At 45.4% G+C, this 71,062-nt stretch overlaps 4 protein-coding genes, 1 long non-coding RNA gene and 1 pseudogene across 6 annotated transcripts; 4 read left to right on the top strand and 2 right to left on the bottom strand.

The window, feature by feature from the left end:
• Positions 1-7,383: 7,383 nt before the first annotated feature.
• On the bottom strand, positions 7,384-13,177 carry LOC125545668 (annotated as a pseudogene).
• Positions 13,178-13,329: 152 nt separating this feature from the next.
• Positions 13,330-14,337, top strand: LOC125548977. The gene is made up of 3 exons (XR_007301211.1): positions 13,330-13,717; positions 13,776-14,089; positions 14,200-14,337. It is a non-coding gene; the product is annotated as an uncharacterized LOC125548977 (long non-coding RNA).
• Positions 14,338-28,243: 13,906 nt separating this feature from the next.
• Positions 28,244-28,960, bottom strand: LOC125548976 (auxin-responsive protein SAUR71-like). The gene has a single exon (XM_048712482.1). The coding sequence runs from the start codon at positions 28,791-28,793 to the stop codon at positions 28,449-28,451; it is 345 nt and encodes a 114-aa protein (XP_048568439.1). The 5' UTR covers positions 28,794-28,960; the 3' UTR covers positions 28,244-28,448.
• A 6,488-nt stretch (positions 28,961-35,448) lies between these two features.
• Positions 35,449-45,569, top strand: LOC125545667 (endoribonuclease Dicer homolog 3a-like). Of its 2 annotated transcripts, none has more exons than XM_048709689.1 (26): positions 35,449-35,652; positions 36,142-36,247; positions 36,351-36,531; positions 36,618-36,731; positions 37,739-37,873; positions 37,970-38,039; positions 38,611-38,675; positions 38,986-39,117; positions 39,219-39,371; positions 39,498-39,672; positions 39,841-39,946; positions 40,032-40,227; positions 40,318-40,478; positions 40,597-40,815; positions 40,947-41,215; positions 41,333-41,604; positions 41,708-42,204; positions 42,278-42,375; positions 42,596-42,816; positions 42,912-43,121; positions 43,229-43,681; positions 43,799-44,080; positions 44,285-44,626; positions 44,723-44,876; positions 44,953-45,064; positions 45,168-45,569. In XM_048709689.1, exons 1-26 carry the CDS (start codon positions 35,532-35,534, stop codon positions 45,361-45,363), a joined length of 5,040 nt encoding a protein of 1,679 aa, XP_048565646.1. In that variant the 5' UTR covers positions 35,449-35,531; the 3' UTR covers positions 45,364-45,569. The 2 variants fall into 2 exon arrangements, with proteins under 2 accessions (XP_048565646.1, XP_048565647.1); XM_048709690.1 differs by having other exon boundaries at positions 35,451-35,652; positions 40,035-40,227.
• A 2,632-nt stretch (positions 45,570-48,201) lies between these two features.
• On the top strand, positions 48,202-50,747 carry LOC125545666. The gene is made up of 2 exons (XM_048709687.1): positions 48,202-48,693; positions 50,172-50,747. Exons 1-2 carry the CDS (start codon positions 48,392-48,394, stop codon positions 50,431-50,433), a joined length of 564 nt encoding a protein of 187 aa, XP_048565644.1. The 5' UTR covers positions 48,202-48,391; the 3' UTR covers positions 50,434-50,747.
• Positions 50,748-57,211: 6,464 nt separating this feature from the next.
• LOC125548975 (histone deacetylase HDT3-like) lies at positions 57,212-60,791 on the top strand. The gene is made up of 11 exons (XM_048712480.1): positions 57,212-57,224; positions 58,093-58,163; positions 58,271-58,574; positions 58,694-58,821; positions 58,884-58,970; positions 59,051-59,161; positions 59,232-59,281; positions 59,379-59,529; positions 59,599-59,695; positions 59,794-59,923; positions 60,005-60,791. The coding sequence occupies exons 1-11, from the start codon at positions 57,212-57,214 to the stop codon at positions 60,057-60,059; spliced, it is 1,197 nt and encodes a 398-aa protein (XP_048568437.1). The 3' UTR covers positions 60,060-60,791.
• Positions 60,792-71,062: the final 10,271 nt, after the last annotated feature.

The following is a 71,062-nucleotide window of genomic DNA, read 5'->3' as shown; positions in this document are numbered from 1 at the left end:
AGATGCCGTGATTCCACTATTGGTGCCCTTGAAGGCGGCGACCGAACCTTTACAAACAAGGTTGGGGCAATCTCCACAACTTAATCGGAGGCTCCCAACAAGACCACGAAGCTTCACCACAATGGACTATGGCTCCGTGGTGACCTCAACCGTCTAGGGTGCTCAAACACCCAAGAGTAACAAGATCCTCTAGGGATGAGTGGGGGAATCGAAAATCCCTTGGTGGAAGTGTAGATCGATGCCTTCTCAACCACTCCCGAGCAAATCAACAAGTTTGATTGGCTAGAGAGATAGATCGGGCGAAAATGGAGCTTGGAGCATTTAATGGAGCTTGAGCAATAAATGGAGCTTGGGGGAGGAAGAGGTAGGTCAAAGAGAAGAAGGGGACTCCCTTTTATAGTGGGGGCAACAATCCAACCGTTGCCCCCCACCAACCAGCCCCGCACAGGGCGGTACTACCGCTGAGAGGGGGCGGTACTACCGCCAGGACAGCGGTACTGCCGTGCCAGCCAGCGGCACTGCCGCGCTGAGGAGACTAGTAGGGAAAGTGTCCAAACGCGGTACTACCGCGGTGGTAGGGGCGGTACTACCGCTCCTGGAACGGTATTACCGCCTCTACAACCGCAACTAGTGCCGCAAAACCCGACACGAGAAAAAGACCTCTCGAATCGAGGCGGTAGGAGCCATTGTCCAGCGGTACTACGTCAGCGAGGTCACGGGCGGTACTACCGCTGTGGAGCGGTACTGCCGCTTGTGACCCTTCGGCCGTACTACCGCTGGCAGTGCGGTACTACCGTTGGGGCGCGCGCGAGAGAGAGAATCTCTCAAAGATGTTGAGGACAAGGCGGAGGTGCCAGGCACCCCAGCGTTACTACTGCTGTGGAGCCACGGGCGGTACTACCGTTGTGGAGCGGTACTACCGCTTGGCTCCTCGGCGGTACTACCGCTGGGTTGCGCGGTACTACCGCTTGGACCCAGACAGGACAAGGAAGAGAGGAGAGATCTCTTCAATGGAATGGAGATGCTCGGAGGGTGAGAAGCTGATGTGTACGTGATGATTCCACCCATGCAATACCCCAGCGGACCCCCTCTTGATAGTACGGTGCCCTCTACGCAACTAGTCCACCGAGAAAGAAACGAAAGAGCTACACCGTCTTGAAATACACTCCGAGGGGAAGAAAGAGTCTCGTGCCAGGGGAGAATCTGTGAATTATTTAAAGCACAAGATTAGTCCGCAAACATGTTGTCATCAATCACCAAAACTACCTTGAGAGAGATATGTCATAACAATCTCCCCCTTTTTGGTGGACTGATGACAACTAGGGATTTGCGCAAGGAAAAGAAATAAAGCGAAGAAAACTAAGAACTACAAAATATAGACGGGCTCCCCCAGAATGTGTGCACCTAGATATGGCACGACACACCCATTCGGATCAACACTCCCCCTATATTTTATAGTCCAACAATACTAAGCACAAGATATATGAGAGAAGAGAATAAACATGACAAGCATGCATCTCATAATAAACTACAGTACTCTGAATAGACATAAGTAATAAGGTAGCGATAGGGAGCATATGTCTCACACCATATGTTTAGAACTTAGGTCTCACACCAAGCCAAACCAAATAAAAACACCGAGAGAACACACAAGAACCACAAGACGACTCAACGACTCAAAGCACGGCAATAACACAAATCCCTACACTCTCTCCCCCTTTGGCAGCGAGACACCACAAAGGGCAAAGAGTGACACTACGACTCCAGGTGCTGGGAAGATAAAGATCTCGAACATCACATCTCTGCATCTTCATCGTGGGTCGAAAACTGCTCGGCATCGGAGTCGGTCCAATGGCAATTCTGATGAATCCAGTCCTCCTCTTCAGTGATCTGACCCTCAGACCCACTGGCAACTGTTGCTCCCATCTGACGCATGAGCTCCTTGTGGCGCGTCCTGGCACGCTTCTTCGCCACATGAGTCATGTACTGACCATGAGACTCCATGCAGAAAAGCTTCTTCATATTGCGCTTAAGCTTCTATGCCCACGACGGTTCTATACTAGAGGGGCCAAAGTCCTCCTCATGATCATCAGTAGCAGCCCCACCCTCGGTCCCCATGGCAGCAGCAGCAGCAGACGGATCCCCCATGGCAGCAGCAGCAGACGGACCCCCTGTGGCAGCAGTAGCAGATGGACCCCTGTGTGAGGCGTTGTCCAATTGTCCTTCTTCCTCAGACGCTTGATCTCATGAGAAACCAAGTCTCTAGTTTCTAGCAACACTCTGGGATAAGTCTGTGCCCAGGCCCTCTCAATGAGCCTCATGATGAATGGACCATATATAGGGCACTTGCGCTCAGACACGGCAGAGAGAAGTACAGACCACATGACATGAGAAATATCCAGGCTCTCTCCAGTGCTTGCTTCCTTCTCATGCTGACAGAAAAGGAGCATGTCCACGAGGTAAGAGTGGACCATATCTAGATTCCCGATCCGAGGGAAGAGAGTCTCACGGAAGATGCAATGAAGAATGTCCAGATACGGAGACAGCTCATAGGTCTTCTTCTCAGTTACTGGGTGAACTTTCACAGTGCAGTAGGGCCAAAGGGCTTGCTTGTGGGTGGACGTAGCATTGCGGTGAGGGCGGAAACCGGCAGGAGCCTCAAGCCCGTGATCCACCACATCAAGTAACTCCATGAAAGCCTTCCACTTGACAGAAAGTAGCTTGCCATTGGTCATCCTTGTCAGAGTCCTGTCGACATCCGTCCCAAGATGGACGGTGGCATAGAATTGAGCCACTAAATCCGCATCGAAATCCTTGTTGAATTGCATGATCCTGAGAATGTTCAGCTGAGTGCACATCTGAAGGGCTTCGCCAAAGTACTCCGGGTCCTTCTCCATAGCATCAGTGTCAATGGAGCGAACATCAACAAAAAGATTCTTCTTGGCCTTGATCACATCAAAGTAGATGGCAAACTAAAAACGGTTCTAGAACGGGCGGTTAACCAAAGTGGGTTCTTGGTCCACCGCATAGGGGTTGCGGCGATGCTTCTCCCAAAACTCCTTGTTGGTCATCTCAGTCACAGTCTTCCCCTTGGGCTTGTTGGCGGATCGTTTCGATTGCTGAGGAGGTGGAGGAACACTTGCAGATGCACTTGCTGGAGGCGGTTGGGTGCTCGAGGAACCATCGGCTGGCTCTGAGGTGCGGTAGCGTTTTGATGTAGCACGCCCGGGGTTGATACGGCGACCTTGCTGCTCGGAATGGTCATCACCTGGAGCCAAACACAAGAACATGCAAAACAACCAAAAAGAACGAGCATAAGCCCCAACAAACTCAACAAAAAAGATCAAGGTAAGGCAGGAAAATAATGGAAATTGGCATGCAACGGTAGTACCGTGACATGCCTGCGGTAGTACCGCCTCAAAGAGAGCGGTAGTACCGCTCGAGGTCAAGCGGTAGTACCGCTCCAATGAGAGCGGTAGTACTGCTCGAGGCGGAGAAACAACAGTTTCCTACAGCACGAGGCGGTGAAACAGCGGTTTCCTACTACCGTGGTCAGATCCGGCACTACCGGCCTACCAAATTCAAATATATTCCTACCAAACTCTAATCGAGATAGTCTAGTTGCCTTCTTCAACCAACTCAAGCCTAGATTTGGCCAAAAATCTAGAGATGTAACCACCATTGCCCCTAAGAAACAAGAACTGAAAACGAGACAAAACGAAAGAAGAAACGGGAGCAATACCGGCATCCATGGCAAGAGAACGAGGTGGGGATCGACTCCACCAAAGGAAATGGAGAGGGACGCCCCGGAGACGGAGATCCGCTGGAGCCCTCCCGCGGCAAGTGGAGGCTGGAGAGAGGAAGAGAAAGGGGGGGGGGCGAAGTGAATGGGTATGGGGGAGAAGAAACCTCCCCCTGCCCCGACTTAACCCCCTGGTCCCGTCCCTCAGCGGTAGTACCGTGCTGGGGGGCGGTAGTACCGCTTACAAGCGGTAGTACCGCGCACCAGCAGCGGTAGTACCGCCCAGCACGCCACGGCAACTAAACAAACACGGCTTTTGCTCGACGGAACGACAAAAACGGCAAGAGAAAGAGCACACCAGCAAACGACCAAGACACACCTCTTCAAAAGAGGGCGGTGGCCGAGGCCACCTATGTTTGAGTCAAAAGGTATGGCGCCGCGTAGATTTTAACCTTGGGCCCATGACCAAAACTCGTCTTTGAAGCACAAGTACCATCAACAATGGCTAAAGTGAAAGACTTGATCAATTTATGCATAATGGGGGGAGGGAGAGTTCATTGAGAGAACAACACTCCCCCTATGTCCATGCCTACACCTAAACTAGACAACAAAATGAGCGTGGTGGGGTGTGCAAGGGTTCATGCCACATTGCTCGAATCAATGATATTTAGCTCATGCCTTAACTCGCGAAATCTTGCTTCATCCAAGGGCTTCGTGAAAATATCTGCAAGGTTGTCATGAGTGTTGACATAGTTGAGCTCGATCTCTCCTCGCCTAATGTGATCCCGGATGAAGTGATACCGAATCTCAATATGCTTCGTCTTGAAGTGTTGCACCGGGTTGAGAGAGATCTTGATGGCACTTTCATTGTCACACCAAAGAGGCACTTTGTCACAAGTGACACCATAATCCTTCAAAGTTTGCCTCATCCATAGGAGTTGTGCACAACAACTACCGGCGGCAACATACTCCGCCTCAGTGGACGAGAGAGACACACAACTTTGATTTTTGGAAGACCAACTTACCAAAGAGCAACCAAGGAATTGGCACCCTCCGGAAGTGGACTTCCTATCCACTTTGTCTCCCGCCCAATTGGAATCCGAGTACCCTACAAGCTTGAAGTTTGATCCTCTTGGGCACCATAAGCCAAAGTTTGGGGTATGAGCCAAATATCGAAAGATTCGTTTGACCGCCACATAGTGAGTTTCCTTAGGTGCGGCTTGAAACCGTGCACAAATTCCCACACTCAACATGATGTCCGGTCTAGATGCACAAAGGTAAAGCAATGATCCAATCATGGATCCGAAGGTTTCATTCCGTTTGGACTCCGTTTGATATTCTTTTTCTGCGAAACTCTAAAATAGGCAAAAAACTGCAATTCTGGGCTGGGCCTCCGGTTAGTAGGTTAGTCTCAAAAATAATATAAAAGTGTATAATAAAGCCCAATAATGTCCAAAACAGAATATAATATAGCATGGAACAATAAAAAAATTATAGGTACGTTGGAGACGTATCAAGGTTCCATAAGAAAAACTTCCAGTATTACTGTGGCTATTATATGCCTCAATCTAGCACTCAATAAAACTCATGTTGTGGCCAACAATAACAACGCTAATACCTAACATAACCCCCAACCATCCTCAATGTAGTGTGGAGGTGCCTGGCTTAGGAGTCATGACACTGTTTGATGTTTTAGTCATGTCAATTGAAATATTTTGCTAGTTTGCTTGTGATTTTCTCAATTGGAGTACCCTCTCAATAGTTCAAGGGCCTCTTGGTTCCGGCTAACATCTGGTTTTGCAGCTGCTTCACACTGTATTTTATTGCCGACACCTTAGAAGAATTTAGTTGCTACTCTCTCTATTCAAAAACAAGTGTCGTGGTTTTAGTTCAAATTTGAAATAAAACCACGACACTTATTTTAAAACAGAGGGAGTAAATAATTAAATGAAGCGAGCATTAGCTACAAAAAAATTAGTACCTATGTATTGGAACTTCTTTTTTGATAAAGTGCGCTTTTATTAATTCAAAATGTAGCATCGAGCGGATACAAAGCACAAAGAGCCACACTCAGCCTCTGCATAGCTAAGATACACACAATCATCAAACGAACAATCTGACAAAAAAAATATAAAAATAACAAAGTGGCAATAGTAAAGCCATATGAGACCAAAATTATGCCTATGTCGACCAATAAGGTGGACCATTTAGGAGATCATGCCGCCATCCATGTTGGATAAAAACCTCCTTGGCCACCCGCTCCAACCGCATACACACCGCCTTGAACAACGATTGGTACTCCGTTCGTTGCTGAGTAGACCACCTCATCATCTCATCTAAACACTTGTTCATTAGAAAAGGCCTAAAATTTTGTCTATTTCCGCTTCATTTTTCATCCTAACCAGATCATCGATGGCGCGCGTTGCCGCACCCGTCTACTTTGACAGTTAAATAATATAATATTTATAAATATACAAAGCACGAAAGACAAATGAAACATAAATTTGCAAAAACTTGATCGTAACATCAGTTATCGAAGAAGGGATTTTTTGCAAGAAAGAAATGTGATGGTAGAGGAGAGCTGGGATTTGTCTTTGTCTGGTGGACTTGGAAGTTGATTCGAGTTTGAACTTAATGGCCGTGCCTTAATGTATACTCATGATGGGTACTTGATAAGTGTATTGGAAGGAGTTTTAGTGATGCACACAATCCTAATTTATTATATGTTTATATTTGTTGGAAGAGACATGAATTTTTTATTGATTTTGGCTTGCTATAAGACTACAGTCGCTGTGGATTTATGCCTCAGCCAGTTCATAAGTGATCAATATATAAATTGGCTTGTTATGAAAACACACACAACAATCTAGTATCACTAAAAGAAACCGCGAATAAGACAACAATTAGCAGCAGAAAACAAACATGTACATGTAATGTAACAAACTTTCAGTGTTGATTTAAGCATGGTGTGCTGATGAAATCCTCATTGGTTTGTACCGAAGGGCAACCATCTTCAACAGCAAAAAAAAAGGAATTTGCTCGATTCTTGAGTGCATTACATTCATGGACGAAGATTCCTAAAGAAGAAATTTAAATTGGTAGGAAATCAAATAACACTGACATTTACTCCATACAAGGAGCCGCGTGGATCTGTAGTAATCAGATCTATTATTAAAGAGCAACCTGACTGGATGCTATCTGTAAGAAGTCGCTAACTCGAAGCTCCATATGACATGCGAAGAGGCAGTTAAGTCATCATGGAAAAGGGGTCGACTTACACGAAACAAATAAGGTCCAAAGTGGATTGTTTACCTATCAGTAGTTGATCACCACCAGATAAAAAAAAAGTAGTTGATCACCACATACAAAAAGGAAAACTCAGAGTTACGAGAGAATGTCCGGTAGACTAGGTAATATAATATCATCCGCAAGATGGACAATACAGTCAGAATATAATGAAAAAAAAAGATAATTATCACCGTCACATACTGGACACAGGATGTCATAAGGTACCATAAGAGGCTAAAATTTTCATATAAGATGAACACACATTAGTAGTATGAAAGTAAATTTTATATGGCAAAAGGAAACCACGTGGCTAGCTCATGACATGTAGATGAATTGGATGCGATGCAAATAGATTAGTATGACCACAAAGTATCTCTTTTTAAAGATCAAAATATGTCTTGTGACCTCTGTCTAGATTAAAGGCATATAGTTGGAGTAGTAGTTGCGGCTAAACAAAATTTCTTGAGCAGATAGCTAAACATTGCTAATGTAAACACCCTCTGTCCACTAATGCAAGCTGTTTTGGCAGTTCAATTTAAACTGCCAAAACGTCTTACATTAGTGAATAGAGGTACTACTTTCTCAACTCAGCTAACTCTACAAACAACAACTATCGAACATTACAAATGCATACGCATTTTAGATGCAATAGCTATTTTGACTAATGGTGACATTACATCAGAGTCCAGAAGGAAGATGAAGAGTCCTTGAGGCCAACGTGTCCGCTTCTTGGCCGTGATCCTCTGCGAGGGATGTCGCCGCTTTCGAGGAGAAGAAAAGGCGTCGTCGAGCCGAGAGGAAGGGAGGAAAGCGAGGCGCATATGTTCATGTTTGGTCGGCACAAGACGAGGTCCGCATCCTCGAGGGACTCATTGCCACGTCAAAACATATGGGCCTCCTCCAGGTCGCTCCGAGCTGCGTGGTGTCCTCCACGGACACATTCTTGACAAGGAGTCCACAATAAAAGAGATTTGCGAGAAGGTCCGCCGCAAGAGGGATAAGTACCGTTCTATGCGAGCCACTGCTGCTACTGGAGCGCCGCTGCGTGGCAACGCTGAGGACCTTTGGAAGTACGAGATCTTCGACAAAATTTGGGGTGATTCACCACCATTGTCCAATAGCGGAAAGGGCAAGGCTTATCAGGCCAGGACCACGTGTCCGCAGAGACTTTGAGGAGCTCCGGAATGTGTACCCTCACCTCGCTCTGCAGGTGGAGAAGATCACCACCGACACCGATGAGCTGGACCCTTTGAAGAGAGCGTTTGAGTTGATTGATGATGCTAAAGCCCGCAACCTGAATGAGAAAGTGAAGAAGCAGCGGGTTTTGGAGATCAAGGCAGAGCTGGACCGTGCTAGTGTATGGGGGTGAGGTGCTTAGCATGTTTACCAACTTGGTTTGAATCCATCAAATGTCATGCATGCTGAGGAGGTGTGAAACTGCTATATTTTTTAAAGAAGAATGCATACGTCTACGTAACACGGATGTGTACATTAAAATGCGTACGGGGTGAGCCCACGCGTTTGATGGATTCAAATAAATTTGATAAACATGCTAAACATCTTAACCCGTACGCTAGCACGGTATAGCTCTGCCTTGATCTCGAGAACTCGTTGCTTCTTCACTTTCTCATTCAGTTTGCGGGATTTAGCATCATCAATCAACTCAAACACCCTCTTTAGAGGGTCCTGCCCATCGGTGGCGGTGGCGATTTTCTCCAGGGCCAAAGCGAGGTGAGGGTACACATCCTGGAGCTCCTCAAAGTCCCTGCGGACACGTGGTCCTACGCGTGATAAGCTTTGCCCTTCATCTTTCCGCCATTGGGCAATGGTGGCAAATCACCCCAAATTTTGTCGAAGATCTCGTACTTCAAAGCTCCTTGGTGTTGCCACACAGCGGCTCTCTGGAAGTAGCGGCATCCTGCACAAAACGGTACTATACCTCAGGCGGCGGACCTTCTCGTAAATCTCTTTAGTGTGAACAGGGCCGGTCGTGAGATTTTGGTGGCCCGGAGCGAAACTAGAACCCGGGGCCCCTTAGTCAACAGCGAAATAATAATAAGCATGCTTAATTTGCATTTGAGAACTACAGGATAAAAAACTACATATAGGATAATTAATTTGTCGAGAGACATAATTTACTCACTGCAAGGAATATGTAGCAACGATGTTTCATATGAGATGGAAGATAAATTTTCACGCACCTCTTGTGAAGCCAGACACAAGTAAAATTCCATATATTAGGTGGGCAATAGTTGATCTATCCGCCATAACCTATCCTGAAAAATAATCGAAAGTATCAAAAGATCCATACAGAGAAGGTAGGCTAAATCATATATGCTATGTATACTGGGAAATATGAAGGTTGAGAGTGAACACCTAAAATTTTCCCCACATGAGTGCGCAGATTAGAATTGCATCCGGTCGAAATGCCTGAAAATGTATGCTGGCACAGCGATGAACTTGATTTCAACAATGAAGATTTATATAAGCTAGTTCTTGGCTACTAATAAAATAGTACGTATATACATAGAAATTCAAAACAATTAGGAATACACATGGTCCTCTGAACCTCCATTGACGTGGTGTCACAGCCATGAACTTGATTTCAATAATGAAGATTTATATAAGCTAGTTCTTGGCTACTAAAATAGTAGGCATATATATAGAAGTTAAAATCAATTAGGAATACACTTGGGCCTGTAAAAATTCCGTTCATGTAAATATACTATATATTGGCCCACAAACGTGGTCATTGCAGAACACAATGTGAAAATTTCTGGACTAATTGGGAGACTGATAAATGATATATATGCATGTAGTCCGTCTGTTTGTGGGCATTATTCAGAATCAAGAGATCCTTGGCAATGTCTGTAGAATGTAAAGCTACGCAATCATATCCCCAAAGTTGTGAGCAGTTGCATACAATCAGTGCCAAAACTGAAACCCTAACAGTCAAAATACTTAAGAAATCCTCCTTTGTTGTTTCAACGTACCATCCAACTAGATCGCTAATACAAGAGACAACAGTCTCCAGAAGTACCACGGAGATGGGTTCCTTTTTTCAAAAAGGGGAAATAAGAGAGATGCATTACCAAATGTACTGAAGGAGGATGAAGGCAAGGTGCGGGGACGAGAGGGAAGTCTCGGCGGCTCCGTGGAGGACGTACTCCCGGAACAATCGTGGGGCCTGTTGTCTGTTGACGACGGCAAAAATACTGCAGGATGAAGAAGCGAATGGATCCGTGTCGAGGTCTCGCGCGGCGGGGCTAACCTCGGAGGCACGGCGGAGACGAACAGAAGCCGAGGGCTTAGTTCGGCGTTCCTTCGTGTTTTAGTACTGCCTCGCCTTTTTCTTTCCTTCTCTGTCGAATGATACAAGGAAAGGAAGAGGCAAATATTGTATCGATCATTATCTTACTATATAGTATGTCCCTGTAATTGGTGAAGATTGGCATTAAGATTGGATCTGTTTCCATTTTTTTCCATGTCATGAGGTTTGATTCCGATCCGTATGTCACCAAAGTTCATTAGAACAATCTTTACATTACAGCAGTAATAATGTTTTGCGAAGTGCCATATCAGATAGCAATAATCAAAGCTATACGTAGTTATCTTTTTTTTACTGTATAATCAAAAGCTCAAAACTACGTAGTTATCTATTTTACTGTATCATCAAAAACAGAGCTACGATTGACAAGACAGGCATTCAGACTCAGCTGGAAGGAATCACCTCGCAGAAATGATGCACTGGCAGATCAAATTGTCTTAACTGAAATGCTGGTGTAGTCAGTAGTGTCCCAACTGACGGTGCACAGGGCTAGGATGAGCTGGTCAATACCTGTCCCTTGGTAATTCTGCAAGAACCATATATCTTACCATCTACCCGTTTGTGCTCTTAGCCTTCTAAAACTGTTCTCTAAACGTACTCCAGACTGCAGAACTGGCCAACACAGCATTGACAGAATTCAGAAAACACACAGAATATTCAGAAAGTTCTGCAGCCATAGTCAGGAAAGTAGCAAGGCAATGAGTGTGCTGTAAAAAAAGGAGCAAGGCAAGGTTCGATGAAAAATAAAACTCATCTAATAACAATATAAATACAGTAACAAATTTTCACGTGCTAAAAACTTAAAATGTCAATTATGTGCTTCATTAAGCATAAAAAGAAAATCACATACCAAGAGATAGGCGGCATGCCCACAATGTAATATTCCCAGCTGCTTAAAGAATACTGTACAGATTCAGAGATATGCTTTCTACAGTTAGGGAAGCCAGATGGCCGATCTCAAATGCAATTACGCAAAGGGCACATCCATGGATATCACACTGACAAGCGGCTTTGTTTATGAGCCCAAACTCTTCGAGGACGGATTGAATACCACCTGGTCGGCACAATCCAAGCTACGCCCAGAGTGCTCATGATTAACTCCCATCAAGCCGAGATAATATATGTAGTGGGATATAGTGTTATTCATCTCATCAGTGAACCCTTGACCGCAGATGCGATCACCACGCATGATATTCATTGTAGTGCCAAAGCCCGGATATCTCTTAGACAAAGGATCATTCTTGCTTGGTTTCCAGTTACCAACGAAGGCATCGTGGGCTGACGGCTGTCTCCACTTCACTGGAGTCATCCACCTCCAGATTGCTGCCTCAAATGCTAGGGTGGCATTCTGTTGCAGCAACTCTGGGTGGCTCAACAGATCCTGCTTGATACCCTTACCGATGATACCGTAGTTATAGTTCCTGAGGGTAGTGAACAAGCAGTTCCAGAATCATCTCTTGTTGATTCATACTTAACGACAACAGAGAGAGGGATATATTGGCCTGACCAGTAAACAGGAAGAGGGCCTCGCCGCCTCGGCCATAGTATTGAAGTCCTTCGACACAGCGATATAATTCGTTGCTGTCATCGCAATAGAAGTTCTGGTATGGGCTCATTTCACGCTTGTAGCAAAGACCCCATGCCATTGGATTTGGATAAAAACGTCCACCTGAAGGAGTAACAGTTCCAGTATTTGTTTGATGCTAATATCAAAACGGATTTAAAATTTATAATAGTATGGTCAACAGTCACAGTCACAGTCACAGTCACACTGAACATATAGCACAATCACAATGCCTTAAACAATGATATTCTCTGCAGATCAAAATGGGTTTAAAATTTACCAAAATCCTTCCCATATTCTTATGAAGAACTGCACATGTTACTACAGTGGAAAGTAATTAGCATGCGGCATCACAGTTTGGCAATTCAATAATTACAGACAGATTTTAGTTTCAACCTATGTAGCTCACGCCTCTATCTTTTAACAACATTCTGCTGCCATGCAAAATTTGGTACAATTCCACCTCTGCAGCAAACGCATCCGTCTTGTTTCACCTGTTATATGTGTCACTCATCAACTTCCGCTGCTACTTGCCAGGGATGACTCTTTGAACATTTTGCACAGCTAAATCCTGTTGGGCATGCTGAAATTTGTGATGGTCTGTCTATGTTTGTCAGCTTTCTCTGCATATCCTATTAGCAGCCTAAGCATCTCTATACTGTTTTGCCTGTGGTGTGGAGTGCTCGAGTATGTTTATAGCAGCAATTAGACTGATCCCACATCGGACTAGTATTCAGGAGATCCCTGACTGATATGCAAATCAAGGCGAACCAGAGTCGGGACACGGGAGAAGCGTACACGAGGTGCTGGCGCCGACGTGGGCGAGGAAGGCGGCGACCTCCCTGACGCCCATCTCCTTGCCGCCGGTGGTGCCGAACCCGCGGGGCTCAAAGAGGGCGGCGGCGGCGATGAAGGCCGGGTAGTCCCAGAATCCCGCGGCGTGGGCGATGGTGTCGTTCCGCCTGGGGAAGAGCTCCTCGAAGTGGCGGGCCTTGAAGAAGTCGGTGATGTTCCGTTTGCAGCAGAGCCTGCTGCCGCTGCGCTCCCACCCCTTGTCGCACGCCTGCTCGCCGCCCTCCGGACCACTAGCCTCCGCCGCCGCGAGCAGCGCCAGCAGCAGGAATGCCGCCGCCGGCGCCCTCCTCATCGCTCCAGCTGCGTGGCGTGCGCAGAGGCAGGGCCTACGTACGAGAAATAGGCGACGGGTCAACTGAGCTGCTCAACGCGGCGAGGGAGGTGGAGAGAGGGAGCGGGATCGAAAGGGGCGGGTAGGAGGTGGCATCTCGGGTCAACACGTCGGCAGCAGTCAACGCAGCGGCATTTAAAACCATTCAGCTACGCATCAACGGCGATAGCCACGTCGTCAAGAGGTTCGCTTTTGTTTCGCTGGTAGGCTTTCCTCCCCATACACGCCTCCTCTCTTGTCTCTCTCTCTCTTTCGTTTTTCCTCCTATCAACTAGGGTTGTGGCAACCGCCGCCGCCCCATCGCCCCTCTGGCGCTGCCCATCGGAGAAAGGCCTGCCTCGAGCCCCCCACCCCTTCCTCATTTCCTCTCCCATGACACGCAACCTCTCATTCCTCTTCTTCCCCTGATCTGGTCGTTCCAATTCTTGGCAATCGGGAGGAGGCAGCCAGTGGATGGGAAGGCCGGGCGGAAGAGAAGGATGAGGGGACGCGGCTGCGAGTACGCCACCAGCCGTGCGGATTGGATGGGAAGAGAAGTCGGCGGCGGTGGCGGTTTCGATCTCTGATCTGCCACCAGCGCCGCCGCAGGGACGGGTGAAAGCATCTGAGGTGAGCATGATGTCTCCAATCTTCCCATTCCTTCTCGGCCTTGTCTCAACGCACGCAGATGGCTGCAGGGGCGGCGCGGGCCCGGGCTCGGGCAGCCACCATGGCGTCGAATGCACCGGCGGGGGCCTCTTCCTCGTAGCAAGGCGTGGCCCTGCTCTTCCTCATAGCGCTGATGACAAGGCGGGCGGCGCCGCGAGCTCTCGTCCCGAGGAAGCCGCGGGAGGACGAGGTCAAGACGGACCAGGTCGACGTGCCCCCCTGCCACACCCCTTCTTCTCCTACGGGTTGGTTGCTGCTGTTGCTGGTGTCGTTCGTGTCCGATTCGATCGGCCTGTGGTTTCCTGTTGTTGCGGCAGGTTGCAAGATTTGTTGGTGAGCTTTTCCTTTTCTTCCTCTCTGGTCCAATAGGTGTTAGATGTGCTCAGATTTTGGATGTGCTCATATCTAAACAAATTCCTTTGGATGCATTGGTTAATTTGTAGGAACCAATTTTGAGAAGACTGAATCTACCACGTATCCAAATGGAGCGGTTGCAATCGTTATATACCTGGAATGATGCTTTTATATGTCTGAATTTTCACAAGTATTTCTAAACTTGGCCCTAGCGAAGTGGCAAGTGTACTGCAATAGTGTAATACCCCGGATGTAACTTTCCCAATTTGTACTCCAACTCTTGCCGTTTCCGGCGTTAAGTTATATTTATTTCCTCGGGTTCGGGTTTTGTGTCTCCGTGTATTATTACCGTTGTAATGCATCTCATATCATGTCATCATGTGCATTGCATTTGCATACGTGTTCGTCTCATGCATTCGAGCATTTTCCCCGTTGTCCGTTTTGCATTCCGGCGCTCCGTTCTCCTCCGGTGGCCATTTCTAGCTTTCTTTCGTGTGTGGGGATTAAACATTTCCGGATTGGACCGAAACTTGCCAAGCGGCCTTGGTTTACTACCGGTAGACCGCCTGTCAAGTTTCGTACCATTTGGACTTCGTTTGGTACTCCAACGGTTAACCGAGGGACCGAAAAGGCCTCGTGTGTGTTGCAGCCCAACACCCCTCCAATTTGGCTCAAAACCCACCAAACTCTGCTCCATCACCTAGAGCGTTCGATCACGATCGCGTGGCCGAAAACCGCACCTCATTTGGACTCTCCTAGCTCCCTCAATGCCTATATAAAGGCCCCTCCCCCCGAAATTCGGATCTCTCTCCCTCTCCGAAACCCTAAATCGCCCCCGCGCCGCGCCGGACACGTCCGCCGTCGCCCCCTCGCCCTATCCCGTCGCGCCACGTGGCACTCCTCCGCCGCCACTCCCGCGCGGCCCGCTCGGCCCGGGGAGAGCCCCCAAGGGCCCGAGCCGCCCCGCTCCTCCCCGCCTCGATCGCCGCCGCCTCCCTCGGCTCCGGTGGCCGGCGCAGCCGCGGGCCACCGCCGCCGCCGCCCGGAGCTCGCAACTCCGGCAGCCCCGCCGCCCTTCTTCGCCGGACGCCGCGCCGCGCTCCGCGCCGGCCGGCCACGCCGCCCCGCCGCCTCTCCGGCTCCCCGCCGGCCGGATCCGGCGAGATCCGGCCCGGGAGCACCACGCCGCCTCCCCACCGACTCCGGCGGCCGACGACCTCCAGCGTGAACAGTGCGCGCCGGCCGCGCCTCGGTTTCCGTGCAACCCTAGATCTGGGGTTGTTTTTTCTCTAAGTCATTACATTTTCAGTCCAAGTTTCTTTGTTCGAGGCTCCGTAACTTTGCATCCGTATCTCCGATTCATGCATATAGCATATCAAAATGTTTGTCTCGACGAGCACATCATTTCATTCCATTGCATCATTTTCATTTGAGTTCATCTTGATGCCCGAAATGCTGTTAGAAGGAGGCTTCATGAGTTAATTGTCAGATCTGCTAGTTCATCTTAGACTTTTGTCATTTTTGCCATGATTATTGTGTGCATGATATGCACATGAGTCCTTCATATGTTTTGTTAAGGATTTTGTCTTATTTCCAGAGGTGCAACCCATGCATTTTTGTGATGTGTGTGGTGACTTGTGCAAGCTTGCAAAGTGAGGCACCCGGTGAATCTGTTTTCAGGGACTTAGTAGTTTTCACTAAGTCTAGGATTATTTAGTTCATGATGCCATATGTTCATGTTGTTTCCTAGTGATCCATGCCTCTTTTAAGGATGATAAGTAAAGGAGTTTTGTTAATCTTGTTATGTTCTATCCATCCATGTCTTTGTTTGCAATTATGGAGCACCCTAGCTTGAGTCAATCGAGCTCTACTTTTGCTTCGTTGTGAATCTGGGCAGATCGTCAACTAGTTTGCGATTTTGCCGATGTTATTGTAGTTGATCCGTGCATGCTATGCCATTGTTCTTGCCATGTCTAGCTTGTATTTTGTGCGTTATTTATGGGTGTATGCTTGCCTTGCCATGAATTGCACCGTAGTGAGTGCATCGAGCTCGTTTACATGCTTTCGTGAGTTATGTTTCAGCATGTCCCAGTTTTCACTAAGTCTGAAAACTGATTATGTTTTTGCTATGTTCGTGTGCTTGTTAGTATATTTTGTGATCCCTTTTGGCTCAAGGTCACTAAGGGATTTTTGTTAAGCTTGTTGAGTAGCTCCATGCCATGTCTTTCTTTGTCATGTTCAGGTCCTGTAGCATGTTGTTTTGATGCTCCGAAGAGGGCTTCATGATCTGAAATTTCAGACAAGTGTTAATTTCACTAAGTCTGAGATCTGTTTTGCATTTGCGTTTTTTCCATGCTTGTTTGAACCTCATAATGGATGATTTGGCCGTAGCTCAGTGCTACACTTTTGTTAAGCATCTTGTGTGCATCCCTGCCATGTATTTTGTTGTCATGTTTGGTGGCTGTAGCATGTTCATCTCATTGCATTTAGATGCCTACTTGCTGTAAATCGCAGACCGGTGTCAATTTTGAATCGCTTGCCATTTCCAAACCGTAACTCCGATTCCGGCGTTCTTTATATCGTTTTCAAGCGATTTCATCTCATCTTTCCAGTGGCACCCTTGGAATTTCAAGTTGAGGCCAGGTTCATGCATTTCCTGTCATATCTTGCATTTTGCATCCCGCATCGCATCCCGCATAGCATATCATCATTGCATCATATCGCTTGATCCTTGCACGTAGTTGATTGTGTCCTTGTTGCTTGTTTGTCTTGTTTGGGTAGAGCCGGGAGACGAGTTCGCTATCGAGGAGCCCGTTGAGTTTGCTTGTGAGGATCCAGTCAACTCTGACAACTGTGCAGGCAAGATGATCATACCCTCGAAATCACTACTATCTTTGCTATGCTAGTTTGCTCGCTCTTTTGCTATGCCAATGCTACGATGCCTACCTTTTGCTTGTCAGCCTCCCAATTGCCATGTTGAACCTCTAACCCACCATGGTCCTAGCAAACCGTTGATTGGCTATGTTACCGCTTTGCTTGCTAAGCCCCTCTTATAGCGTTGCTAGTTGCAGGTGAAGATTGGAGGCGTTCCTTGTTGGAACATTTATTTACTTGTTGGGATATCATTATATTGCTATGTTATCTTATTGCATCTATATACTTGGTGAAGGGTGGAAGGCTCGGCCTCTCGCCTAGTGTTTTGTTCCACTCTTGCCGCCCTAGTTTCCGTCATATCGGTGTTATATTCCTGGATTTTGCGTTCCTTACGCGGTTGGGTTATAATGGGAACCCCTTGATATTTCGCCTTGATTAAAGCTTTTCCAGCAATGCCCAACTTGGTTTTACCATTTGCCACCTAGCCTTTTCTTTCCCTTGGGTTCTGCAGACTCAAGGGTCATCTTATTTTAACCCCCCCGGGCCAGTGCTCCTCTGAGTGTTGGTCCACCTGTCAGCTACCGGTGGCCACCAGGGGCAACTCTGGGCTGGCCTACCCGTACCTAGGAATCTGAGTGTGGTGCCCTGAGAAAGAGATATGTGCAGCTCCTATCGGGATTTGTCGGCACATTCGGGCGGTGTTGCTGGTCTTGTTTTAACCTGTCGAAGTGTCTTGAGTTACCGAGATACCGAGTCTGATCGGAACGTCTTGGGAGGAGGTCTATTCCTTCGTTGACCGTGAGAGCTTGTCATGGGCTAAGTTGGGACTCCCCTGCAGGGATTGAACTTTCGAAAGCCGTGCCCGCGGTTATGGGCAGATGGGAATTTGTTAATGTCCGGTTGTAGATAACTTGAACCTTAATTAATTAAAATGAATCAAATGAGTGTGTTGCCGTGATGGCCTCTTCTCGGTGGAGTCCGGGAAGTGGACACGGTGTTGGAGTAATGTTTGCGCAGGTTGCTCTCTAGTTTCTCGCTCGCGCTTTGCCTCCTCTTCTCGCTCTCCTTTGCGAATAAGTTAGCCACCATATATGCTAGTCGCTTGCTGCAGCTCCACATATATTTGCCTTTCCTTTCCTATAAGCTTAAATAGTCTTGATCGCGAGGGTGCGAGATTGCTGAGTCCCTGTGGCTCACAGATTACTATTACACCAGATGCAGGGCCCGATGATTCCGCTCCAGGAGACGCGTATGAGCTCAAGTGGGAGTTCGACGAAGACTCTCAACGATACTACGTTTCCTTTCCCGATGATCAGTAGTGGTGCCCAGTTGGGGGTGATTGGGACCGTGTCGCATGTTGGGTTCTCTTTCATTTTGGCTCCGCAGTCGGGCCTTGAGTGTATGGTTGATGTAATGTTAATTTATGCACTTGATTGACGTGGCGAGTGTAAGCCAACTATGTTATCTTCCCTTTTATTATTACATTACATGGGATGTTTGTGAAAATTGCCTAACTTGCGACATATGCCTTCAATGCGATTATGTCTCTAAGTCGTGCCTCGACACGTGGGAGCTATAGTCGCATCGAGGGTGTTACAAGTAGTTAGCCTACTACTTCAGTTATATGCACCTGTGATGAATTGGGTACATCCAAACTTCTCCTGTGATATCTTTATTTTCTTTTTCGGTTTATAAGGTAGTGAAGCCTCAGTTAATCTGCAAAGTGTGCTATGTTCTTGTTTGTTGCTGGCCTCTATCTGTTTGTTGGTATGCGTTTGCAAACTGAAATATTCGTGTTTTTCAGGTCTCTGTTAGAGGAATGTATTTTCTTGCAAACTAAATTGGTTTTCTGGAACATGTCTTCATATTTTAGATTTTAGTGTATGGCTTCAGAACTATTCATTGGATATACTTTGTTGATTCCAGCCCGTGGATAAGAATATTCCAGTCACTGGAGAGATTGTTGAACATGTGACATTGATGCAAATCTCTGGCCACCTACGGGGGAAATTGCCTGAAGACCAAGTTTGAATATGTACGAGGGCAGTGAAGTTCGGCATGCGAGTTTACTTGCAGTCTCTAACCCTAATGTAATCAGTCCCAGTAGTGAGGGAAGGCGCTGCCAACGAGGATGTGGAGGAGAACAAGGTCGAGACGGATCGGTGAAGGGTGTTGAGGCTGGCTCGCTGGCCGCAGCCTCTCTCCTCCTCGTCTTCGACAGTGTGAAGAAGATTGATGTTGAAATGGACGCATGCTGCAGGAGAAGCAGAGGCGTCTTGTGAGCCTTGGGTTCTTCATCGATCTGTTTGTGTGTGCTCTTGGTCGCATGCACGCCTAAGGTACAACTTGTCTCTCCATCTCTCCTCCCTGTTATGGATCCAACATGAGGAAAAATCACTCTCTTTTTATTGTTGTTGCCTCTATTTACCTTCCAGTTCATGGTTGTTAGTGTATGGATGCCAGACCAAATAAAAAGAGATCTCAACTCAGTTTCTTTAGATGCAGGTTCATCTCGTGTATCATGAAGAAACGTCAACACTAAAGAGCGCAGAGCTATTATCTCGACAATAAAAGCTAGAGAAATTAATCAATGAGCATTTTCATGCATATGATTTAATCTAATTTTTAGTTATGCTAATTTAGTAACAGTACTATTTATATTACTGATTTGGAGATATATGCAATACATCTTTCAGCGATCAACTGTTCACTGACATAACGTGAACACTAAAGAGAGCAGAGCTATTATCTAGCTAGAGAAATTAATCTATGAGCATTTTCATGCATATGATTTAATCTATTTTTTAGTTGTGCTAATTTAATAGCAGTACTATTTATATTACTGATTTGGAGATATATGCAATACATCTTTCAGCAATCAACTGTTCACCGACCTGTCTATTGTATGCATTATGGTTGAGGAAAGCTTGAAATACAATAGTGGCAAACATCTCCATTGACGCTACAAAGCATCTTGATGATTTTGAAGTGAGTCTGCATGTTAATTAACATTACTTCTTGCATCATGCCCTATTGATCTAAAAGTTACTTAGTTTTCTGAATTTCATAGGATGCTTATGATATAAAAAAAACTATGCCCTTACCTTTATAGACTGCTGTAAATTTGATTCTGTAGTTTTTGCTTGCATCATGTTTTTGTGCTTTATTAGGCACTTTATGTTGCACTGTTCTATATTAGACAGATCAGGTTATTTTTTCAGGCAGTGTATAGATGTGGATTGTACTGTACTTGCTGCTTATCATCGTCTATATGACTGTAACCTACTTTTGTGCAGGATAGATGGATGGGAGGTGGGACACGATTTTGTAAGTACAGAAAAAAATGCAATATGTTTGATTATCTTATTATTATATCTTCTCTTTTTCTGTTCAGGTGGATCCTAAATATATTCCACTTTTTTTGCTATCTTCTGCGGTATATTTTGTTGCGAAGGTTGAAAACATAATATTGGTAGAAATAATTTCCATTCGTTTGCCATGAACCTTGCAGTTGGCTTGCTTCTGCACTAGGGGAATGCTTGTATTAGATCATCAAAGTTAATTGCTATTGTATCAGTATCTGCATGTTAAATGTGATGTGTCTATAGTGATTGAACAACTCTCATTAATAGATGACGCCATCGAACAGAAGGCATTTTTTACTTAGTTATAATGATGGCTTATATAATGGCTGCACTCGACGAGATCCTCCCCAACCCGACCCCTCCTTCCTTGTCTATATGATGCAGGTGCTCCTCCCCCCTCGAAAGGTGACGAGCTTCCATCTCTAATATCTTTTGGCGGTACTTGTTAGGTTGAGATCTGTGACGCCTATGAATATTATCATTTTTATTTATTTCTAATATGGACACCTCTGTATGCTCCAAGACTTAACTATGTACTGTTGATTTATGGCATGGTGATTGGTGATTGATTTCGATTGCACGGGAATTCTGGGGAGAGCAGTGGAAAATCTATGGGGAACTTGTGTGTTAACGGCGCTAGCAGTGAGGATTTCTTTTGAGCTTCTTCACTTCCCCTTAATAATCGGACCTTCCTACTATGCACAATGAATTTTGATATTTTGATTATGCAAGCATTGTTGTTTCTAGTGGCTGTAAGGATTTCCTTTGGGCATATTTTTTTCTAGCTTAATTAGTCAGGATCATTGATTTTATAAACAATATTCAGACTGTTCCTTGTATTAGCAAAAATCAGATAAGAATTGAATTATTGTACTTAAAGACAACCCGAATGTCTTATGCCATGCAAAAGCAGATGCTCTACATTTCCTTTCACCTCCTGTTTGGCCAAAGCAACTGCCTATTGTGGTATTTTGATGTTGTACTGGTTGTGTAAAGAGTTGTTTGTTACATGCTGATTAAAGTGGGAACAGAGCCAGAAAGCCGTCGAGGCACCACCTACTGTGGAGCAGACAATCTTGGAGTCGCCGCAGACAAGTGTAGCATCGAAGTTGATACAAGACAAGGAAGAAGGCTCCAATCAGCCGGCAGATGTTCCGGCTGCTGCGACTGGCAGTGCTCTGGTAGCGTGGTACTCCTGGTCAAGAGACTGCGGCACAGCCGCGGGCTGCAGGAGCAACGACTGGCTGCACTATGGCAGACAGGGATTCTCAATGGACGAGACGCCGGCGACCGTTGGCTTGGTGCGTTGGACATTGCTTGTTTATTTGCTGAATTTGGTTCACTTTAGCCATGCATCAGCTATACATGTATGCGTGCTATAAGGGAATCAATCAGCGCTAAAACCATTGGAAAGGGCGGGAGTTTACCTGGCACCGCACAGCTGCCATTTCAGGGGGCGCGCCGTGGGCGCGCCCCAACCTCTAGTTTTCACCATTTCTCGTTCTTTCGTCTTCCTAATAATTCATTTTTTTTCTTGACACATTTTTTTCAAAAAGATTTTTTTTTCACGTCATTGACTACAACTTTTCTTCCCTAACCTTAGGCGGCTAGACCAAACTCTCCCTGCAGACTTCACCGGCGAGGCTGGGGATTCGTATTCCCTCTTCCGCTCCGTCGGCCGGTGGTCGGAAAGGTAATCTCGGTGCCTCTTCTCCGGCTAGTAGTTTAGGTTAGGATTTTTTAGTACTTGCGGGTGCGGTATTGAGCGGGTGGCGGGGTTTCTTCTTCGAGTTTGTCTTCCGAACTTCGGTCATTCTCGAGTTCGTCCATCTAGACGTAGTCGACAGAGCTCCGAAGTAGATTTCAATCGCCTCCTTTGGGAGGTGAGGTTAGACTTTCTCGACATTTGGCAAGATTTGATGTCATGTGCTTTAAATCTATGCAAGGCTTCAACGGCGATGATTGCGGCTCTAGGGCGCTTGTCCTTTGGGGCACGTGTAGAAAGACCTTTCGACTGTCATCGATAAAGTCGGTATGTCCGCAGCTCGTTCTAGCGGCAATAGTGATTGTCCAATGGTCTCGTAATATCGATATAATTTTATTATGTTTGAGATACTTTATATTTTCGGTGAACTTTTATAATAGATATCTTTTTAAGGGGTATATGTTTACGAATAGATCTTGACACTAATGAACAAGAGCTAGTTTTAAACATATTGCGTGCACCCTGCGAAAATGTAGTCATCATTTTACATGAGTATTAGGAGAAAACCACCTATAAAATGGCGTATGCTAATTTTGCACACTATCGAATAACTAGTTTGTTTTGTGTATTAAGGTGAGTTATTGATCACCCAAAAAATTGAGGGGGTGTTTGTTTTCAGGGACTTTTTTGTGTAAGGACTAGAAAAAGTCCCTCTTAAAGACTTTTTTATCAAACGGGAGGGACTTTTTAGGGACTAAACTAGGCATTTGGGACTAAATGAAGAAGACTCTCAAGGAGAAGAGTCTTTTTGGGACTTTTCCAACAATGCCCCTCTATGCACTCATTGGCCCGCCATCCCATGTTGTTGTTTGATTATTATTTTTCTATATACTAGGGACAACATGGTCATTTAATAATCTCTAGCAAGGGACTAGGGACTTTTTAGTCTCTGGAAACAAACAGGGAGGGACTTTTTAGGGACTAAAGACTTTTTAGTTGGGACTAAAAAAAGTCCTAGGACTAGGGAATCAAACACCACATGAGTTATTGATAGAACAAAGAAAAAAATTATACCTAAAAGGAATAGTCTAATTATTAAGTTAAGACTTTCAATGAAAAACTTTTGATCTATTCGTCATCTTTCATGACAATACAAAAAACATCAGAAGTAGGAAAATTACATATAGGTTCATCGACCACCTAAAAATGACTGCAATCCCTGAAGCGAGTAGCAGTGGCGAAGCTACACAGAAATAGTTGGACGGGCCAGGCAAATAAGTCACATTTTTTTCTTCAAAATTAGGATGAATCGTGCTACTTCATTAGACATGAGTCAGTCCTCGACAATTTTTTTAACTAGATCAGCACATATACTAGAAGAACGCTCGTGCGTTGCAACGGGACCACATTAACTTTAAAAGTTCAATATTAATTATGTTAATATTACATTTAATATTCTCATACATATTAAGTGACATTGACGACCTTTTTACCATCAAATTCTCTCTCTCTCACACACACCCCTCCCTCCCTCTTCCTCACTCTCTCTCCCCCTCTCCCTCACTCGGGAGGTGGGGCGAAAATAAACCCGAAACGGAGACTACCAACTCAGACATTAGGATTAGAGATCATTTAGTTGATAAGAATAAATAGAAAACAATGTTAAAAAGGAGAAACAGATTAGAATACATTGAAAAACCAAAAGGACAATGTAAAAGGGGATTCGCCCTGCCCCCGGGCCTTGCCACTGAACCAGCTCAGCGATCTAGTCCCCGCGCGGTCGTCTTCTCCTGTTCCCCGAGCCGCGTCGCTACAGAGCCGGGCTCCCGCCCGACCACCTCGCTGGCATCGAAGGGAAATGGATAAGGGTGACGCCCTTCCTTCCCTGCGCCCATGGCCTCACTCCTCCTTGACGCCCCCTCCCAAATCCACTTCTCCTTCTCGCTCGCTCGATCTCTGGACGAAGTCAGACGCCACGGCCACCATGACTGACCCTGTCCACATGGCCACTGCCCTCCCTGCGGGCTAGGAGCTTATCGAGTAGCTCTGAACGCCTTCGCTACTTCGTCTGCGCCAACGAGATCAAGTCCAGCACCCCCGCATCAACGTCGCTGCCGTCTTCCTCAACCTTGGGCCACCGCGACATTGTCGTCCAATCCGCGCCGCCCCGAGCTCCCATGTCTTCCCCTAGGGCGCCATTGACACCGCCATGATCTCCTCTTGCCTTTCCCATGTTTCCCCTCTCGTTAGGTATTTCGCCGTGACCGAGAACCGCCGTCCGCCATGGCCATTGCAGGGGTAGCCACCGAGCTCCTCGGATTGACCCCGTGGCACATGCCCGCTCCTATGCACGTCCATGCCCGAGCCTGCCGCTCTTCTTCCGCGCCCGCGGGGCCACTCCCTCTCCATGCCCATGCTCGTGCTACACCGCGTCGGTCGCGCCCGCCGCTGCCGTCACGCTCGCTGCAGCCACCGCACCATTGTGCCCCGCGCGACACACACCCTGGCCGCACGCCACACTCTCGTTGGCTGCGCTCGCCCCGTGTGTTGCCGCCTATCCCTTCGCTCGCCCCACTGTCGCGCCCCTGCCTCGCGCCGCCTCCAGTCGTGGCCATCTTCTGTCGGCCGCCGCCTCAGCCACGCCGGCCGCATCTATGCCCTCCACCATCGGCCGCTCGCCTCGCCTGCTGCGTGTTGCTTCCTGCTGCTATGCGCTGCTCTACCGCTGGTACGCTGCTGCGCCATGCCCTCGACACCGCCGTGGACAAATGTGGCGGAGGGATTGTTAATGGAGTACGAGAAGGATGTGGCGGAGAAGGTGTGGAGAGGCAGGAGGCCTAGGGCGGTGTCACCTGGCTGTGGTGGAGGTGTTTATGCGAGAAGGAGCCGGAGTGGAATGAGAGGTCACAATTGGAAAGAATCATAAAAAAATAATCATAACCCGGAGATCTCAGTTCAAAAAAATGCTATTATCGATGGAGGGGTGATTTCCTTCAATAGGTGGAAAACATAGGAGATATTGGTTGTTATCAAGGAAAGGTAAAAAATTAGGAAAGTTAGGATTTTTGAACTGATTTCTATGGAAATGGGGTTTTATTGTTTGCTAACGTGATATCAGTACCTCCCTGTTTGTGACGTGTCTGATTAGGAAAGTTTGCAAATGTTAAGAAACTATTTATTGGGGGAAAAGTTATGACGTGTCTGTTATTTGTTTCCTAAAATAAATTTCACTAATAAGAGAAATCGATTGATTTAGATAAGTTAGGAAAGTTAGATTAAAATGTATTATTTGTTTCCTGAAAATCTGTTATTTGTCTTATAAGACAAATTGAACCAATAAAAGGAATCGATTGATTTGCATAATTTAAGGAAGTTAGTTAAAATGTATTATTTGTTTCCTGAAAATCTGTTATTTGTTTACTAAGACAAATTGAACCAGTAAAAGGAATCGATTGATTTGCATAATTTAAGAAAATTAGATCCATGATTTGTTATACATTAGGAAAGTTCTGGTTGCAATAAAGAGTGGAGAGAAAAATAAACTGATGGACCAGGGTGGGAGGGGGTGATGGGAGGAGAGACGAAAAAACCCAGCAAAAATAAACTGTTGACCAGGGTGGGAGGGGTGATGGGAGGAGAGACGGAAAAAACCCAACGAAAATAAACTGTGCAGACGATTCACCAATTCGTCCGTTAGGAGTAGAGATACGCACGGCAAAGCCGTCGTCCCTTGGGTGTGCAAATGTGCGATGGATGATGCTGGCCAGCTAGTGGCCGTTGATGCTTGTTTTGCCGCTGCTCCTTGTGGCACATAATACTGCTCCATGGCTGGCGTCGTGCGAATCTCTCACTGAATGGAGCATAGAGGGATTTAGGGGCTTAGGTGTTGTCTGTAAGCAGACCAGGTTTATGGGCTACCGATGCATATATGAAAGAAAAAACATACATATCATGGGCGGGCCACGGCCACTTTGGCCTTGCCGTAGCTCCACCACTAGCGAGTAGCGCACTGTCATCATCACCTCTCCTTCATCGAAGTCAAAGAAAACTTATGGACATTGATAACGTCCACACGTGTGGTGTGAGTGACACCCGCCCACATGCTCTATAACACACATACTACACGTCACCGCGTGCATGCATGCATGTGGGAATCTTTTTGAATTTCCACTTTTAAAACTGTTTTATCTCTTTAATGAAAAATCCAATTGAAGATCAATTTTTACTATTAAATCCATCGCGACGAGATCTTCGAAATTAGATCTCATATCAACATGTTTCGACGACTTTTAAAAAGTTGTTATGTCTATTGTACATGAATTGCTATGGTTTTACACTGAAGTTGCCATGATATGTTTCAGCTATTTTCTTCTACATTTAAAAGTAAATTTTAACATATTATAAAACGGGGAATTAAGAAACTAGATTTGCCATGAATCATAAACTAAAATTTCCATGATACATGCACTTAAAATTGCCATGGTTCATACAGAAAATAATTTTCATGGTCAAAGTACAGGATTTGCCATGGTCCAAATACTAAAATTGCCATGATCTATAAACTAAATTGCCACATGGCAACTTTAGTGTAACACTATGGCAACTACAGTGTAAGCATTATGGCAACTTTTGGTCAAAAAAAATTCGTCGAAACATATCAACATGTGATCTAGTTTTGAAGATCTCGCCGAGACGTATTTAATGGTGAAAACGGATTTTTAATTAGATTTTTTAATTAGAAGATAAAACATTTTATGCCGAAAACCAAAAAGATTCCCGCTGATGTCATCTGTTTTGATGTGGTAAAATGAATGGTAGTGGAGGCGTTTGGACCATGTTACTTTGTGCCACACGTGTGGGCGTTAACATTTGCGAAACTTATTGTAGTAAATAGTCTGGAAGCCGTCATGTCAAGGCCCCACAGGACCAACACCAGAACATTAATTGTTGCGTTGAAGAGAATCATAAATTGAAAGGATCCAACATGTGGATAAACGAAGGAAGACTGGATCCAAAAAGATCCACCAAAAATCAGCACCGACCGATCAAATCTCCGAAGATCCCCTGGAGACACACCCTTCGATAACGCTAGAGTATTAAGGTAGAGTTGAGGATCAAGCCTTGCCAAACTCAATTCTTTTAATGTCTACTCATAATGCCCTCATAATTTTTCAAAATAAGCACATCTCTAATGCCTGCAATGGATTACAAGTCTGGGTTGCCTTGGGTGATGTCCTAACAGATGTTTCTTCAGCATTATTAGATCTCGTTTGTAGTGGCAAGTGATTATTGAGATCTCAAAAGCCTAAGTATGATGAGGGTGTTTCGAGGTATCTGTTTCCATTATCGCTAGTTCGGTGTAATTTCAGTCTCCAACAGTTGGCGTACACTCGAATGAAGAAGACGGCCAATCTGGTTTACGATATAATTTTTTGGTAGCTTTCTGCCTTATTGTCTTATTATTATACTAATTACTGCTTTATTTGATAATTATCAGATATAGGATACCCTTTAGATGTCTCTGCGTGATGCCTTCTGTAGAGTTCACCGACATGGCATGGTTGCGCTCGGTCGCTCTTCGGCTCGCCGCACAACGTGCACAATCTAGAGCATGACTGCAACGTCGTATTGGAGTCCTATAAAACCTATTGAAAATTAAGGCATATGTAAAAATCGCTTCGGAGCATAAGGCAGGTTAAATATCATAAATGGGAATAGATACTTATGCTCACCATGGTCATAGCTAGGAAGTGCAATGAGTTGATACAAATTGATGTTAATCGTTACACATAGTAAATCATTTTTTCTCTTGGAGTCAGAGTCGCACCGTGGAAAAGACGATAACCACACTTCGGTATTTTGAAAAAACCTCGTTCACCATTATCTCTTTGATCATCTCAATCTAGTGGAACGGTTGAATGTATTACTATGTTATTTTGAAAAAACTCATTCACCATTTATAGTTGTATACTTCAGTATTTTGAAGAAACCTCGTTCACCATTTATAGTTGTATATTTCCTCCGTTTCATAGCTATTGTCATGGTTTTAGTTTAATTTTATTTGAATTTTGGATGGAGACTTTTGCACGATGAGAGATTACTATGGTTTTGGATATTGTTAAAGAAAGCCTCATATTCATGTATATACACAATTGAAAGACCGTGTCAACGAGTAACTTTATATCAATGTTTAGCTAAGAAACACTAAACAAAACATAATACTTTAGTGATCTATAAACGATCTTATAAAAGATTACAGAAAAGTTTACAAAGGGAGTAACAAAGAAAGAAATATTGACACCACAAAGGCAATTCAACGACTGTACAGCAAAAAACCATGGCCATTCCCCGCAAAAAAATAAAAAATTGAAAAATTGTGGCCGTTGGCTCTCTCTTAGTGTGCTGCCGCGCACGCAGGCTCCTGCGTCTCCCGCCGGTGGCCACGGACCGTCTGCTCGAACCGCTCCACGCCGCACGGGATCCTCAGGACGCCCCGCTGGCCGTACCCGAACCGCTGCGCGGACATCTCCAGCAGAGCCAGGACGCGCGGCTCCGTGAGCATCCCGACGTGAACCAGCACCCTTTCCTCCCTTTCTCCCTCGTCGCCGACGAGGACCATCGGGACGTAGCCCTTCGGGATCTTGCCCCCGCCCTCGCCGGCGGAGCGAACAACGCATGCCGGGGCGGCGCCGCCTATGGCTCCGGCCGCCTCCTTCTTTCTCCACATAGCCATGGCCATATCGATCGTTGCCTGTGTATGTAAGCGCGAGAAAGGGCTGATGGGTGTATGATTTTCGATGGAGATTGCAGTGAGCTGGTTAGGGATGAGTACGAGGATCGCAGTGCAACGGTGGATTATATAGGAGGAGATATCAGATACACACGGGGAAAAGAAGCTTCATGCGGCCTGCATGTGGGGGTACGACATCAAGGATTAGTGTTTGAGAAGGAATGGTGATGTTGACGAGCGAGGAAGGGGTCTAATTTGGCCGAGTCGGGGTACATAGTTAGTCAGAGCTCTTTAAATGATTATAGTAACGGGAGGTTCCTGTCAGGAGGAAGGGATCAACACAGTGGAACACACTCTCTGCCGTGCCAGTCGGCCGCTTCTCCGACTTGTAGCTTCTGCAGATTGGAGCACGCGTCGCCGTGGTCACTCCAGGGGCCCGGCTTACCGGGCAAGTCAGTGGACCTACACCTACTTGATGCATACGTAAACCGTTAAAAAGGCTACTCCATCCGCAAACAAAAAATATAAGATGTTTTAGATCACTACTTCGATCTAAAACGTCTTGGGAGCGTCTAAATGTCAGGTACTTGAAAAGATGTTTGGCATCAGTCATTTAGTTTCCTGTTCGTTAGATCTAAATCTAACCCTTCACACTTAATCTTCTTTCTCCCAACCTTCCTTCCTCCTCTCAAGCATGATCTAATCCACCTTGTGTGCAACCGCCGGCCTATCCCACCCCATCCGCCTGCCTCCACACCCCGCTGCCGACAAGCGCTATTGCGCACTGCCTTGCACTCCCCCACCCCCCCCCCCCCCCCCCCCCCCCCCCCCCCCCCCCCCCCCCCCCCCCCCCCCCCCCCCCCCCCCCCCCCTTGCCCTCCCCTCCCCCCCCCCCCCCCACCCCACCCCACCCACACCACCACCACCATCGTTGCTGGCCACCGCCGCTCTACCATCCCTCTAAGCCCCGCACCACCGGTGAAAAACTCCGGCGATTCCCTGCACCCCCACCCCTAAGATAGACAATGGGATTGTGGTTTTTCCCTAAGAAAGATAGTGAGGTTATGCCTTTCCCCCTAAGATTGATTCTTCTCCGACGAGGTACCTGGAAAATAGCAAAACTGAAAACGTTTCATAGTTGTTTACAAAGGGAGTACTTAATTTTAAAAACTATGAAAATTAATCATTGAAGTTAATTAACTTAGTATCCTTTTGAAAGGTCCAAAAGAAAAGAAAAACACCTAGTAACCCCTGGGTACAGTGGCGAAGCTAGCACTTTGTTAGAGCCTAGAAACACCGTGATCTCACGTACACAATTGTCGATAATGTACTATGCCTAAGGTAAATGTCATTTTTAAGGTCGTGTTTTAAAATCGTCTAGCAATACGTAAATATTGGGACGACATGCTGACTTCACCTAATATGGTACTACGTAGGAGTCCACAGCTTTTAGAATGTGCGTACAAAGTTGCAATTTTTTCCCCATATATGAATACATATGTTCATTGCAAATGTGAAACAACGTATGAAAGTCAATTCCATTAATAAAAAATTAAATGGAAATGTTAAACATACTATGCTTAACTTGACAACAAATGAATACTAACCTATATTGATCAGTATAGAATATCATTATTAAGGTATTGTAATTTTACTACAGTAAAATTACAATACCTTAATAATGATCTCTACTCCTAAAAGGGGAGTTGGTAATCCGGTACGCATGGTTTATTTTCGCCTCCACCTCCGACCACCACCCCCACGTTGGTTTTCTCACCCTCCCACTAAAGTTCGAATTGATTAGTCCGACCCACCTTTTGGTTTTTCGTGCTTGCTTTGGCAGGCGCCAATTCAATTCAATCACGTAAATATTACGTAATTAAAATCCAGAATTCACACCATATTTATGAGATTACCTTCCTAAAAGACATATAGAATGACATCAATTAGAGAAGAAATTAATTCCATGCTTATATTAGGTAGAACATCAATTATATGCTATTTTTGTGATTACATTGATGCTATATATGATATGATATGATATTAATTGTAGACTAAACATGTTGAGCGCTTATGGATCAATCCGAAATGACTCTTTCATGATCGCTTGTGCAAACGCACGACCTCCTTCATCCGTTCCCAATCAGATTCTGACCTTGACATTCCCTTTCCAAATTAACAACGGTGGCCCATCTACTCCTTAGACCATGCAAGCAACCCATCCATGCATCTACACGAGTACTATACACCTAATCTCCCCCCTGATTTTCAGGGGTGGGGGCGGGGGTGGGGGGAGCAAAACTTTGCTTCTAATCATCTCTAAACTCTTAATGGAACCACGTCGCACTTACCTAATTAAACAGACTATTCCTGTCGGAAAGTAAGCGCTCCAGGTCGTTGGATTGATATTGTTCGATGACCGAGATTAAATGGATATGCCTTTGGAGTCTTTCTATATTGAGAGAGGAAATTAATTCCATGCTTGTATGTGCATTTTTTTGTTAGTCTGTGGCAACGCACGAAAATTTTCCAAGTTCTCATAGGTTAACTCTAAAATATTGATTTTAATGATAGTTCTTCGGATTTCATATAGTCAAGTAAACCAAACTCTCATCCACAAAAAAGTAAACCAAATTCTCATGGGTTCCCTTAAAATATAGCTTTTACCAATAGTTTTCTTATTTCACTCTCTTTTCTCTCGTGCTCTGTATTACTAAATTTACCCAATATATGCCGAGTTTAAAAAAAAGCATGCAACGCTTTGATAATCCCTAGATGAACCAGTGAGGCGCAGCGGCATGCCGTGCACTACCTGCTAGTATTCTATTGTGGTCAATGTAGATCTAAAGATTTTCCAAATTCCTTCCTATATTCAGTTAAAGAACTACATATGTTAGCTCCCAACCGGATAAGTAACTACTATGAGGAAAAGTATTCCAAATGGAAATTAATGAGCATAATCCATATCACAGTTTTGCAATCAGTACTTTTCAAGCTTTCAATAATCATGGACGTTTTTTAGTTTCAAGCCATGGAGCTTAACTCTCTTTCTTTTAACAACATTTCACTTTCATGCTCCTCAACTTTTGCTATAACTTGCTAAGGATGACGCATGACTATTCTTTGAATGTTCTGCATTTTCCTGCAGAAACAAATTAAACAATGGGAATTGTAATCTTTTGCATTTATTAGTCATTAGTTATAAGATCAGAGTGATTTTCTCAAAATATCTGAGACTAACAGGTTTGAACAATTATGTAATGGGTGTAAAAATACATTCATTAGTGTCCGAGCTCTAGCAGCTTCCGGTTTCACCATTGCCACCACTATTATCAGGTTTAATAATTATCTTTGATTATCATTTACCAAATCGAGGACGAACGTGGATTAAGTTTAGGGATGCTAATACGTCTTCAATGTATTTTTCATCGTTTCATGCTATTATCATACCACTTTTACATATTTTTGGCATCAATATATATATATTTTGGACTAACCTATTAATCTAGTGCCCTGTGTCTGTTCATGTTTTGCACCCACCCCCGGGCACACTGTGCCAGCGTGGGGGTTGTGGATATTTGTTGGAGACCTTCTTTCGCCACAAGAAATGGAGAAAGATCCCCTCAAAATATCAGCCTGATCAGAGTTACAAATCTTCGGCTATTTAAGAAATTGTGTTTGGCCAAAAAATAGTGCCGAAAAACAGTGAGACGGAGAGAAGAGATCCAATCTCGGAGGGGCAAGCCATGGTGGCCAAGGACCAGAGGGGAGAACCTCTCCCCGTCTAGAGGAGAGGCAATGGAGGAAGAAGCCAAAGGGGAGCCTCTCTCGCCGAGGGAACCATCATCGCGGTGATCATCTTTGTCAATATTGTCGTCTTGACCAACATCTTCATCACCTCTTTTCGGCGGTTCAGTCCCCCGCATACCACTGTAAGCCCCTACTTGAACATGGTGTTTGGATGCTATTGATTATTATTATGATGATTTCTTGCCTCTTCTTTGTGTCCGAGTAGATTATTGTTGTCCTATGGGTTAATTGGTGAATCACTATGATTGATTTCAGTTGCTCATGATTATGTTATTGTCCTTTGGTGCCCATCATATGAGTGTGTATGTGGATCACACCATAGGGTTATTTGTATGTTGATAGGACTATGCATATGGGTGCAGGAGTGACTGAAACCTCGTCAGACCATAGAAATTGATACATACTAGATTGAAGGGGGAGGCAATATATCTCAATTCCATGATTGGGTTTACCTTAATGAACTTGTTAGTTGTTGCGGATGGTTGTTAATAGTTCCAATCATAAGTGCATAAAATTTCAAGTAAGGGATAATATGTTAGCAGAGGCCTCTCCCACATATAAACTGCAATTACGATGATCGCTTTAGTAACTTAGTTGATTGCCTAGGGACAATTTCGCACACCATACCACCACTATTCCACACTTGCCATTTGTATTTATTGTATCCTTGCTTAGGAAACACCCATCTTTTATGTATATGTTCTTCGTTATCTTGCAAAGTCACCTTTTTATACCCGCAACATAGTTTTATTTATTGTTTCTAGATAAAGCAAACACTCTGTGTACGCAGGGTTGTATTAGCGTGGCAGATATGACCTGAGATAATATTGATTTTACATTTACCTTCTTGCGGGTTCGACGCTCCATATTTACCATGGCCTTCATTGAAAAGTGCTACAACAATTCCTTGCACTTGAGAATTATCAAGATACGCTCCTTAATACCATCTTTCAGAGTTACGATAAAAATTATACATGTTTTATGGTATGCATACTACATGAATCACGTGGTAGCGGACTGACATGGTACCATCCTCGCGTGGCACCATATTCGTATATGCATTTTCAGATAAAATGTAAGCCTATTAATAATGAGTGAAATTAGGTATTGAACAATAGAACTGAACAACTCATTTTTTCCCCTTTATCTGTAGCGTTATTGATAGAGTAAGGAAAATAAGTTATGTCTAGGAAAGATGATTTAATTAAGGTAAAGCCGAAGGATGGACTAAATTGTCGATCACACTAATTCATGTTGCTAATAGCACCGCCATACCAGTTGAAATGGCCTAAAACTAAACACATCGCGTACAGTTTAGCGTGATTTAGCATGGAACGTAGAATGTCATAGCATGCTATTTAAAACTATGGCTAATCCATAAGACACCAAGTGACCTCTCTAAAACGAGCAGAGACCAAATATTAAATTAGTTAAGCCAGAGTTGAGGATCAAACCCAAACTGTCTACCTGCAAAAGAAAAAAAAACTATCTATCTAGCCCACCATCCATGGTACCGGCCACTCCATTTCTCTCATGTGTTCTCTAGCTTATTATTAATCTCAACTCTTGATAAAGAAACATCAAAATCTTGCGTGGCAGGCACAGAGCTTTTGTAGAGAAGTTATCAAGAAACAAAACATCAAGGCTTCCCCCCAAGAAAAACCAACGAGACCTATGAGACCTATACGGTGTCATATGCACCACATCGATGTTTTTGTTACCATTCAGAGCTATACCAAAAACAATTAGATTTGTTTTTTGTTTTGACATGAGTTGGCATGCTGCAATTTTCGATATGGGCCGCTAGCTCATTCCAAATCGAATCATTATAGCTATACTACTTTGTCGTAGCAAGTCAGAGAATGTGATTCTGGTCCGAAGACATTAGTTACCAGTGACCGCTGCACCTCCAGATCAATGATAGGAAGAAAAACCCAAAGTCTTTACCTCCAAAGCCAAAAAGAATTTGGTTCATCCTGATCGATTCAAAGCCCGTGCTATATTTAGGCACTGTAATTTATGCCGCGACGCGTGCTTATCTATTTTTTTGGACATGTCCCACATAAAATGGGACCCAACACAAAAAAAGAAAACATGATATCCCGTTTCTTTTACCGAAACATAGTGTTTGTATCCAAATAAACAAGAAATATCACAAAGCAAATGGAGGAGACATAAAGCATGATCTTCACCTACTCATGTATTCTGTGTAGCATGATTTTATTCGGAGCGAATTTTTGGTGATAAATAGCACACTTGTGCTCCACTTTAGGATGCGCCAGTGTGGAGCACATGGAAATCGCAACATTTGGTTGTGTCCTCTTTTCTTTTCTTTTGACAGTTTTGGTTGTGTCCTCTTGATTGAAGCCGGGTACTGGAAGCCGCACCTTTCGGCGTGGACCGTGGCCGGTCCGCCCGCTTTCTCTCTCTCCCGTGGTCGCGGGCCTGAATTACCGTGCACCGCGCACCACACAGGGCAGGAGGGACACGACGAGCCAGTGCAAAAGGAGCAAACGTCGCCACCCACCACCACAGTCCACAGGGGAATCACCAAGCGACCACCCAACCCCAGGCTCCCAACCCCGCCGACCACCGGGCCCCGCAGGCCACCGAGCCCGTTGCAGGCCCCACGGGTCAGCCTCGTCGTGGCACGCGCCAAAGCCCCACCGCCGCGCGGCCCCTGACCGAGGCACGGGCCGGAACCGTCAGCTCCCAATGACGGAAGAAATTGGATTTAGGAAAGGAAAGGGGGCCGCGTCAGTGTCTGCTTCCGGATGCAGAAACGCGGCCGAGGGATCCGACCCGACGGCGCATTCGCGGTGGGCCAGCGCGCGTCAGTGCCAAACCACAAACCCCAAAGCAGAGGAGTAGTAGTAGTACTGTGGTCTGTAGTGGGGGTTACTCCGAAGCTTGCCTCGTACGATTCTTCCCTCCCCCATGGCGGAGGCGGAACCGGAATCGGCGCCCGGAGGCGGAGAGGCCGGCGAGGACGCGATGGACGCCACCGGTCCCGCGCCGGCGCCGGCGGAGGCGGAGGCCGCCGCCCCCGTCCCCGACGGTAAGCAACCAACCTAGCCTCGCCTCGCCGCCTTGCGCGTCCCTCTTGGGGTTTTGTGTCCGCTCTCGGCCGGTTCGGGTTTCGCGGCTGCGGCGTTCCTGCCGATCAGGCCGCCGGGGTTGATTCGGCAATGCGCGTTCGACCCGGTTGATTGCGGCTCCGTGCATTCGCGTTAATGGCGGCGGATTGGCTTGATGTTGGAGCTTCCGCGGGGCTTAATCCGGGCACGCGGGCGCTTCCAGAACATTTTCCGGCGCCATTGATCTACTTCGGCATCTCTGCTCTGGGGTTTCTGCCAGTTGGGAGTTTCTGCGAGGGTTTTTGGGGGTTAAGGTGCTCCGGCTTTTCGTTTCTGACAGAACACGAGCACTCTGTTTCCCCCCCTCCTCTCGAGTTAATTTGATTCTGTTCGAATTGGTGAGGGGGTTTCTAAGGATTGGGGTTCGCCATTGATCTCTCTCGCTGAACTGTTTGTTGGATTTTGGGCAGTTAACATGAACCCTCTGAAGAGGCCATCGGAGTCGTGTGCTCAAGGAGACGAAGCAGACGGGCAGAAGCGGCAGAAGACGGAGTCTCAAGTTTTCACACCCAGAAGGTTTGGCACCATTTCTTTATTTTTGTTGCAGGATTATACAGTCTTGTATGATCAGACAAGAGTACTGTGCCTGATGTTGCTTTCTGATATTGAAATCGGTCAGATACCAGCTCGATGTCTTTGAGGTTGCCAAGGCCCGAAACACGATTGCAATGCTTGACACAGGAGCCGGGAAGACGATGATTGCCGTGATGCTCATGAAAGAGTTTGGGGAAAAGATGGACAAATCAAATAACAACGGGAAGATCATATTCCTTGCACCAACAGTTCAGCTCGTCACACAGGTTGTACTACTGCAGTATGTAGGCTGGTGACCGTCCATTCATCTTGGTATATGAAACTAGTATGTTCTGACATTTTGTTGCCGCAGCAATGTGAGGTGATTAAAACCCACACAGATTTTGAGGTGGAGCTGTATTGCGGTGCCTCGGGGGTTGATCACTGGACGCCTCAGAGATGGAAAGAAAAAATATCGAAATCTCAGGTAATTGCTGGTCCAGGCCTGTTGGTTCCTCATTTGTTCATTGTATCATGGTAACAATGCTTGTCTGAATTTTTCTGTTCATTATATCATACTACTTGATAACACCGGTAAATGCGTTGCGTACGTGCAATGCACGTTGATCTCAGGTAGAAAATTAATTGCATGTTGATATTAGGCAGAAAATTAATTGCATGTTAATATGAGGTAGGATATCAATTACGCGTAATTACATGGATAGTCTATATTTCGTATGTTATTAATTGCATGCTAAACATGTTGAGCGCTTGCCATTGGAGCAATATAGGCCGTTGGATTGACACTGTTTGATGTCTGAGATTTGTTGGATCATATTGGTATATAGATATAGACAGATTAAGGGGCTGTTTGGATTGCAGCCCTCAGCTGCCGATCCAAAATTTTGGTCGTTGACTAGGCTTGGCATTCTGTTTGGATGGGCACCAATTTTTTGGTGCGCCCAGCCCACCTCAACTCCTCCAGTTCAGTTTCACGCCAAATCATTGGCAAGTCTGGGGCGGCCAATTCTTACGCCAATTATTTGGCTTGCCAAGATTGGCAGGGCGTACACAGGCGAAAACCAAACAGCCCCTAAATGCTTCTGACTTGCATTGAAAGACCTTGACAGTTGATATCTAATACCATTGTATAACGATTTAGTCGACTTAACAAGCATATTCATACTTTCTGAGTCGTCCTCTGCTTATTTGACCAAGAAATAATTTTATTTTCATCTGTATTCGTTCTTAGTCTCCCTACCCCTTATTAACATACCATCGCTTGATGCGTCATCTGTGATAACTTCTGCCAATTCATCTGTGCGATACTGGGCTAACAAACAATACATCTACTACCACTTCATTCGTGCATTGGACTCGTACATAGGCCCATTTTCTTATACCTTTCTTAAATTTTGATCAGTGCTATGCTTTGTTTCATTTGTATGTAGATGCTTTTGTCACTTACTTTGGAGTGCCATTGAAACATTGCAGGTCATGGTGATGATACCAGATGTGTTGCTAAGTGCTTTAGGCAAAGCTTTCTTGAGCTTGGACATGGTTAGTCTTATGATATTTGATGAGTGCCATCGTGCAACTGGCAAACACCCTTATTCGAGAATAATGAAGGTATTGTGAAACACCAGATCACCTTGTTGTGCTGAACATTTCCTTTTTATAATCATTCTGAAATTGTTGTGTTCGCCATGGACATGTTTTGAGCAGGACTACTATCACCAATCTGACCACAAGCCAAAGGTGTTTGGTATGACGGCCTCGCCTGTTATAAGGAAAGGCAAGCATTCACAAATACATAAAATACTTTTTTGTTTTGCTACATTGCGTACAACACTGCATGCTTTGAATTGTTTCTACTTGCATGTCAGATATATTAAATAAACTGATGAACTTCGTGTCAAATACATAATTTAAGGTAAACAAGTGAATGCTAAACAGTAAATACAGTGGCATGGATAAACTTGATCGTAGACTATGATGAAAGGTCACTGTAACATTCTTATGAACAATAGCATATAGGTCATGAGCTAAATTACTAAACGTGACATGTGATTGCCAAGTGAAAGAAACATTAATCCAGAGAAGGAACTCTTCAAGGGCATAATCTTCAGTTGTATTTCTGCCATGGACTGTCAATATTTCTGAAGTTCCCTTGCGTCGTACTCCCTCCGTTCCAAATTACTCGTCGCAGAAATGGATGTATCTAAAATTAAAATACATCTAGATACATCCATACCTGCGACAAGTAATTCGGAACGGAGGGAGTAGTATCTACCATAGGTTTGATTTCCTTCTACACCCCATAAATCTTCTCTGATGATTTTGATTTTTCTTTGTCATCTTTATAGGTGTCTCTTCTAATCTGGATTGTGAAGTTCAGTTCACTGAACTGGAAAAGCTTCTAAATGCTAAGGTAGTTCCTATTTTTCTGGTTATACAAGGTATTTGCACAATATTCTAGTTGTGATCACTGCAGCATTCTATTTTTGTCCATTGAACTGCAAACATATAGAAGTGGGCATCAACCAATTGGCTAGAGGTGTGTGGGGTCGTGGCCCCTAGTGGCCCACCGCATTCGACCTAGTATCTGTTCTCTTTTAATTTAAAAGCCACAAGGGCTAGTGCCTGTGGATCTAGAAAAAAAACTCCAAACATATATCCATATCCAGATATGTTTCTAGATTGTGGCCTTCAACCTATATATTTCTGTTTTGCTTGAACAGATCTACGCTGTGGCTGATAGAGCAGAGATAGAGCTTTGCGCTCCTTCTGCAAAAGAAGTGGACAGATACTATGACCCAAAAACAGTTTGTTTCAAGGATTTGAGTGAAGAGTTGGGACTTTTGCATTCTGAGGTCTCTCATTTTAGTCCCTCCTCTACTGTTTAAGTATATGTTACTGAAGTTCAGTGGCTCGAGATTTTATTTCTGAGGACAATTAATTTTTGTTCGTGCAGTACGATGCGTTAATAACTACATTGCAGAATAAGCCTAACTACCAGAATAAAGAATCCGATGAAATAGCTAAAGAATCACGGAGGCGTCTATCCAATTCTTCAGCCAAAATCCTGTATTGCATCGATGATATTGGTCTTCTTTGTGCTAGTGAGGTATCTCTTAGATTCATTGGTTCTAATGTTTCATGTAACATGTAATGCAGTTTTTATCTTAATTTTTTAATCACTATTTGACATTTAGGGCATCACGCCATAGTTAATACTTTATGTTCCTTGTAGGCCACCAAAATCTACATTGAAAGGGGTCAGAGAAAAGGTTGGCTGAAGAAAGCTTCTGATGCCACAAATATTCAAAGTGTTGCAAATAGCTCGTTCCTGCTTGCAGAAATTTCAGTGCTTCATCTGAAGTTCTTTGAGGATATGTCATGTATAATTGACAAGCACCTCCAGCAAGGTGTGATGATGTGTAACTAAAACCAGCAATACCCTATTATTCCGATGATCTTTTTTGCAGCCTTACACTATTATGCAAAACTGTTGGCCGAAGAATATTAAATAAATGTAGCATTTACCACTAGATCAAGTATGATATATCATCTGTAATGAGTTCCTGTCATTTCAGGCAGCGATGTGCTTCTAAATTCTGAGAGTGGATGTGTGGAAGCAATTAAGACGGGTTATATTTCACCAAAGCTTTATGAACTCATCCAAATCTTCCACTCTTTCAGGTAAATACGCTACTTTTACGGTTTTACCTCACATGATGACATAGTTCTGCTCCTTTACACTGACATGACATGCTTCTCTTCCTAGCAGTAACTGTGATCATGTCAGATGCCTCATTTTTGTGGATCGAAAGATCACTGCTAGAGCCATGGAACGGACAATGAAGAAAATTGGACACCTCTCACATTTTACATTTTCTTCTCTTACTGGAGGGAGTTCTTCAGTGGACGCTCTGACCCCTAAAATGCAAAAGGACACACTGGATTCATTTCGCTCTGGAAAGGTTGTTAGATTCTGTCGACATTTAGAGAAAGGGAAATTTGGTCCTTGTGATCTGACATTTCTTTGTCTTCCCATTCTGGACTAAATGTAGGTGAACTTACTATTTACTACGGATGTCGCAGAAGAGGGTATTGATGTCACAGACTGCTCGTGTGTAATAAGATTTGATTTGCCAAAGACTACCCGTAGTTATATGCAGTCACGTGGACGAGCACGCCAGAAGGACTCTCAGTACATACTAATGATTGAAAGGTAAAATTTCACTTGGCTGTTAATTCTAGATTTTTTTATGCTTGTGGTGTTAAATGGTTGCAAAAAGGAATGGTGAAAAGGGAAAACAAAGAAGCTATAATTGCGATGTTCTTTGCAGGGAAAATGTTAAACAAAATAATTTGATATCTGCCATTTTGAGAAGCGAGAAGTCAATGGTTGAGACTGCTTTGAACAGAGATTCCGAGGATCTACTCCCTGGTTTCTTCCCAGTTGAAGAAAAAAATGAATACCTTGTAGGCACAACCGGAGCAAAAGTAACTGCTGGTTCTAGCGTTAGTGTTATCGTCCAATACTGTGACAAGCTTCCAGGAGACAAGTATGGTGATCGCATTTTTTAGTCTGGTTATTCTTGGCTACACATTTTACACCTGTAAATCTGCGATACCAGTTGTCATTTTGTGTGGAGGGCTCCAATTTCACGTTCTTACATTTCTGAACATGTCACAGGTACGACACCACAAAACCTTTGTTTGAGTTCACCAACTACGGTGATGGTTTTGTGTGTACGTTAACACTACCATCTAGTGACATGTTGCCACCTTTGGTGGGTCCAAAAGCAAGAAACAAGAAGAAAGCAAAACAGCTTGTTTGTCTTGATGCATGTAAGCAGCTGCATCAGCTAGGAGTACTTACTGACTCTCTTTGTCTATCTGTTGAAGAGCCACCACTGGAATCTGTGAACAAAACTGACGTTCTCACATCTTTGGCTGGTGTAGGTGAGTTATTACTAAGCTCTAAATGTTGTATATTTTTACAAAATATTTATTCCTGAGTTAATTGTGATAAAAAGGAACCTGTATTTCTGATGACAATCTTTTATTGCCTCCACGAAGGTACAACCAAACGAAAGGAGCTACATGGTACAACTAGAGTATGTGGGTTGTCTGGTACCTGGGCATCAGAGAGAACTGCTGTTAAGCTTCAAGGCTACAGAATGAAATTTCTTTGTGACCAAGTTGGTCAGAAATACTCCGATTTTGTTCTGTTAATTGATAAAACTATAGCACATGAAGCTGCTAATTTGGATATTGATCTGTTTCTACATGACAAGATGGTGAAAGCTTCAGTCTCTCCTTGTGGCCTTTTTGAGTTGGATGTTCAACAGGTCTGCTCAAGTTTGTGTTCTCTTCTTGCTACCATTGTTATCCCTGTTCTTTTTGTCACTTTTGATTAACATATGAAAGATTCATTCTGTTTTCCTCGCGTAGATGGAGCAAGCAAAGCTATTTCAAGTACTTCTGTTCAATGGTTTGTTTGGAAAGTTGTTCACTGGATCAAAATCATCCGACGTTCCGCGGGAGTTTATTCTCAATAAAGATGACACGTTTATCTGGAATAATCCAAATATGTATTTGATTTTACCTATGGATCCTACTGTGGAGTCCCATGGTATTACATGCATCAACTGGAGAGTGATTGATGAAGCCGCAACAGCTGTTAAACTTTTGAGGAAGATTTATTCTGAAGAAAAAATGAACATACAGGGAATACTTGATTTCGACCAAAATGATGAAGATCTAATTCATTTCGCCAACACTTCATGTGAGACTCATTTCCTTAGAAATGTGGTAGTGCTGGCAGTCCACACAGGAAAGATATATACTGCTCTTCATGTTGCCGATCTATCTGCCAATAGCACATTTGATGGTGTATCAGATGAAAAAGGAACAGAGTTCCGCACCTTTGCAGAATACTTTGAGAAGAAGTATGTTTGTTACTGCGCATATTCATGTGCTTGCTCAATCATAATATGTTAAATTAATTTATTTCATTTGCAGGTATGGCATAGTTCTTCGTCATCCCTCACAGCCACTACTAGTGCTGAAACCCAGTCATAGGCCTCACAACATTCTTTCCTCGAAGCTCAGAGATGAAGGTCCTTGTCTTTCCCTCTGTAGCCAGTTTCAGTTTTAGTCACTTTGTAGTTTCTTGAAGAATTATTACATAAATCATCTTCGTTTTTCATGCATCAAACATGATTAACAATGAGCTCATTTAATTAGACGGGTGCATTCGCCATATATCTTGTCCTCATTGTTCATGCTTTGCTTGATTATTTATATATGAGCCTCATGTCTGCTCGCTGCCTTTTCTAGGTAACGGTGAGAAGAAAAAGGGTGGCACATCAGATATAACTAAGGCAAACAACCGTGTTCACATGCCCCCAGAGTTGCTGATTCCCCTTAATTTTTCTGATGACATTTTAAGAACATTTTATTTGTTCCCATCTTTGATGCATCGTATAGAGGCATTAATGCTAGCCAGTCAACTAAAGAGTGAAATTTCATATGACGATTCTAATGTATCAAGCTTTCTGGTAAGAAATCGGCATTAGTATTTTTTATCACTTCTATACATTACGTTTATTGTGTTCCATGAAATGGACATAATCAATTTGCACATGCACTTCAGATTCTAGAAGCTATCACAACTCTTCGATGCTCTGAAGACTTCTCAATGGAGCGTCTGGAATTATTGGGAGATTCTGTGTTGAAGTATGTCGTTAGTTGTCACCTTTTCCTAAAATTTCCTAACATGGATGAGGGGCAGTTAACATCCAGTAGGGTTGATATAATATCTAATGCTGCACTTTATGGGTTTGGAATTGAACACAAAATACAGGTAAATTGTATCTCATTCTGGGCAATCTATACAAATGTTGCATTTGTTAAGTGGACTGTTAACATTATCACAGACTAATCCTGTAACTGGTGGCATGTGATTCATAGGGTTATATACGTGATGCTGCATTTGATCCTCGTCGATGGCTTGCACCAGGACAGCTCTCCATTCATCCTGTTCCTTGTAATTGCCGAGTAAATTCTGAGGTTGTCACTGAGGATATTAATGTGAAAGTAGGCCAGCTGTGTGATAAGGGACACAGATGGATGTGTTCCAAAACAATTTCTGATTGCGTCGAAGCTATAATCGGTGCATATTATGTAGAAGGTGGCTTAAGAGCAGCTATGGCTGTTCTCAAATGGTTGGGAATTAATGTTGAAGTTGAGGAAGAATTGATTGGTCAGTTCTTGAGTGCATCTGTGCAGACTTATCTTCCAAAAAATGATGTAATTGAAAAGGTTGAAGCAAAACTAGGCTATGTATTTTTGATGAAAGGTCTTCTGCTAGAAGCTCTTACCCACCCATCACTGCAGGAATCAGCAGAAGGATATTCCTACGAGGTAATGGCTGATGTTAGCATTAAATTTAATTTAGCTGGCTATTCATGTTGGGTGTTTTCAAATCTTTATTATTCAATTTTCTTACTGGAAAACACTGAATGCGTCTATTTGTTCCAGCGTCTGGAGTTCCTTGGTGATGCTGTCTTGGATATTCTTTTAACACGACATCTTTTCTCTAGTCATAAAGACACCGATGAGGGGGAGCTGACAGATTTACGGTCTGCATCAGTAAACAATGAAAATTTTGCACAACTCGCAGTGAAGCATAAGTTATATCAGTTTCTCCAGCATTCTTCTGGGAAATTACCAGAAAATATTACTGAATATGTGGATAGTTTAGAGAATTCTTCCACGGACAAACTCAACCTTTTATCAGATGCGGCATTAAGAGGGCCTAAGGTATGTTTCTCTTCCTTTGCCTTCGATGTGTATGATTTACTCAAGATGGCTAAATAGATTATTAGTCACATTTTTTATTTATGGGTATTACTGTTGTTAATTTTTTTATTCACCTTCTGTTTCATTTTCCAGAATCGTCGTGTACTAGTGTAGTTGACCACCTATCTATATTAATATCATAGTTTTCTTTCTTTTGCCCTGCAGGTTCTGGGTGATGTTGTAGAAAGTATTGCGGGTGCAATTCTTATAGATAGAAAACTTGATTTGGAGGTAGTTTGGGGTATTTTCAAACCTCTTCTTTCCCCTATTGTTACACCTGAGAAGCTGGAGTTACCTCCCTTCAGAGAGCTTCTCGAATGGTGCAACAAAAGTGGGTACTTTCTAGGAATTAAGTGTACAGATGGAATTAAGTGTACAGATGGAGACAAAATAGAGGCTACTCTGGATGTGCAACTCAAGGAGACGCTCCTTGTCAGGCAAGGTTGTGGCAAGAGCAAAAAGGATGCTAAAGCACATGCAGCTTCCATGTTACTCAAGGACCTTGAGGTACCCGTTTTCTGTTTTGTGCTTTCACTATTTTGACATCGTTTTGTTTTCAAGGTCCAGCAGTTCAACCCATCAATGTTCGATTTTCTTCTGCAGGAGGAAGGACTTATAGTACCAAAGAATGCAAGCAACACGCAACAGTTCCAGGATCGTCGTAACATTTTTGATGCAATGGATATACAACTTTCAACACCAACCAGGGGAAAGCGATCAGCTGGATCAAAGATAGCTGCCAGTCTTGATAAACCAGGTATGTTTTGTTTGTCATCCCAAGCACGAGTTCTTGTCAACTCACTGGAACTGTGTATAATGTCTCACTTACGCAGTGGACTGGCCGGTGAGAATGAGCAAAGGAGGACCCCGTGCAGGACTGTATGAGTTCTGCAAAAAGTTACAATGGCCAGCTCCTAATTTCGATTGTGCGAAGGTAGAACAAAGGTACTTTTGCCTCAAAGCTGTCTCTCCCTGTGATTACTGATGAGTGTCCTTCCAGGTAGCTTGTGTAAACTGACCAGCTAAATCTACCCATTTTCCGTGATAGCACGCCTACGCCTCAAGGTCAAGGGTTCACCTTCGCGTCAACCATAAAACTGCACATACCGAATAGTGATGTGATCAGCCTCACAGGGGATTGCTTTGCGGATAAGAAGAGCGCGATGGATTCCGCCGCACTGCTCATGCTCTACGAGCTTCAGCAGCGAGGGAGATTGCAAGTCCAGGAGATTCGTCTTCCCTGAGAGCCCCGTGTGGTGCTAGTAAATATTACTAGTAGTATTCCCTATTGACCGGGCAGGTTTTGAAGGTATGTGTGGCATCTTCCGAATAAATGGATGCTGAGGATACTTGTGAGAGGCAGAACACAGCTAAGCTGACCTGGCTCTGCTGCCAGTCGTTATGTATGTTGTACTTTGTTAAAAAGAAATGTATGTTGTGCTTGGCTTCATATTGGCTGAGGCAGGAAATGATGAGCCGAAGTGCTGCAAGTCCACTGTCTATCAGTACTTCACAGGCTCGGTCATTATATCCTGGATGATCCTTTTCTCTCTTCCTGCAGATTTAGGAGCCTGACGTTTCGCACGTATTTTCTCCTCCTTTTGCCAATAAAAACTTGGTGCAATAAGAAACATCTCAATGCAACAGAAAATTATACTACTGTATTAGGCAACGTACTGTTTTAACTACTGTAACACCGTACAAATACCATATGCACCAAAAGTGTGAAACCAATGCAAGACATACGCAGCAAGATCAACTTGAAAAGTGTTGTAGCATCAAAGAACTCGGTTTTAGTTTGCCACATTAAACAAAATTCATTTTAAATCAACAAATCCGTACATCACATCCTCGGTTTGACAGCTCCATTATGCCGGCGTTGATTTTGGCTGCTAAAGCTTTGTTGGTTGCGTGGAAGGCCATAAAACATTTTCATCATGTTCCTTCCATGAGCGAATCCCACGTAAGGGTTTCCTGCGCGGTGGATCCCATCCCTTGCCGGCGGGAGGGCTCCTGCTTTGTCTTTAGGCGTTTCTTTAGGTTTGTTTAGGGTTTGTGTGCTCAGAAAGATGAGACAACGACGTCTCTCTGAAGATGAAATGAAGTTCTCCCTGCTTAGTCCTCGTTCCGGTGGTGCATCTAGCTTCATCGAAGGGTGTGTGAACGCGTGTCTCTGGCAGAACTCGAGGGATTTGGTCAGTGTTTGTCTTTGGTGGATCGTCTTGGATTCGGTTATGGTTCGTCTATGTTTGTGCGTCTACAGATTGGATCCTTCTGATCTACGCTTCTTTTCATCGGTGACAGTTGTTGTTATGTTGTGCTGGTCCTTTGGGATTTTAGCACGACGACTTCCTGACTTCTACTACATCAAGGTTTGCCTGGCTACGGTGAGGCAGGGCCGATGGTGGCGGCGTGCCTTCAGCTCTCTCTAGTGTTTGTAGTTGTCGCTAGGTGGTCTATAGACATGAATGTCATTTTTATTGCTTCTTGTACTGTCGTGTAGCGCATCAACTCAGTCCAGTCAACCAAGCGTTGTGGAAGAATTGCTTCCCTAATGTCAGACAATCTATTTGCGAACTACCAAATTGTGTGCACAAAATGGTTTTTATGGCGACTACTAGGCGCCGGTCATCCGACTGGCCCTGCCCGTTGTATTCGCTCTTTCCTAACCGTCAAATCAAAGTGGATTGAAGTGACGCGTAAACGTTTGACGTCTTCTTCCACCTCCATCGCGCCGCGCTTGTTGAATCCGGTAAAAAATCACCGCGCCCCGAGCTGGTCGTCCATGATAGCAGCGCCTCAAGTAGTCGTGGTTGCCCCGCCGCGACGCCGTCTTGAACCCCTTTGCAGTGTGCCGATGGCTGGAACATCACCGGTTGCCAGTACTCGTCTCTGCTGGTTCCAGCATTTGGTGGGTGTCGATGCAACATCTGGTCACAACGGTTCCAGCTTGTTGTGAGCATGGATGTAGCATCCGGTGACCACGGTTCCAGCTCGTGGTGACCATGAATGTAGCATCCAGTGACCACGGTTCCAGCACATGGCAATCATGGATGTTGCATCAGAGAGTCGTCATGGTAGCATTCCGGAACCACAGTTCCTACAATCCGTTTTGCTGGTTCTAGACAATAACTTTGTCGTTTCCCGCAATCCGCCTTGTCGGTTCCAAAAAAATAAACCCTCGCCAGATCTAGCACCTCTCACGGCGCCGTCCCCGTGCAGGTGAGAACATCGACGTGGACTGATGTAGCATTTGTCCTCGCCGAACACAGCAGTCGACAACCATGGTTGTAGTAGTAGGCTGGCAGTGGGTGTCGCCACCATGCACGCTCCAGTTCGTAGCAGCTCGACATGTCGTCCCAGCATTGTTGTGTGCTGGTTGAAGCACGGGCGCGTGCTGGTTGTAGCACCTCGCTGCGCCAATTCTAGCTCTATAAGACGTGGTAGCAGCATCTTGTTCTTGTGCACTGGGACTGTGGTTTGCAACACCGGACACCCTGTTTTGTTCATGTAGCTGCGTGTGGCGGTGTGTGCCGGCTTTGTGGCAACCTACGATAGCCGGGGGAGGTCCGAAGAGATGCATAGAGAAGGGGGAGGGGCGCGAGCTTTGACTCTTTCATGACGGTCGCAGCAAAAGTGAAAACAGGGGGATGGACGAGCGGAAGAGAGGCGTGGTGAAGAGACAAGGATGTGAGTCAAGCGGTGAGAGTAATGGGGACGTGGTGCAAAACAAGGGCGCTGGATTCAGGTGGATCGAGCGGTGCGCACACACCCGGCCCAAACACTCGGCCCGCAACAAAGAAACATAATTTGTTCAAATGCAAATTTTTTACTCCATTTCATAATTTGTCTTAAAATTTATGTATATACACTTTTCATGGGACGGAGGAGGTAACACCCTTTTTTACTTGCATTTTGCAAAAAGTTTGAATTTTGCAAAAAAAAAAAAAGACGCCTCCATGTAGGCCGAGAGCGAAACGTCCGTTCTCGGTTGGTCGCGGCCATTCGGGGCGGTGCTCCACGCTCCCTTGCCGTTAGGCACGCAGTCCACTTCACTCACCTCCCCAGCCAACTAACCGGATCAATTGTTTTTCTTCTCGGGAAGCACCAACCCCAGATCTGAGTCTGTGTTAGCCAGCTCGCACTCACCAGCTCCACGCCGACGCCGGCGTCACCGACACGAAGCCGCGACCTTTTAACTTGACACGGAACCCGCTCCACACCTCACTTTCCCCAGCAGAGCAAGCAACCACCTCGGAGAGGCAGAGCGCAATGGCAATGGCGTCCATCCTCGTGCAGGTGTCCGCCCTGCTCCTCAACCTCATCGCCTTCGGCCTCGCCGTCGCCGCCGAGCAGCGCCGCAGCAAGGCCACGGTGACGCCGGATCTGGCCAAGGAGTACGACTACTGCTTCTACGACTCGGACGTCGCCACCGGCTACGGCGTCGGCGCGCTGCTCCTCCTCGTCGCCGCGCAGGCCGTCGTCATGCTCGCCAGCCGCTGCTTCTGCTGCGGCCGCGGGCTCAAGCCGGGGGGCTCGCGCGCCTGCGCCCTCATGCTCTTCCTCTTCTCATGGTAAACTGTTTATTTTACACAGTGTGTTTAAGTTAAGCTTCCTTTCCTCTCGTTTGTCTTCTGACATTTGTGGCCATCAGTTCAGTTTCCCCCTTTTACGGCAATTTGAAATTGATTAGATCTAGCCCTGTGGTCTGAATTTACCGATGGCGCTTGAGCCAAACTTTAGACATCACTTCAGATCTAAAGTGAGGTTGAGATTGGGGTTCAGATCTATGTGTGTGTATCGATTCTGCTGCTGGTTTGTTTTATGTTGGGTTGGCTATTGATTTCAAGCTAAGAATTACTTTAATACTACTTTACTAGAGTCGAGAGCCTTCTGAAGTGGGTGCCCCCTCACGGCCTAATTTGGTCAGCCTGGAAGGATGCCAAGATCAAAATTTACCATGCTCGGTAGTATTTGCCAAGGCTGAACAGTTGTGGGTTCTGTGTTTCTGCTAAATTTAGTAGTTGTTGACAGTTCTGTTATGAAGATGCAGAATTGTGCAGGTACCTTAGATCTGTTATAAGTTGGGTATAGAATCTCTTGACTGAACCAAATTTTGGCACAGAACTAGTACTGTATTATAGTAGGAGTAGTTGCTCCTATTGAACTGGTACTGTTGCTCCTTTTTCTACGCACTCCGCAGCCTTGAGCTCCTCCTCTTCTTCTATGTTTCCTCCATAATCTCCATCCCCTCCTTGAATTGATCCCACCGCTGGGAGCCTGTCTCCAGCTTCACCTCCATCACCCGCTTCCCTGCAGGTAGTAGAAAAGCTCCTCATTTGTGTAGCAGTTCTCTTTTTCTTTCCTCTAATGTTAATGAGACCTTCTGTAGTAGTATCCTCTTATTTGTTATTTCATACCTGTGTAGCTGTGCTAACCACTACCAACAGCTGTACCGTTACAGTAAATTAGTGAGAGCATGTTTATATGCTCATCTCTTTTGGCCAGAGGTGAGAGCACATGCTTCAGTTAAGTTTTTCAATGAACTGTCGAACCACTTCAGTTTTTTTTTAGCACTGTGTGGCTCAATTATTTATCTGATCTTCCTTGAAATCATGTATTGGGCTTTTCTAAACAGTTCTTAAGTCAACGCCAATGGAGTAAATGGCTTCGCTTCCTTGGTGTCCTCCTGAGCTAGCCCAGCCTTGAACTAATTTAGACATGCCATTGCCTGACCATTCTCACCAGTTTGGAACCGGTTTCACGTCTTGGACTGTTTCTGACTGCTCCTTCTTGTGTCCCTCAATACATATACTGAAACTTGAACTTGATGCTCTTTCACCTTATTGCTGTTGTGTGTCACGACTAAATGCTTTTCAGTACCTAGAGGTTTCGTTTAGGTTCTCTGACTCAAGTCAGGTGGCTTAGAAGTCAGGATCTGCGCCCAACTTGTAGTAATGTGGAAAAAGTAGATAATGACGTAATGTATCAACCAAGTCATTCCACTTGCAGTTCCCAGAGAAATTTTCATATGATTGCTTCCCATTTGCAGGTTGACCTTCCTCGTCGCAGCGGCGTGTTTGCTGGCAGGATCAGTCCGTAATGCATACCACACCCGGTACAGGGGGATCTTCAACGGCGACCCGCTCTCTTGCGAGACGCTGCGCAAGGGCGTCTTCGCTGCTGGTGCAGCCTTCACCTTCTTCACCGCCATCCTCAGCGAGTTCTACTACATCAGCTACTCCAAATCCCGGGATGCCGCCGGCGGCGCTCCATACGGCGGCTCCAGCATCGGCATGGGCCCTTACACTTAAGGAGCTTGTGTGCTGGAGGTTTATGGAAAGGTTCAGTCCGTTTCACTTTCAGGGCGGATCATGCATATGTAGTTCGTGGAGTGCGGTGTTCTTGTTTTTTTTATAAAGGTGTTCTTGTTAACATTAGAGTGGTAGATACGGTGGAAATGAGTTCGCTGTCTTCACTGGTTATGTATGAGATTGCCTGGTTGAGCCTTACACAATTCGGATTATTGGATTGAACGGGCTGTGTGCATCCGGACATTTCGTTGTTGCAGATGTTGGGTGTAATTGGTATCTCCATATGATATTAATATATTCCATTTGTTCAAAAATGTAATATACTCCCTTCGTTTTGAAGTATAAAGTACAGATATAAGTTCTCTCAAAAGTCAAACATGTGCATGTTTGACTAAGTTTTTAGAAAAACATATCAATATTTACAACACCAAATTTGTATAATTAGATTCATCTAGAAAAGTATTTTCATATTTTATTTGTTTTGTATTGTTGGTATCGACATTCCATTCTATAATCTTGGTCAAACATACATAATATTAACTTGCGTGGAAACTGATGCGTCTTATAGTCTGGAAGAGAGGGAGTATATACTATTTTTTTGCAATAATACTATACACACAGACTAATACAAACGTTTTACTTAATTTTCCAAAATCATATCCCCCTCCCTGATTTTCAGGGGGGTGGGCCCCTTCCCACCCGTTTAATTCAATCTCAAACCTCCACGTTGGTAGCTCCGTGAAACACGGAAAAAACCACCCCGTGAGTCTAGCATTGCTCTTTTTTTTTACTGCTACGAGTATGTACTCTCATGTTCAAATATACCACATACACAAAAGTATTAGAACTCTATCATCCTCACTATACCTTATTACTTATTTTAATATTGCTTAATACAAGTTTCACACAAAAAATATAGTCGGAGCCCTTAGTTTATGCAATACTCCCTCCGTAAACTAATATAAGAGCATTTAGATCACTATTTTAGTGTTCTAAACACTCTTATATTAGTTTACAGAGGGAGTACTATATAACTATTACATACAAAAATACAGTTTATGTGTAAATAGTATATAATGTGGGGTCTCAATGTAATTTTTCACGGAACTAGCAATCATTATGAAGTATATTAAAAATGATGAAGAGGTACAAAAAATCCATCTATGTGATACATGACGAGCGGGAGTATGTTATTTATCCATTTAATTGCCAAAGCATTTTCAAGATACAAAAAATTATTTTATTATCACTATATTCAAGATAATAATAATTTAATATTTGCATATATGTGTCCATCTATTTTGTTTTAAATTTTATGCTACCGTTGAATGGTAAATAATTGGTTAGTTTGCACGGTAAGTATTCTATATTGCACATTCTTCAACAAGACCCCTATTGTACAAATTGTAACGACATCTCCGGCTGCTTATCTATATTCCTGCAACAAGACCTTTGTTGCAAAACTACTTCAATAAGACCCTTGTTGCAAAAATTGCAACAATATCTCCGGACTCTCCTTTGTATTCCTGCAACAAGTTCTCTGCCGCAAAAATATTGCAACAAATATGATGTTGTGAACAACGCGCATCCCACAACATCCATGGTGTTGCAGGCATCTTCGAGTTCCGCATCGCAAGCATCGTTGGTGAGCGATTTGCAGCACCGTCACAAGAACTCGAACCATGGATCTATCCCGGGACGGCAGCAAGCAATGCCCATCTGAAACACTGGTAGCTTCAGGTTGTGGATTTAGTCCACACCTCGGCGGTGAGCGACACATGCTTGCAGCATCCTGGGCCTAGTATACAACACCGACACCTTGAGGCATGCACAGCTTCGGGAGCCACGTTGTTGGGCAGTGCGCGGACCAGGGAAGGGACGCCCATGTCATCTGGATCGGGAGGAAGAAGAAACCTTCTCAAAAAAATACAAAATTTGAAGGGGCCATATGTTTTTCTACATATATGCGAAATTTAACATGCATTATGTTTATATATATATATATGCAATAAAAAAATAAAGGGGCCATGACAACACATGGACATTTTACTATAGTAAAAAAAGAAGAAGGATGAAAGCAAGCTACGGACTCTAAGATGCTTTTTGTTTTTTTTTTCTTAATAAAGAAGGAAAAACAACGGGCGGACGAACAGATCTCACGGAGAATAATCAAACGGCCCTCGACCGTCCGTCTCTCTTTAAATTTGGAGTCCACATCTCTAGTCCTTAGCATTTTGAGCTTGTGCCAATATGCTTGGACGCTTGTGCCAATATATGTCCTTAACATTTTGAGGGGTCCACATCTTTAGTCTATGTCATGCCAATCATTGAACTTTCTGAAAAGATTATCTTGGATATTATTTCAATGAGCTATATGTTGTTAATAATTACTAAAACCACCCGGAGATTAATTGCACTTTCAGTATGTTACTTGCTCGAGATTCGATCGTCAGTATCTTCATACCTAGTTCAATCTCGTTACCGGCAAGTCTCTTTACTCGTTCCGTAATACATCATCCCGCAACTAACTCATTAGTCACTTTGCTCGCAAGGCTTCTTATGATGTGCATTACCAAGAGGGCTCAGAGATACCTCTCCGATACTCGGAGTGACAAATCCTAATCTCGATCTATGCCAACCCAACAAACACCTTCGAAGATACCTATAAAACATCTTTATAATCGCCAGTTACGTTGTGACATTTGATTGCACATAAGGCATTCCTTCGGTGTCCGGAAGTTGCATAATCTCATAGTCAAAGGAATATGTATATGATATGAAGAAATCAATAGCAATAAAACTGAACATCAATATGCTAAGCTAACGGATGGGTCTTGTCCATCACATCATTCTCCTAATGATGTGATCCCGTTCATCAAATGACAACACATGTCTGTGGTTAGTAAACTTAACCATCTTTGATTAACGAGCTAGTCTAATAGAGGCTTACTAGAGACATGGTGTTTTGTCTATGTATCCACACATGTATCAAGTTTCCGGTTAATACAATTCTAGCATGAATAATAAACATTTATCATGATATAAGGAAATATATAATAACAACTTTATTATTATCTCTAGGACATATTTCCTTCAGACACACCTTCCACAACTGTGGGAGGGTCTTGTCATACAGTGGGATTGGACAGACGCTGACCCCCACCAGCTACCGGCTACGGCTAGCTGGCCCGGGCATAACGTCGTGCCCAACTGGCCTGCTGCTGGGGAGACGGCTGGAGGGCCAGTCGGATTGTGGGGCCTTGGCCGCCCCAATGTTTTGAAAAAGCGCCTAGTACCCCCGAGCCTACCCGGGGGTCATCCCCCGACACCCATGGCAGCTTGATCGGAACGAAGAAGAAATCTCCTCAAGGAAAGAGAGAGAGACACGAGGGGATGGGTGGCTGTCATGGAGATAAGGATGGAGAGCGATGGAGCGAACGCTAGGCAGCCGTGCAATCACACCCAATCTGCAACAGCAAGTCCAGTTGATGCCCAGCGCGGATCAACCGACTGAGGGGAAGTGTTTTCCTTAAAAAATGATCGACATCACATGGACTCTCCAACGGGTGCGGGGTGCTGCCGCGCCTCTGCCCGCTAGTATTTGGATATGGCTACTGTTGTATCTACAAAGCTTAATGAATGCCATATGACACTGCTACCACTCACCGTCAAGTCTTACGCAATTCACAAAGCTTATGATTTGATGTGACATATGTGGCAAGCAATCAAAATCTGAATAGAACGATGAATATGAAACAATAACAAGATTCAGAGAAAAATATCATGATAAGATGTGAATTCATATATGCATTTATCTCCATTAAATCCTCCAGTGAAATATACCACTAGCAATAAAAGTTCTATAGGTGCGGGCTCTCATCCAAAACAGAAGCAAAACATTTGAAGCTTCTCCTTAGCAACTTGTGAGCACTTGATTATTATCGAAGTACATTACAAGTGAAGTGCATTTCAATTATTGCAAGCTATTTGTTTCTACATATGCAAAATTTAATATGCATTGTATTTATGGGGTTGTTTAGTTGGCTTCCACACAAAGCTGTCTGACTCGGGCACAATTCTCAGGTTGAATTTTGGAGGCCTATGGTAAGGATTTATGTCCGAGGAAGCAGCTACCTATTAAAGCAATTTTAATGAGGCGACCCAAACAGACGCTGATTTTGTTCGTTTTTTATCCGTTTGGGTTGCCCATCCGCCTGTCCGCATCCGCCTTTTCGTTTGGGTCGGCCGGTGCGCTCAACGGAAGCTAGAGCCATTTTGTGCATATCCGCGTCGGCATTTAGTCAAACACCTGGTGGGCGAGCTCCCGCGCGACCTCACCCTGCGCCCGCGAGCTCACCTCCGCCGCCTCGCCCGTGAGCTCCCGTCCGCAGCTCGCCGGGCCCGTCGCGCGCGCCCCACCCCCGCCTCGCAGCTCGCCGCGCCCACCCTGCAACTCGGTCACGCCCCCGCGAGGTCGCCTCCGCCGATGCCCGTGCTTCGGTCGCGCGCTCGCACCAGCACATGCATGCAAGCAGCCGCCCCCCGCGTAGACATCACACGCAGAGCACGAGCAGCTTCATGTCAATAGGCTCCGTGCACAGCTTGATGTCAGCATCCAATGATTGTCTGACTAGCATCCGACGAGTATCTGATCTGCATCCGACGAGCTTCCAACCAACAGCCGTGCAGCCTCGCCCCGCGCCCCGCCCCGCAGCTCCCACACCGCCGCGCCCGCGCCCCGTCGCATGCGCCTCGCCGGCTTTGCAGCAGCTCTTGCCCCGGCCGTGCACCGCACGCCACCCACGATGCGTGCCCCTCCCCGTAGCTCTGGCCCCGTGCCACTCGTGCCTGATCTCCACCCGCAGCAGCTCGCCGGGGCTGCAGTAGCTCTCGCCCCGGCAGCGCAGCGCACGCCACCCGCATTGTACGCCAGCAGCAGGTCGTCGAGAGCATGGGGTCGCGCGTGTTCTCGCTATGGAGGTGCGCCGCATGCGCAACGAGGTCGTCGAGAGCATCCGCTTGGCCCGGCGTTGCCCCGGCTCCGGTGCTTCTCCGGCGCTGCCCCTTGCTCCCTGCTAGCTCGCGACGGAGGCCGAAGCGGCCGGTGGCGGGGCACTGTGGGGTGGATGGGAGAAAGAGAAAAGGAGGAGAGAGACGGGGGTGGGATGGGTGGGTGGCTGATAGATGGGCCAGTGCTCGCATGCAGCGGACGAAGGTGGACGAGGAGGCCACAGAAAGCGTTTGCTTTGTGTCCGCCGCGGACCCAAATGTGTCCCAAATTTGGGATAAAATTGGGTCTGAGCGGACACGAAACGGATAGCAGGCGGACGCTGTGTCCGTTTGAATTGCCCCGTTTGGCCAACTTTTGTGTTCGGATGATCCAAACGGACAAAATGGGTCGCCCCATTGGAGTTGCTCTTAGAACTCCATCCGAACAGCCCCTATATATATGCAGTCAGGAAAAAATTAAAGGGGGCATGACAAAACAAGGACATTCTACTATAGTTAAAAAAAGGAAATGATCCTAATCAACCGGCTGATCCAGCAATTGCATCCGCTGCCTCCGTCATCGGACACGTGTCCCTGGCAAATAATTATAGTATCGCACCGTCATATCCTTATCTACTTTTTTTGGTTCTCATCCACTCGTTATTTTCCCCACCGAACGTAGCTCCGTCGTCTTCCTCAATCTGTCTCACGTTTTCTCTCTCACAGCGTTGCTCCACGCATCGACGCACCACGCCAAGCTGGTCGTTGCTCCCGCTTTGTCGCGCGCCGCCGCCACCGCAAGGACTGCTGCAAGCCACAGCTCCTCTTGTTTCTAAGATCTCCATCCATGGCGCTCTAAACGTCGCTGTCGTCCGTCGAGCTGCAAGTCCTTCTCTCCTGATTGTCCTCTCCAACAGCTCCTCTCCCCGCCTCTCTATGCCCGCATGGGTCCTGTTGCAGAAAATTAGATGCGGAAGAGATCTTGTTTTAATTTTTGCAACAAGGGTCTTGTTGCAGAAAATAGGACGCAACGGGAGATGTTGTTGTAATTTTTGCAACAAGGATCTGTTGTAGAAAATCAGACGCGTGAAAGATGCACAACAAATTAAACACTTGTTTTTGTAACTCGACCGTTGTTTCAGGAAATTTGTAGAAGATGAGGTTTCGCAACAAGGTCTTGTTGCAGGAAATCAGAGAAGACTAGATCTTGCAACAAGAGCATTGTTGCAGGAAATTAGAGAGGAGGATTGAACGGCTCGCGTCACGCATTGAATGGCTCGCGAGACGCTTGTTTCTGCAACTCAACCGTTGTTTCAGTAATTAGTGGGTCCGGGAAGGAGACCGAGCCGCGCGCCAGAATAGATCAAACGGCTATGCGCGCGTACATCGAACGGCCGTTGAGGTGGCAGATGTATCATACAGATCATCCGGCGGACATGTAGCGTCTCTCTAAAAAAAAAGATGAAAGCAAACTACGGACTCTAAGATGCCTTTTGGGTATTATTTTTCTTAATAAAGAAGGAAAAACAACGGGCGGACGGACAGATCTCAGGGAGAAGAATGCAAACTACGGACTCTAAGATGCCTTTTGGGTATTATTTTTCTTAATAAAGAAGGCCTCAAACGGCCCTCGACCGTCCGCCTCGCTTTAAATTGTGGAGTCCGCTCCCCTGCTCCCCTCCGTCGTCTCCACCGCCAAAACCCTAAACCCGACCCTCCTGCTCTGCCTCCCGCTCCAATCCGCTAAGGTTTTCGCGCGGCCGCGCCTTCGACTCCCCGAGCGACCACGATGAAGTTCTGGGGTAAGCCATGCTTCCGCTCGATGCGATTTGGTCTTCTTCTTTCTCGCGGTGGCTCGGGCCGGTTTCCAGAGCTTTTGCTTCGAATTTTGGGCGATCGCGCGCGTCGCCGGTCGTCTCGTTTCGTGCGGCGGGTGCGCAGTCTCGTTCTGACGCTGGCCGTGCGTTGTGCTGGGAGACGATATGTTTAGGCTCGGCTGGTTCGTTTGCGTGCGTGGGGCTTGATTGCTTGAGGTTGAGCATGTGACATGCTTCCTGGTCGTATTTTTTGCATGTCGCCTCGTAGGATGGATGATTTGTAGGGGAATAGTGGTGTTCCTTCTCGAGCTTGCACTGCTGGAAGCTACACAATTTATACTTCTGCACCTTGGTGGTTCATCACAGTTATTGTCACTGAACAGCAAGCTGTTTTGCAGTTCAATCAATAGCGGTAACTGATGTTAGCGTTTGCTTTCTTTGGTCGTGACTCCAAACATTATTTTTGCAGTGAGATGGCATTGCTGCTATGTAGATTTTTTATACAACTTTGTCTATTTGACTACCGAAAGAACTGCAGAAAATCTTTAATTATTTGGTGAATCAGCAAAATTTTCATGTATGACCATATAGTTTGCCAAGCATTATGTTGCAGTGAGATGGCATTGCTGCTATATTGATTTATTTTTCTAATACACCTTTGTCTATTTGAATACCAACAGTACTGCAGAACATCTTTATTTGGTGAAGCAGCAGTTTCCATTTATGATCATCTAGTTTGTGATACCCTTTTGTTGGGGCTGCATTAACTATCGTTCTTATAATAGTAAAAAGACATCATTGGTGGGTTAAATTATAAGTGTTTATTGCCTTATGGGTTGCTATTTTGGTTCAGGTGTGGAAGTGAAGCCGGGACAGACAGTTTATTGCGACCCTGGTGAAGGGCGTGTTGTTCATCTCACACAGGTTTAGCCATGTCCCTCATTGCCTTTGTGTGTACTTCTCTTAAGCTTAACCAGTGGTCTCTCCTTAAGCTAACGGATTTACTTGCATGTTCTGATTACTGATTTCAGGTTGCCCTGGGTGAAACAGAGAAAGGAAGTGCCGGCATACTAGTATCTGCTAAAATTGGTGATCAGAAGGGGGCCATTGGAACTCTGTCGGCTGAAAATCACCCTCAGATTCCTTGTGATTTGATCTTTGAGAAACAGTTTGAGCTATCACACAGTTCAAAAACTGCCAGTGTGTTTGCATGTGGTTACAAGATTTTTGTGCCTATCTGCGAGTCTGATTCTAGCGAGTTTGATTCTAGCGAGTCTGATTCTAGCGAAGATGAAGTGGAAACTGTAAACAATCAAGTGACCAATCCTATTGTTGGTAAGCAGATTTTGTCTTTTGTTATTTTAATCTTGAAGGGCAATTGTGTTTCCTCATTACGCTGGCTGAACTAATAACTTTTGGGCCACATCTGTGCCTCTCTATGTTCCATCTTTAAGGCAATGTGGCAAAGCCTCCGACAACAAAGGGTGATAAAAAGGTTACAGATAACCTTGACAGTAGTGAGGATGATAGTGACTTTTCTTCTTCAGATTCAGATGATGTAAGTGTGTTCGCTGATGATAATGCAAGTGCGCTCACTCTCTTAATAGTTTGAAATATTGATGGCAATGAAACCTTTTTATCCAGTACGACGATGATGGGTACAGTAGCTTAGATACCGATTCTGAAGAAGATGGTACCAGTAGTGAAGAGATGGACAAAGACATTCCTAAGGTGTGGATCTGATAACTTTACAGTTCTCATTTGTTTCCATTTGCTTCAACAGCATCATCTGACTCTGTTGTGCACTACAGCCTGAGGATGGCAAGAAGGCGGTGGCCGAGAATGCCTTGAAGACACCTGCCTCTGACGACACCAGTAGCAAAGAGGGTTCAAGTGATGAGGAAAACAAAAACACTCCTGAGGTGTGGATCCAACGGTTCTCATTTGTTTCCATTTGCTTCAACAGCATCATCTGACCCTTGTGCACTACAGCCCGAGGATGGCGAGAAGATGGTGGCCGCCGAGACTGCCTTGGAGACACCTGGCTCTGACGATACTAGTAACAAGGAGGATACAAGTGATCAGGAAGACAAAAACACTCCTAAGGTGTGGATCCAACGGTTCTCATTTGTTTCCATTTGCTTCAACAGCAGCATCTGACCCTTGTGCACTACAGCCCGAGGATGGCGAGAAGACGGTGGCCACCGAGACTGCCTTGAAGACACCTGGCTCTGACGATACCAGTAACAAGGAGAATACAAGTGATCAGGAAGACAAAAACACTCCTAAGGTATGGGTCCAACAGTTCTCATTATTTCGGTTTGCTTCAACAGTCTCATCTGACTCTTGTGCACTGCAGCCTGAGGTTGGCACGAAGAGGGCGGCCGAAACCGCCTTGGAGACGCCTGCTCCTGACAAGAAGGCAAAGATTGAAACACCATCTGGCCAGGACACAGGTGCGTCGATACTTACCGTGGACCCTTGTCAACCTTCATACCGGGTGCGGTCGTAAGAACAGTTTTTATAACTAACTATAAAACCCCATTTGCTTCAGATGACAGGAAGACTGTCCATGTGGCAACTCCCCATCCAGCAAAGCAGGCCGACAAGGCGCCCGGGAACAGCAAGCCAAATCTCAAGTCCAAATATGTCGGCGGCGCCCACGCCTGCAAGTCGTGCAGCAGGTATGCAGACAGCCTGACAAACTTTGTGTTCTGGTGTGCAAGCTTGACATCTAACGCGTGTGCTCTCGTCGATTCTTTCAGGACATTCGGCAGTGCTTCGGCGCTCCAGTCCCATGAGAAGGCGAAGCACGCTTGAGCTGCTGCTGGTGGTAACATGTTGCTGCTGATGATGCTGATGCTCCGTCTCCAACTTATATACTCTTGTCAGCCTTAGATTAGTCTTAGATAGTACGTATTGCATATGGTGTTGGTTCTTACATGCCCAGTTTTGTGCCGTTCATATTTTTGGCAAATCTGATAGCTACTGAGATGTCGGTTAATATTCGGGAAAGGTATTAGTTGGGAGGTGATATATGGTAAACCTGTAACTTGGAAAGCCATGTTTTGATGTTATATACCGTGTGGAAGCTCTACATATTCTGCAGGTCCTTTTTGCTAGTCTGCTCTGCTCGTAACATAATTTTTGGGGTATGTTCTTAGTGGATTGGGTTAAGTTCTCTCAAACACACACTAGTGTGGCTGATATGCCATTGTCAAAAGGAGTTGAATTTCACTCGTGAAACATCTCAATGAGACTTTGCTGGCAGCCTGCGAAATTTGGCTTGCTGTTCGGGCACAGGCGAATGCTGCTGGAGTGGGAAAGTTATTGCATGTTAAGTGTGCTCTGTAAGTGGACGCCATAACTGTTAGCCCAGAACTACTCACTAGCACTCAAGTACACTGATAAATGACCGGCGGATGAGCACACACACGTACTACTCACACACTCACTAGTGATCACACACACACGTAGTAGCAGTAGTAGTAGTACATAGCTCTTGAGGCTTCGAGCACACACGGTGGTACTAGGAGGAGGAAATGTCTTGTATTGAATCTGAATGGCCTTATTATTACAACCGGGGACTTGGGGCCTATTTATAGGCAGTACAAACCGACTATGGAGCTAAGATATTTCTACTAGCTGCCCACCTCATCTTATAAGTGTACTACACTAGAAACTACTACTAGTTACTACCTAGCTTGCCTTAACTGGTAAGCCACGCAAGTGTTGCCGACTTGCCGACCTGCCAATTTACTACCTTGCTAAGTAACAGCTGCTGCTGCCGCCGACATGCAACCATGCATGCATCTGTGTAAATGCTGTTGACCAAGTTTAATGCTGCCGACATGCATCTACTTCCTAGGAGTAAATTGCAAAAAACCACCACATTAGGAGACGCTAAAACAGAAAACCACCACCTTTCGTTTTTTTTCAAAAAACCACCACGTTTGAGCTGACAGTTTTTAAAAAACACTGATCGCACGGTTTGGCCCGTCTGATTGAAAAACTGACCTGTTGGGCCCAATGTCAGGCGCCACATGGACAAGGGGAGACGCCGCCCGTCACGCGCGCCGTTAGACGGCGTCGCACTGACCTAACGAGCCGGCCCGACCCAGCCATTTCGCCCAGATCGCATCTAGTCGTCCTAGGTCACTTCCCGCATGGCGACCGGCGGTGGCGTTGACGACGGAGGCGCATCCGGTGACGGTAGGGACGACCGCGACCTCTCCATCTCCGATGCTGGTGGCCGCCCCGTCCTTCCTCGCTCTCCGACGGTGCTCCCTGGTATGTTTCGCGCCTCTCGATCCGCCGGCGTCGGCGGAGATGAGCGCGGCGAGGATTGCAACATCTTCAAGTCTGACGACATTGAGGCACATGCGGCCGCCAAACTGGCCCGGGTCTGGAAGGCCAATCCAGGGCGGAGCCACCACTTCACATCCGGCCTCGGCGGCGTGGAGTGAGTGTTTCCAAAATTTTCTTTTTGATTATGCCAGTGTAGTTGAACAATTTGAGTGATTATGCTACTGTAGTTGAACACTTTGAGTGATTTTGCTAGTGTAGCTAGACTCTTTCCTATGTATGAATCTCAATTTAGGAATTAGGGTTTGAATCTCATTTTCAACAGTTGAACAGAATAATTTTGATGAAGTGAATGTACTATTAAGTGAATAACTGAATTTAGTTTTAACTTAGCTCAGTTGTGTTTACATAGCTCAGTTTTAACTTAATTGTGGATATCTGAATTTAGTTTAGTTTTAACTTAACTTAGCTCAGTTAGTTTTAACTTAGCTTAATTTGTGGATAACTGAATTTAGTTTTAACGTAGCTCAGTTTTAACTTAAAGCAGATTTTTACTGAATTTACTGAACTGTGGATAACTGAATTTACTGAATTTCACCGTTAACTTAGTTTTAATTTAGTTTTAACTTAGCTAAGTTTTAACATAAATCAGATTTTTACTGTTAACTGAATATGAGCTTAATTGTGGTTAACTGAATTGACTGTTAACTGAATTTACTGTTATCTGGATTGACTATTAACTGAATTTAGTGTTATCTGAATTTACTGTTAAAATTGAATGGTCTTAACTGAATGTAATGCTAACTGAACTTGCAGTTTGGATGATGATGAACCATGGGATATGAGGTTTCATTTCCAAGGCTGTGACAATCTGGAAAGGACCTTATGTAAATCAGATATCACATATATCAACATGTTAGCTATTATTGGGATAGAGGGCTATGATCAAAAGGGTTCAATGTACTATGTGAAGCAAGAAGGTGTAGGAATGGCAGGCATGCAGCTAATCCAATCTGAGGAAGATGTAGAAGAAATGTTGATATTGTATGAGGAGAAGAGGTGTGTTACTATCACAGTAATGAAAGGAAGAGACTCAGAGATGGCAAAGTGCCAGATCAACATTGGAGATGGATGTGAAAAGCAGATTCCAATTTCTGAGATTGGTTGTCCAAAGGTGTACAATATAGATGATGCAGGTGTGCTCTACCAAAGTCAGACCACTGAACATACATCAGATATGTGTGCTCCAGTTGTTAGTGCTCATACAGAGGACTCTTATGGAGAATATCTCTTCACTCAGCAGAGTTGCAATGTTAAAAGGGGAAGGACATAGCTGGTGCCAAAGAGTTAGATGATTTTCTTAATGAGTTTGCTGATGACAGTCTAGTACTACAAGGAGAAGAAAGAATGGAAGAGGATGAGTTGATGGAGACAGAGGAGAATGATGTGGATAGCTCTGAAGAGGAGATAGATGAGGAGGAGCAAGATGATGTAGATTTGCAGCAGAAAATAAAAGATCTCAAGAGGAAGAGGGTTTATGAAGGTGATTCAGAGCCAGAAGATCTGTTTTGTGAGGCTGAGGAGGAGGATGAAGAAGAGGGGTTTGTTGAAGCAGCACCAGTTGAGAAATTACCTGTTAGAAGAGGTCCAACAAGTAGATCACACTGCAGTTCCCAGGCCAAACTTGAGGCAGACTACATTCCCTTATCTGATGAAGATATAGATGATGAACTTCAAAATGATTCTGATGAAGAAGTAGTGTTGTATTGTTCCTCATCTGGGAGAAAGTCTAGGGCAAAAAAGAAGAAAGCCAGGATATGGTATGATGAAAATAGGCTTATGCCACAGGAACAAATTTGCTGGCACATGTGTTTTATTGATGTTTACCAATTCAGAAGAGCATTGGTTAACTTGCATGTGACACAGAGAAGGAACTTCCATTACCACAGGAACAACAAAGATAGGATCATAGTTGATTGTGTGGACAAAGGTTGCCCCTTTCACATGGTTGCATCTGTAGTTGGGCAAGAGAAAAAATTTTGTATTAGGAAGCTACAATTAGAGCATACATGTGCTCCAAGTGGTGAGAAATGCAAGGTTCCTGCTAGGTTTGTGGCCAAAGCAGTTGAAGAATGCTTCAGGACAGATCCTAAAGCAGGAATTCAAACACTCATTGACAAGACAAAGGAGAAGTATGGTGTGGAGGTTGGTAAGATGATGGCATACAGGGCAAGGTAGCAAGCTCTCAGTGTTGTTCAGGGTGATCAGGAAGCATAGTACACTAGGATTAGAGACTATCTTCAAGCTGTGTTGGACACAAACCCTGCGAGCAGATGCATTGTAACTACTAGAGTTGTGAGAGAGCATCCAAGCAAAAATCCCAGATTTCATAGGCTGTTCATCTGTCTTGCAGCACAAAGAGAGGGTTTTCTTAGAGGATGTAGACCTTTCATTGGTATGTTTGTCTCTATAGCAATTTGTTATTGACCTATACATTGTTGCATCTCTTATGTTGTACCTATTTCAGGTCTAGATGGGTGTTTTGTGAAACTAAACACAGGGCAACAGATCTTAGCTGCAACTGGTAGAGATGGAAACAACAATATATACCCTCTTGCCTTTGGAGTTGTTGAGGAGGACACTCCAACTTGGTGTTGGTTTTTAACACAATTGAACATAGTTCTTGGTGGAGAAGAAGGACAATTTGGAAAGTACACAATAATTTCAGACAGGCAGAAGGTATGTAATGTTGTAAACTGTTTGTCTAATTTAATTTCCTTACTTCATTAAGTGTGGTGCACAACATAGAACTTCTGCTGCTCCTAGAACTGCTAAATGATGTATCATATATGTAACCAGGGTCTGCTAAATGCCATTGACCAAGTTTTTCCTAATTGTCCTCAAAGATACTGTTTAAGGCATATATATGCAAATTTCCAAAGTGCTGGATTTAGAGGAGAAGAGCTTAAGCAGTATATGGATGCAGCAGCTTATTCTTACACAAAGTTTGGGTTTGATGAGGCAATGGAAGAAATAAGAAAGGAAAGTGAGGATGCTTGGCTCTGGCTTAAGAAAATACCTGTAGAAACATGGGCTGGATATTCTATGGATACCACATGTAAAACTGATTTAGTAGTGAACAACATAAGTGAGGTGTTCAATAGGATGATCTTGGACATTAGGGGCAAACCTATTAAAACTATGGTTGAAGGGGCTAGGTCCAAAATAATGGTGAAGTTCAATGAAAAAAGAACAGGGGGGAATCAGCAAGATGGACAATTACCCCAACATATATGAAGATGCTAGAGGAGTCAAAGGAATGGGCTAGGAATTGCAAAGATATGATGGCAGGGCCTGATCTATATCAGGTGAATAGTGGTGAGAAATCATATGCTGTCAACTTGAAGAATTGGACATGTGGTTGCAGAAAATGGGACATGAGAGGTGTACCATGTAACCATGCTGTCTGTGCAACCTAGAAGCTTACAAGCCAATGATCTACCCAGTTCCTGGACCCGACCTATGGACAAGGACAGACACTAGAGACATAGACCACCCTGTGTTCCACAAAAAGAAGGGCAGAAATCAGACTAAAAGAAGAAAGGGTCAATTTGAAGTGCCAAAACCCAAGGACAGTTCAAGAGTTGGAACCATCACCTGTAGCAACTGTGGGAAGCAAGGGCATAGATACACAAACTGTGGTGATCAATTGAAGCCATCCCTTGCTGCTAGGAAGAACAAGCACAAGGTATAATAATTAATTGTTGTGCTTGCCATGTTTAGTTCTGTATATAATATTGTACTAAAAAATAATGCAAATACTTGACATGTTTTAGGAAGCAAGAACAGCCCCTCCATCTGGTGCAAGAGCAACAACTGCAGCTTCTGGTGCTCCTAGAACTGCTTCTGGTGCTCCTAGAACTGCTGCTGCAGCTCCAAGAACTGCTTCTGGTGCTCCTAGAACTACTGCTACAGCTCCAAGAACTGCTGGTGCAGCTCCAAGAACTGCTTCTGGTGCTCCTAGAACTACTGCTGCAGCTCCAAGAACTGTTAATGCTGCTCCTAGAACTGCTGCAGGTCCCAGAGCTGGTGCATCCTCATCTGCTCAAACAACTGCTGCTTCCTCATCTGCTCCAAGAACTGCTGCTTCCTCATCTGCTCCAAGAAGAGCTGGTTCTTCTTCATTTGCTCCTCCAAGGCCTGCTGCTGCTGCTGGTGCATCTGGTAACTCTGCAGGATTTCATGCGCCTGAACCCAACTGTGTACCGCAGCTCAACTCAGCCTCTGGATGCTGATGACTGGCTCCGTGACATCACCTATGAGATGGAGTCTGCTGATGTAGCCCCTGCCAGCTATGTCACCTTTGCTTCCTTCTTCCTGAAGGGACCCGCAGCTCAATGGTGGGACAGCCACAGGCGTACACTGCCAGCTGGAACAATCATCACCTGGCCAGACTTCCAAGCTGCCTTCCGTGCTCGCTTCATTCCTCAGGGAGTTATGGACCGGAAGAAGCGTGAGTTCCGCAACCTCACCCAAGGCAACAAGACTGTGGAAGCTTATCAGCGGGAGTTTCTGGACTTGTCCCGCTATGCTGAAGAGGACATTGCAACTGATGCACGCAGACAGGAGAAGTTCCGGGATGGCCTTCAAGCTGACATCAAACTCGCACTACTAGTGCATGATTTTGCTGATTTCGCCACTCTGGTGAACAAAGCCATCAATGTCGAAACTGGTCTGCAGGAATACCAGAGCTCTCACAGGCGCAACCGTGACACGGGCTCATCTTCGGGCCCGTCCTCGCAGAAGCGCAAGATATGGATTCCCAATAGCTTGTACCAGCCGGATGCACCTACCCCAAGGCAGACCTACGCTGCACCTCGTCTGCCTACTCCTCCGACTAGGCGGCCAAGACTCCCAGCTCCACCACCACAAGCTCCTGTTCCCACTCCCAATAATGGATTGTGCTTCAGGTGTGGGCAACCAGGGCATCGTGCTAGGGAATGCAACCAGAACCCGAATCAACTGGCCCTTCCAGCAACTGGCCGTGGAAGCAACCAGCTCCGCAGCAACAATGCCAAGTCTTATGGTCGTGTTCATGCCAACCACGTTGATCTGAGCGAAGCTCAAGACCAGCCTGCTACTGTGATGGGTACCCTCCTCGTAAATTCAGTACCAGCATCCGTTTTATTTGATACAGGTGCATCGCATTCATTCATGTCAGAAGGTTTTGCATGCTTGCACGACATTAAATGTGAGAACATGGATGCTTCACTATTAGTACACACCCCTGCGGGCCAATGTCGAACCTCCATGATTTGCAATGACGTCCCTGTAGAAATCGAAGGACTGGAATTCCTTGTCTCTCCCATCGTACTGAAGTCCTGTAGCATTGATCTCATTCTGGGAATGAATTGGTTAAAAGCGCATACTGCTTCTATAGTTTGCGCCACTAAGGTCGTCCATCTGCTACACCCTTCTGATGAGATAATAGCTTATCAAGCTCGTCTAGTTCAGAACGCCGAGGCACGACTTTATGCCTCGAATGCGTTGAACGCTGCACCACTCGAGGGCATTGAAAACGTTCTCGTCGTTCGTGAATTCCAAGATGTATTCCCAGAAGAACTTCCAGGGATTCCCCCTGCTAGAGCTGTCGAATTCATCATCGACTTGAAACCCGGCACTACCCCTATAGCTAAACGACCCTACAAGATGCCGCCGCATGAACTCCTTGAGCTTAAGGAGGAAATCGACAAATCTCTTGTCAAAGGTTTCATTCGCCCAAGTTGCTCTCCTTGGGGAGCACCTTCTCTCTTTGTTAGGAAGAAGGATGGGACAAACCGATTGGTCCAAGACTACCGTCCTATAAACCAAGCTACCATTCAGAATAAATACCCTCTTCCTCGGATCAATGATCTTTACGATCAACTGGCTGGTTCATCAGTGTTCTCCAAACTCGACTTGAGGTTGGGTTACCACCAGATCCGTGTTCGTGAAGAGGACATCCCAAAAACCGCCTTCGTGACTCGGTATGGATCATATGAGTACACAGTCATGTCATTCGGCTTAACGAATGCTCCCGCCACCTTCTCTCGTCTGATGAATTATATATTCATGGATTACCTCGACAAGTTCGTCGTGGTTTATCTGGACGATATCCTTGTATTTTCCAAGAACGAGGAAGAACATGCTGGACATCTGCGTCTTGTGCTAGAGAAGCTTCGAGAACATCAACTGTATGCTAAGTATTCCAAGTGTGAATTCTGGCTCCCCAAAGTAACCTATCTTGGGCATGTCATCTCCAAGGATGGTATTGCCGTCAACCCTGAACGAGTTCAAGCTATTCTCGATTGGACTCCTCCGAAGAACGTCAAGCAAGTCCGAAGTTTCCTCGGTCTCGCCAGCTACTGCCGTCGATTCGTCGAAAACTTCTCCAAGATTGCCAGGCCCCTGACTAATCTATTGCATAAGGGTGTCAAGTTTGACTGGACAGACAAGTGTCAGGAAAGTTTCCAGGCGCTCAAAGACAAGTTGACTTCTGCCCCCGTGCTTGCACCACCTGATACTAAGAAGGACTTCGTCATTTACTGCGACGCTTCCCGCCAAGGATTAGGCTGTGTCCTAATGCAGGAGCGCAGAGTGATTGCTTATGCCTCTCGTCAATTGCGCCCTCACGAAGAAAACTACCCGGTTCACGACCTCGAGCTTGCTGCTGTCATTCATGCACTGAAGCAGTGGCGACATTACCTTCTCGGTAATCGTTGCGAGATCTTCACCGACCATCAAAGTTTGAAGTATCTGTTTACTCAGCCAGATTTGAATCTACGTCAGCAAAGATGGATGGAGACTGTTGCAGACTTTGACGTGGATATATCATATACCCCCGGCAAGGCTAATGTAATGGCTGATGCCCTGAGCCGCAAGTCTTACTGCAACCACCTCCAGGTCCACAAAGTTCAGCCCTCGCTTGTCGAAGAATTTAGAGGGCTGAACCTCCATATTGTTCCTCCGGGATCACTCGCTCCCCCTCCCGAAGGTTTCCCCAAACAGAACCTCCATGTTGTTTCCAAGGGTTCTCTCAATACCCTGGTTGCGAAACCAGATCTTGTGGACACCATCAAATGGATACAGAAATGTGACGATGAAGTCCTCAAGATTAAGCGCGACCTCAAAGGGGAAAGCCCTCATTCTTCACGATCGCCGACGATGGCGCCTTGTATTTCAAAGGCCGCTTAGTGGTACCATGTTCGAAGAAAAACCTGGATAAGACTAAAAGGGTTATGCAAGAAGCCCATGATACGCCTCTGTCCATCCATCCTGGTAGTACAAAGATGTACAGGATATTCGTCAAAGATTCTGGTGGTCTAATATGAAGCAGGACATTGCTCGTTATGTTGCTGAGTGTGACGTTTGTCGCCGAATCAAAGCAGAGCATCAAAGGCCTGCTGGAACTCTGCAACCTATCTCTATTCCTGAATGGAAATGGGACCATGTTGAAATGGACTTCGTCACTGGATTTCCCAAATCGCAGAAAGGTAATGATGCTATTCTTGTCGTCATTGACCGGCTTTCCAAAGTTGCCCATTTCCTGGCGGTCAAAGAGACAATCACTGCTAGTCAGCTTGCTACTCTCTACATGGCTAGAATTGTTTCACTTCACGGTATCCCACTGGTTATCAGTTCCGACCGTGGCAGCTTATTCACTTCAAGGTTTTGGGCGAGTTTCCAAGAAGCTATGGGGACTCATCTGTCGTTCAGTACTGCGTTCCATCCTCAGTCGCAAGGACAAGTTGAACGTGTCAACCAAGTTCTCGAAGACATGCTTCGAGCTTGTGTAATCTCATTCGGCAAGAAATGGGAGGAATCTCTTCCATATGCCGAGTTCTCTTATAATAATAGCTATCAAGCTAGTCTGAAGATGTCCCCCTTCGAAGTGCTATATGGACGAAAGTGTCGAACCCCTCTGAACTGGTCAGAAACTGGGGAACGCCCATTCTTCGGTCCGGATATTATCCAACAGGCCGAAGAACAAGTTCGCATTATTCGCGAGAATCTCAAGACTGCTCAGTCACGTCAGAAAAGTCAGTATGACCGTCATCACCAAGACATGGTCTATCAACCTGGCGAAAAGGCTTATCTTCGAGTTACCCCAATGAAGGGTGCTCACCGCTTCGGGATCAAGGGCAAGCTAGCTCCTCGCTATATCGGTCCCTTCACTATTCTCGAAAGGCGTGGAAAGGTGGCATATCAACTGGAGCTTCCACCGAACCTTTCTCAGGTTCACGATGTGTTCCACGTGTCACAACTCCGCCGTTGCTTCAAGGATCCAATCCGAGCGGTGGATCATGAAGTGCTCGAATTGCAACAGGACCTCTCCTATAAAGAGCATCCGGTCCGCATCCTCGACCAAGCTGAACGCCGCACACGCCAGAAGGCGATCAAGTTCCTCAAAGTCCAGTGGTCGAATCACTCTGAAGACGAAGCCACCTGGGAACGCGAGGATCGTCTGCGTGATGAATACCCCGCACTGTTTCCTTCTACCTCCTAAATCTCGGGACGAGATTTCTTGTAGTGGAGGAGTTTGTAACGCCCGGATAATTAAGCTACAGTGATTCCCCGCTAATGATGCCACGTCACCACGGTTACTGTGTTGTAAACTCTCGATAGTTCAGAACCGAAACAAGTTCAATTCAATTCAAAAGAAGAACAATAAAAGTTTTAAAAATATTAAAACAAAAATGTTCGGTGGTTGCCAAATATTACAAAGATAATTATGGTGTAAGGTTCACATTTTATAAAATGCCTAAGTGTTTATAAAAATAAAAAAACAGAAAAGATAAAAAAAATATATAAAAGGACCCCCCCCCACTGGGCCAGACGGCCCAGCCGGCCAGGCCACCACCGGCCCAACTGGGCAAAGGCCCAGCCGGCCACCCCCCCCCCATAACCCACACCCCCGAAACCCTAACCCCACCCCGTCGCCCCACTCACCCCCCACTCCCCACCTCTCCTCTCGCCCCCACTCCCCCCCGATCCAATCGGGATCGGGCCCGAACCCATCGCCGCCTCCCCGACGCATCACCGGCGCCGCCCCGCCCGTCGCTCGCCGTCGTCCTCACCCCCTCCCCCTTTCCTGGACCGGAAGGGCCCCCCCCTTCCGTCGCCGCCGCGCCAACCCCCACCGACGCCTCGCCAAGCCCGACGCCTCCCGTCGTCATCGTCGGCACCAGGCGCCGCCGAGCTCCGTCGCCGGATCTGCACCAGCCCGCTGCCCGTCTCCGGCTCACCTCCCCTCTCGCTCCTCTTCCCCGACCCGATCTGGATCGGGAAGGGGCAACGAGCCCGACGCCGCCCTGCCTCTGAAGCCGCTAGACCTCGCCGCCACCTCGCCCCGTAGTCACCCCGCCTCCCTGACGCCGCGTCGCCGGACCGCCCGTCTTCGTCCTCCTCCACGACCGGCCTCCTCACGCCTCGTCGCCCCCTCTCCCCATCAACGCTGGTGAGGCCCCGGGCCTCTCCCC

This window comes from Triticum urartu, chromosome 3 (genome assembly GCF_003073215.2).
Source record: "Triticum urartu cultivar G1812 chromosome 3, Tu2.1, whole genome shotgun sequence".
Taxonomy (NCBI): Eukaryota; Viridiplantae; Streptophyta; class Magnoliopsida; order Poales; family Poaceae; genus Triticum; species Triticum urartu.
The sequence above is the reverse complement of the archived record's forward strand: the minus strand, read 5'-3'. Positions and strand labels throughout refer to the sequence as shown.

Bases quoted from the DNA above. Each gene is read 5' to 3' on its own strand.
- LOC125548976 (XM_048712482.1), bottom strand. From the start codon at position 28,793: ATGGCCATGGCTATGTGGAGAAAGAAGGAGGCGGCCGGAGCCATAGGC.
- LOC125545667 (XM_048709689.1), top strand. From the start codon at position 35,532: ATGGCGGAGGCGGAACCGGAATCGGCGCCCGGAGGCGGAGAGGCCGGC. The intron at 38,040-38,610 runs GCAAGCATTCAC...TCATCTTTATAG, and splicing joins CTCGCCTGTTATAAGGAAAG to GTGTCTCTTCTAATCTGGAT. The intron at 39,673-39,840 runs GTGTGATGATGT...CTGTCATTTCAG, and splicing joins TGACAAGCACCTCCAGCAAG to GCAGCGATGTGCTTCTAAAT.
- LOC125545666 (XM_048709687.1), top strand. From the start codon at position 48,392: ATGGCAATGGCGTCCATCCTCGTGCAGGTGTCCGCCCTGCTCCTCAAC. The intron at 48,694-50,171 runs GTAAACTGTTTA...TCCCATTTGCAG, and splicing joins ATGCTCTTCCTCTTCTCATG to GTTGACCTTCCTCGTCGCAG.
- LOC125548975 (XM_048712480.1), top strand. The intron at 58,164-58,270 runs GTTTAGCCATGT...TACTGATTTCAG, and splicing joins GTGTTGTTCATCTCACACAG to GTTGCCCTGGGTGAAACAGA. The intron at 59,924-60,004 runs GTATGCAGACAG...CGATTCTTTCAG, and splicing joins GCCTGCAAGTCGTGCAGCAG to GACATTCGGCAGTGCTTCGG.